Below are 72089 nucleotides of genomic sequence, written 5' to 3'. Positions count from 1 at the left end.
GTGTATTGATTTAGTATGCAGTAATAGTACGTTAGCTTAGCAATCCATTATTTTATAATTCAAATTTTAACTATGCTCAATTGAATCGTGTTAAAATACATAAAATATATATGCAATAAATGCAATGCAAAAGAAATTGGGTAATGAGCGAAGCAGATTATCTTGCGCTGTTGTAAAAGTTGTTCCCTGGATCAAATGTCCTATTTTAATTATGTAATTACTATATATTTGCTAATATGTTTTCGCGGGATATCAGCCGAGTTAAGATTTTGGAATGCTCCAAGCTTTCGACTGCTATCTCTGCAGCCATCTTCAGGGAAGTGATGTCCGAACAGAAAGTCGAAAGGTTATATAGATGTTAGGCTGTCTCAGGTGAAACGGGATTGGTTGGCGGATCGGCCAATCCGGGGCCGGGAATTGTCATCCCTCGTAAGCTCCGGCCCTCCCGGGATTCCTGCGTGAAGTTTGGCGGGCGGCGAGCCCTATTCCGCCGGTTGGAATCGGTTGCCGTCCTCGGTCCGTGATCTTCATGACCTTGATTGTAAGAGGGCCTAAGTTGGTCTAAGGCCGGTGTCCATGCCTGACTGAGCTGGAGTCCACTGTTCCAACCGGCGGAATAGGGCTCGCCGCCCGCCAAACTTCACGCAGGAATCCCGGGAGGGCCGGAGCTTACGAGGGATGACAATTCCCGGCCCCGGATTGGTCGATCCGCCAACCAATCCCGTTTCACCTGAGACAGCCTAACATCTATATAACCTTTCGACTTTCTGTTCGGACACTCATCGAACAACAGATGACGGCGTCTTGCCATTCTAACGGCAAACACCAGCCAACTCCTCCTCGCCCCGTTCCGTGATCAATTGATCAATGTCAGCCCCCCTCGCGTATGTGGTACCTAGAGGTTACGTCCAATTTCGGCTTCCCCTTCAAAATTTTCTAGAGCTCCTTCAGGGGAGCAGCATAACCCGGAGTGAGACTAGTGGCCAACAGGCTTGGAGCTCACATATTTAGTTTTGTACAGCCCCCAACCCATTTGCAAGGACGCGTTTTGCGTACCTTTTAAATTTTCCTCCCAATTCTCCTTCGATTTTTCGATTCGTTCGGACATCACTTCCCTGAAGATGGCTGCAGAGATAGCAGTCGAAAGCTTGGAGCATTCCAAAATCTTAACTGGGCTGATATCCCGCGAAAACATATTAGCGAACCAACGCCAAGAAAGCCTCAAATCATACATACTATATATTTATTTCTAACAGGTGCAGCGGAGCGCACGGGTACGGCTAGTAAATAAATAACAATAAATAAAACATAGAGCTAATGATAAAGCTCGAGAAGACATGTAAATACGTGTATTTCAAACAGTGAAAAATTATTTTCATATTGAATTTGTATTGCTGAAATCGGATAACAATATCGCGCAGTGTAAGTAAATACAAATTCGATTATAAAAACTCATGAAATGGAAATAATGCTGACTAAAGCAGAAGGCCGTGATCTATGCAGAGATTGCTTTATTGAATGGCAGCGGTGCCAGAAGTTTTGAGAAGCACATATTGCATTCTCCTTGTTACATAAGGCTCTAAAAATACGTTTCACTTGACCAACATTAAGCACTCGCCACTCCGCTATTCCAGGCTGGGCTCGCCGTAAATTACTTTTATTTACATCTATTTTAGAACATCCCAACTCTCGCCAGCTGACCGCGACATGTGACTGCAGTTTGTTCGTTAGCCTCGGATTCTGAGGACATTTGTAGCGAATTTTATGGGTCCTCTAAACTCGGCAGCTACAGCGCTTCATTGGTCAGTACTGCCATTCAGATTTAGATTTTTTCGCAGCAGTTAAATCTAAGTTTATAAATTCTTTCCATAAAATGTACTTCTCACTGGTCTCTTTGGTGACATGTCTTGTTCTCGTAACGATATCCTATTCTGTTGTAAATTCATTCATTCATTTAGTGCTATACCACAGTCTACTATATACAGTCGCGAAGCTCAATATGCAGTAAAAATACAAACATGGGTAGTTGCCCACCACTAGGATCGCTACTATCGCCTCATCATCGCAGATCTCTCTCCTAGCAGCCGACAAAATATGTTACACTTTCGTTGTCGTGTTCTTTTGGAAAAATTAACACCTTCCTTCCATTATTGAAATATTAAATGCATAAAGTTAATTTATTATTTTAATGAAGTATATTAAATTCCACCATAAACTCGAAGATACCTGCAAGAAATAAGTTAATATAATTTTTGTTTGTGCAAAACGAACTGAAATTTACTATAATCGCTTCACTCATTCAAGATTATAGCGATAATTAACTATGAAACCGATAAATATTAATTTGCATTTCTCTTTACAACAATAATAATGGAAATATGAATTAATGGAGTAACTTACGTGTACCGGTACTTGTAGTGTAGGCTTACGTAGTTAACAAAGTGGGATGAGGTTAAGCAATAATAATCACACCAGAATTGGAAATAAAACGTGATCAAAAATTTTATTGTAACAGACTTTTTTCTACGTCTCTAGTAAAGCAACAAATAAAAATAACAACAAAATTAACAGCTATAATTAAAAACATATCCTTTGAAGAAAAAAGTAGGCCTAAGCAATAATAATCCCACCAGAATTGAAAATAAAACGTGATCAATAAATTTCATTAAAACAAACTTAATTTTTCTACGTCTTTAGTAAAATAACACATAAAAATAATAACAAAATTAATAGCTACAATTAAAAATATATCCTCTGAAAAAAAAGTAGACCTAACCTTTATTTCTCTGGAAATTTAGCAGCCTAAGTAACAGAACTTTAACCGGAATCTAATGTCCTTTCGGTTAGATTGAAACATTTCATTGTGAAATTTAAGGATATAATGTATTCTAACAGTCACAAAGAACTTCAAAATTAAGAGTTATGTTTCTGCACAGCATTCTTGTGGAAACCCAGGAACCTTTCTGAATCTTTCGGAAATCGGAAAAAGGATAACTCTGGCCTCTTTCTCTTACTGTTGCTACAATTTATAGCACTACAAACGTCTCCTCCTTGTCCCATATTATTATTCCAATTATTGTATTTTAGCCATTAACATTTTCATTACAACCAATAACGAACATTTCACCAGCATCAATGTGAAATACGCAACGAGCTAGCACTCGATAGAAATACGACACAGTCCAAAGTCGACCATGGACAGTCTATTGTTTCTAGTTGCTAACCGCTTGGAGCGCTTTACCACGAGATTTGCAAAAAAACACCTCAAGCTTCGCGACTGTATGTAGTAGACTGTGGTTATACCTAAGGGCAGGTCTTTCACTGCAAACTCCAATCTTTCCTATTTTCTGCCTTCCTCTTTGTCTCCTCATATGATCCATAGATCTTAATGTCGTCTATCATCTGATACCTTTTTCTACACCGAAATCCAATCCCGTTCATCATTCCTTGTACTGTATTCTTCAGTAAACATTACAGAGTTCACGCGAATACTGTACTGAAATTCGTTTACATTGTAAATTACGATAGTCAGCTAACATTGCACTCACGGCCAGTGCACTGGAACTTCACATCAATTCAAATGTTACTTTCGGCCTTGTCTGATGTTAGGCTTATTTCTATTAATCATTGCGTACAGACAGTTACTTTTGTTTCTCGTTATCATGGAAAGAGTCTCGTTAAGGTTTTCTAATATACTTTCACTCGGTAATGAGTTTTGGAATAATATTCTGGGGAAATTCCACAGATAGTAACAATATATTCCTATTACAAAAAGAGTAATTAGAATAATAGTAGGTGCCAAATCTAGGGAATCTTGTAGGACTATTTTCAAAAAACTACAAATAATGCCCATGGCTTGTCAATATATCTTTTCATTAATAATCTTCCTCGTATGTAATCGTGAAAACTTTGTAACTAATTGAACAGTTCATAGCATAAATACACGTCAAAAAATGACTTTCATACTCCATCGGCAAGTGTATCGTGCTATCAAAAAGGAGTGCGTTATATGGCAGTAAAAATTTTTAATAGCCTCACTATCGAAATGAAAAATGAAACTCAAAACATAAGATTATTTAGGGCCAAATTAAAGAAGTACCTAATTTCTCACGCCTTGTATTCTGCAGGTGAATTCATGACATTCAATAACACTTCATGAAATTGATACTAAAACTTTGTGTTGTACGAGTAGACTATATTGCAAATCTCTTTTGTATATATTTGATCTAGACTGTGACTATAAATTAAGACTTTATAATAGTATTAAGTTTTTTTGACTTGTTCCATATTCTAGCTGTGAAGCAATGTATGAATACCATGGAATGTTAATAAATACAATACAATACAATGCATCGTAACCAACTTTGTAGGAAGCAGTGAGTCTACAACCGAACTTAAAAAAGATGTGCTGAGTTCGATGTCACCTGTATATAGGTCTACTAACAGCACACATCGAAGCTTGTAACTATTGAAAGGAACGTTTCCGGACATGGAAAATTGGTCATGTGGACACCTCATTCCATCCCTAACAATTTGTAACAAGGAAACTATTACATCCTGTATATTATTAATGCAAGAAATATGTAAATACAATGAATTTCACGATGTAAACAATCAGCAATTTATTGGTAATGAAAATATTATTTTATTTATACATACCGGTACTTCGGTATTTGGCAGTTCCATAGAAAAAATCAGGTATAAGCTGGACAAAGAAGAGTTTTACAACTATTCCCTGGTCCATTTGTTTGTACACATCAGATCGTGCTGGACTTTAAAATTATTTGCTGCAAAGGAATATGGAAGGGCGAAGAAGGGAAATGAAAGGAGAAGGGAAGAGAAGCGCACATCTCGAAACGTAAGCCGACCATTTCTGCCTGAGCTCTAAAATTATTCTTCTAAGTTCCTCTCCTTTTCCATTTTCTTCGCCGTATTTCCAAAACGTGTAAGGATTACGATAGTTCTGGAAATTAATTCATGGATACATTTTTGTTTCCTAAAATTATCCTGACGTATATTTTAAATGGAGATATAACTCTATAGATATTGACCAGTTATTAGAGAACATTTAAGTTTATTTCTTGATCTGTTTTTATAAGGGGATAGAGCGACGTTAATTTTTCTAAGCAATTTCAAAATTAATTTTTGAGTCCCAAACTTTTTATTGCCGGATTTTTATATCGGAATATTACTTTCGTAAGTGATAATAAATTACTCTGACATGAACATTTTTGGGGACATATTGACTAGCCTATGTGGTATATTTGTCTTTACTCTTTCGAATTCTGCACACCTCAACACCAAATTACCTTTCGTCTCGTTTCTCTTATCTATACTCTAACCACGACGTAAATACCAGATCACTTATCTGTGGCACGCTAAGTATACCTCTTCATAGAACATCTTATTATTCCTCATCTTTTACAATATCCACCTCGCGTCAATGGAATTCCTTGTCACAAAGTATTAGGGGCTGCAAGGCAACAAACACCTTTAAGAACAGCTTAAAAGATAACCTTATTAGCATTTCACTCCAATCATACTGATTTAAAATATTACTGACTACATTGTTGCTTTTTTCTTTAGACATCATCCTGATTGTGCTGAATTTTCAAAATTGTCTCATAATAATCTCTTTCTATTATCTAATATTATTTGAAATATATTAACGTTCTATGTATTTTAGTTTAATTCTGCTACACAGTTTATTTCAGTGTTTAATTAATAGTTCAGAGTATTTTGTTGTTTAATTCGTAAGTAACTCTTGTATACATGTAACTCTCATCTAAATCAAATTGTTGAATTCTTTGTAAGTTCATGCATATGTATATACACTTTTTGCTGGTTGAGTGGAAGAGAAGGCCTTACGGCCTTAACTCTGCCAGCTAAAATAAATCATTATTATTATTATTATTATTATTATTATTATTATTATTATCATTATTATTATTATTATATTTTAATTCATAACTTCGTCTTATGTGAAAATGAAGGTTTAAAGAAAGTCGTTAGAGATAATTTCGAGTGAATAGCAGTTGTCTGTTTTTTGTTTAATACGAAGACTCTTTAATTTTCACTTAAAAAAGATTATGTCTCATGTAATATATGATTCCCGGATAAATTTACTCGTAGATATCGTCATCAATACAATCCTTCTAAAATTTAGAATACCGGTAAATCGATGTACACAGAGAGACAGACAGACAGACAGACAGACGGTATCCGAAAGCGGCTTTTCGACATTACATGTGTTGAAAACCCAACTTGAAGTGTACGTTTTAAATGCTGAGTCTATGCATTTCTTTTATGTCAGTTGTCAGTAATGAACACATAAATTCGCGAATGTGAAAGCAAATTAAATTTCACCAGCTTTCTGCTAATGAGATTTTTTTTCATTTATTTGTTTCTGTTATAACTTGAGTAAATTTTTCGTTAAATATTGCATGATATTTTCCATTCATTGCTGTTACTAAATGAGTAAAATGAAATTATTTCCATATTATTTGTACGGGCGTAGCTTGCTAGTAATTTTTTTTTTTTACTGTTGATGCTCGTATTACTTTACTCGTATTAGAAGCTTCATGAATTTGTGGCACTTATCTCAGAATTTTACCAAGTTAGGTGTTTACAGATAATCTATTAAATGACACCTTTTAATTTGTAGATTTGAGTATTAAAAATATATTTTATTAACTAGTCACTGTTGCTACCTCTCGTCACTGGAACTCTCTGCCGCCTGAAGTCAAGGGCTGCCGAACATTGAAATCTTTCAAATCCAAGTTAGAAAATTATCTTATGACGAGTTGCCAAACTAACTTACTATTATGACAAGTGTTGTATTGCATGTTTCCACGTATTCACATTTTTTTTCTTTTTATGTTCTAGTGATATTTAACTTATTTTATATTTTGTTTTCATATTTTCCGATAATGGTATTTCTATAATGTGATAAGTTGAGTTATATATAATCATAATTTTCCTTACTGTGTGTACTTAAAAATGTTGTATTTATTGTATGCTTTGTACTGCACTATTTTATTATTATTATTATTATTATTATTATCATTATTATTATTACTATTATTATTATTATTATTATTATCATTATTATCAATAATTGTCTTATTTTTTATACTTTGTATTTCTCATTTATTTTGACCTGCTGTTCACATTTTATTATGCTTTTTTCTTTCTTTCTGTATGTTATATATTATGTCTGATTTCTACTTACTTGTTGTTTACATTTTATTATTATTATCTTATTCAGTTTTGTGTGTAAAATTGTGGTGTACTTTGTAAATTTGTAGTGTTTTTTGTAACGCAGTTTTATTCCTGGTTAGAGAAGGCCTTAACTCTGCCAGGTTAAATAAATCATTATTATTATTATTATTATTATTATTATTATTATTATCAATGTTTTCCATTCATTGCTGTTAATAAATGAGTAAAAATGGGAAATTATTTCCATATCTGTACGAGCGTAACTTGCTAGTAATTTTTTTACTATTGATGTTCGTATTACTTTACTCGTATTAGAAGCTTCATGAATTTGAGGCACTCACCTCAGAATTTTAACAAGTTAGGTGTTTACAGATAATCTATTAAATGACACCTTTAAATTTGTAGATTTGAGTATTAAAAATATATTTTATTAACTAGTCACTGTTGCTACCTCTCGTCACTGGAACTCTCTGCCGCCTGAAGTCAAGGGCTGCCGAACATTGAAATCTTTCAAATCCAAGTTAGAAAATTATCTTATGACGAGTTGCCAAACTAACTTACTATTATGACAAGTGTTGTATTGCATGTTTCCACGTATTCACATTTTTTTATGTTCTAGTGATATTTAACTTATTTTATATTTTTGTTTTCATATTTTCCGATAATGGTATATCTATAATGTGATAAGTTGAGCTATATATAATCATAATTTTCCTTACTGTGTGTACTTAAAAATGTTGTATTTATTGTATGCTTTGTACTGCACTATTTCATCATTATTATTATTATTATTATTATTACTATTATTATTATTATCATTATTATCAATAATTGTCTTATTTTTTATACTTTGTATTTCTCATTTATTTTGACCTGCTGTTCACATTTTATTATGCTTTTTTCTTTCTTTCTGTATGTTATATATTATGTCTGATTTCTTCTTACTTGTTGTTTACATTTTATTATTATTATCTTATTCAGTTTTGTGTGTAAAATTGTGGTGTACTTTGTAAATTTGTAGTGTTTTTTGTAACGCAGTTTTACTCCTGGTTATAGAAGGCCGTATGGCCTTAACTTTGCCAGGTTAAATAAATCATTATTATTATTATCATTATTATCAATAATTGTCTTATTTTTTATACTTTGTATTTCTCATTTATTTTGACCTGCTGTTCACATTTTATTATGCTTTTTTCTTTCTTTCTGTATGTTATATATTATGTCTGATTTCTTCTTACTTGTTGTTTACATTTTATTATTATTATTATTATTATTATTATTATTATTATTATTATTATTATCTTATTCAGCCTCTGGCTGTTGTTCAGCACACAAATATTAATAATAAATAATAAATAAATAAATAAATAAAAAATTATCAATATTTTCCATTCATTGCTGTTAATAAATGAGTAAAAATGGGAAATTATTTCCATATCTGTACGAGGGTAACTTGCTAGTAATTTTTTTACTATTGATGTTCCTATTACTTTACTCGTATTAGAAGCTTCATGAATTTGAGGCACTCACCTCAGAATTTTAACAAGTTAGGTGTTTACAGATAATCTATTAAATGACACCTTTAAATTTGTGCATTTGAGTATTAAACATATATTTTATTAACTAGTACGCAGGATTTTAGATTTTAATCAAACTTTTGTGGCATCTATTAAGACTGCTAAATTACTTAAGATGTCGAAACGACAGCATGAGACTTTCTTCACAAAAACGCGAACGTTGATTTGAGCAGTTTGCTCTTCACGTCGGAATATTCTTAGTACAGCATCAGATGTTGAATCAATTCCCAGAAGATGTTAGACCATTGCCCTTCTCTTGAGGTTTAGAAAAGTTACAAGTAGGAATATTCTAGAAAGTAATTACAATTCCAGATCGTACTTCGAACTGTTCGTGGAATTTAATGTAACTTTTCCCCTGTCCAATTCGCTGCTAATTCGTGAAATTCGGAGGCAACGCACTTTCACCCTCGCCGACAATCTTCCACTGCTGCGGTGGTCCATTCCTAGATCAGCAGGGTTGGTTACTGGGAACTAGCCGAAGACTGGGGAGAGCTTTCAAGAAAAGCCACAAGAAAGATAACAACAAATTATTTGGTGATGAATTGTTTTATTAAAGTAAGTATATGTGATTTTTTCCCTATCTTCAACACTGCCTTAACACATTGGTTTATTATTTCCAGGTAATTATACCGAGGTCCAGAGAAGACAAGCTATCAAATTATGTAAATTGTTACTGTGCTACCGGTCTATGGGTAGCAACAGCCCCGCCCAAGACGCTACAGGACGGCCCGTAAGTATTCAGCCTCTTACCACAACGAACAGACATCATTTGTCTTCCTCCCTTGCCTTGCACTAGGATCTTAGAAACAGATTTCGTCGTTAAGGCCCGTAGTCCGATTGCAGAATTAGCCTTTCTGAATGTTACCCATATGTTACGCTGCAGTCGACAGCGAAAAGTTACCGCACTATGCGGGGACGTATTTGTTGAGCACACGTTATTATGTAGTGTTCCATTACTATACATTTGTGTTATTTGTGATTCCACTCGTCAACTAAACGCTCCGTACGCTTCCAGCTGTCCGCGCACTCCATCCCCACCACTCGGGAATTTTAGGCCTACCGTAACCGTAATGAAACTGAACTCCCGCCCGCCCTACTACAGCTTACCGGTGAGTCGAGCAATGGATTGCGGGCAATTGTTCCCCGACGTCCCCTACATAGTACGGTAACTTTTCGCTGCCTCTCTGTATTTGCCAGCTTGAGCCCAGTAACGCTGGAAGTCTGAAATTGTTGATTAGATTATTGTAATACTAAGGGATTTTTCCAAAACCACCAGGTCGAAACACATCTTGTAAAGTCACGCTGTAAAGGAAATCTTAAATATAAAATTAATAAAAAAACCTATAAAGATCTTCCAAAAATAACGTAGAGTTTATATTTCTGTAGTATTTTGTTAGGCTATTGGGACACACTGGTTCGTGCAGCTCACCGCGATTTTTCATTTCTCATCAACTAAAACTGTAGACCAAATATAAAAATTCTTTCTTATACTTTCCTTACTATCTCTGGCATGCAGTAGTAAAACACATAATTCATAGTTAACAATGCTCTAGTTAAATTTACCATTGCATAGTGCATACATTTTATCTTTCCACACTCGCTCATGTGGAGCGGACGCGGCAGTGGACGGCGGAGCTGCATGCATGCGAGCGTGGAAATATAAAATATATGCACTCTATTTGCTACTGTAGTGCAAGATGTCGTGCATCAGGTTGTCTTTGTTAAAAACATGTAGAAATGTAATAAAGTACTGGTAAAGAGTAATATATCACTAGAGCCCGGATGTTTGGCAAATGACTTTTTACTGGGTGGAAGTAAATCATTATTTGCATAGATATAAATGTGATTTGGAGTAACTCAAAGTAATAGGGCCAATTTTTATTTTGCCTTTTTAAGGTATTTTTTTTACTAATAAATACCTTTTTTGTCTTTTTAAAGTAATATTTCTTGTTTATTTGCAATTTTCTAATTAATTGTAATGTAATGCGTGTGAAATTTAAACATTTGAAACAATGACTAACCTTACTAACAATAGTAAATAAAATTAATTTATTTCGGTGCTTAATCTGCTAATAAAATTGCTTTAATACTATTGGTGTAATATGAATAATGATCGACAATCCACAGTTACAAATATAATATTGTCATGTCTTCACGATACCAACAAACAGCTTTCTAATTTTAAATATTCAGCCCGTTCTCATAGACGTTGTCACGTAGCATTTTCAATTGTTAGCTTTCATATTTTCAAATCATACTGTCACAATTTTGTGCTACACGTGTTTATTATTGTAGGGGAAATAAATTTGAGTGAGGAATAGAGATGAGCTTAAACGATATTTTCAAGTATCTGTGACAACTGTGACTGTGACAATTAAATATCTGTGACTTTTATCGGTGATTTTGTCACACCGATATTTTATATCGATACGTAAGCACAATATGCATGAATTACACCGATATTTTGTCACACCGATAAAAATTAGCAGGAAATGTTGAAGAGCAGTGCAATGTGAATACGATTTCTCTATACACGCCACTCATCAGTGATTTATATGGGAAAATCCAACAAATAAATTATGTTCATGTACCATTAACAAATAAATACTTACTTAACTGAACAGTAACATGTCAAAAGTTAACCTCATGTACCAAGAGATTATATTATAGATATTGAACCAGTTGATCATTTTTAAATGTAGTTGGGTATGGAGAAATTGAGGTTATATGATTATCCTAATCGTTTTAAAAATTGATCCGTTTTATTGTATATAATATAATGGATAAATTATTTTAAGTCGTGCATTAACATTATAATATTGAGTCATAGAATAAAAATTAATGAAACATAAGTATTCGGAAAAACATTGGAAAATAATTACAAAACAAAACAGTTGTTCAGACAGGATTTTACACAAGATTAAGTACTGGTAACCAATGGTGTTATTATTTAAATCGTGTAATAACTACATAATTTATAATAAGATGGAGAAACTACAGCCGGATTGCTGTTATTGTATCATGCGCACGCGCAAACCTACGACGTAGAGGAAAAAATATCAGTCACAGAGTACTGAATACGGAGCAGATTTCGATAGCGATATTTTGTCACAGATATTTCGCGTCATCAGTCACAGGTTTATCTGTGACAAAATATCGGTTTGTGAAATATCGGCCATCTCTAGTGAGGAACAGTCAGTTATTGTCGGGTGACAGAAGGTATAAGATCGGTTAGTTAGAATACCTACATTCAGTAAACCATTAAAAAGTAAACTTCATGCTTACGTTAGAAAATTTGGTGCCCATGTGTTTTCAACCGATGGAATAGTTATGTTATGTAAGGTTTCTGAAAAGACATTTAATCACGAAAAAAAGTATTTTATAAGTCAATATGTGTCACCTAATAAGTAAATATGTGAGTTATGTTGATATAATTTAAATTTAGCTCATTGCTAAAATATATTATGCCTTTTTAAAATTTATAATGCCTTTTACAAAAATTATTGTGCCTTTTTTACGTTTTTATTGCCTTCTTTGCCTGCCTATTTTAACTACTATAAATGCCTAAACATCCGGGCTCTACAGACGTGGACAAATTATTAGCAAAATTGAAGATTTTTATTATATATTTTTACAAAATATGATTCTTCAATTTAGACTACAGTTGACATTTTTGCGTATTTCCAAATTATTAGCAAAATTGTAGATTTGTATTGTATATTTTTAGAAAATTTAACTCTTCAGTTTGGACTACATTTGATATTTTTGCATATTTACAAATTATTAGCAAAACTGAAGATTTTTATTACATATTTTTACAAAATTCGATTCTTCAATTTGGAATACAGTTGACATTTTGGATATTTCAAAATTATTAGCAAAACTGAAGATTTTTATTTTATAGTTTTACAAAATTTGACTCTTCAATTTAGACTGTAGTTGATATTTTTGCTAATTTACAAATTATTAATAAAAATTGAAGATTTTTATTATATATTTTTACAATATTTAACTCTTTAATTTAAACTACAGTTGACATTTTTGCATATTTACAAATTATTAGCAAAACTGAAGGTTTTTATTACATATTTTTACAAAATTCGATTCTTCAATTTGGAATACAGTTGACATTTTGGATATTTCAAAATTATTAGCAAAACTGAAGATTTTTATTTTATAGTTTTACAAAATTTGACTCTTCAATTTAGACTGTAGTTGATATTTTTGCTAATTTACAAATTATTAATAAAAATTGAAGATTTTTATTATATATTTTTACAATATTTAACTCTTTAATTTAAACTACAGTTGACATTTTTGCATATTTACAAATTATTAGCAAAACTGAAGGTTTTTATTACATATTTTTACAAAATTCGATTCTTCAATTTGGAATACAGTTGACATTTTGGATATTTCAAAATTATTAGCAAAACTGAAGATTTTTATTTTATAGTTTTACAAAATTTGACTCTTCAATTTAGACTGTAGTTGATATTTTTGCTAATTTACAAATTATTAATAAAAATTGAAGATTTTTATTATATATTTTTACAATATTTAACTCTTTAATTTAAACTACAGTTGACATTTTTGCATATTTCTGTCTACTGTAATGATAGAAATATGCAAAATTGTTAACTGTAGTCTAAATTGAAAAATCAAATTTTGTAAACAGAATTATCATAAAAATCGTCAATTTTGTTAATAATTTGTCCACGTCTGTATATATCACACTATATTACGAATTTATTTTTATAGCTCGCAAGTTATATTAGCATCTACGTATTCTATTAAGCTACTTTATCTCTGCAGTACTACTAACTTTAAGCGGTCTTCGACCTGAAGTTTTGGAAAGTTGCCTTCTAAGTTGCACTACATTCTTTGATTAGTTTGTCACGAAATGAGACAGTTTAATTACTTTAAATGATTTTGTATTCTCATTCATTTTATTGGCACACAGTTCAATATATTTATTAATTGATTAAACAGTGCATCTGAAAATACACGAGGTGCTTTCTGCTTAAAAAGAAATTTCCCAAAGATCCAGTATTTCAGAGTAGTGCAGCTTGTAGGTAACGGTATAGTTACTGCTTATTTTCCCATAGCAAGAGTACGTACCAAGGTGTTATAAATTACTTGTTTTTCCATTATATTTCTCTTCCCAAGAATTTAATCAGATGTAATGCATTTGCTTTGTTCTTGTAATTGGTACGAGGAGCATCCAGAAAGCAAATCCAGATTGATTATGGCCTAAGAATAAATTTACAACATTTTTAACACTGCTTTAATGTCACGAGACTACAGTTACTGCCAACTGTTTTCATATATATTAGTCCTGTGTATTGACGTATTTGTTACGCCAAGGAACAAGTTTTTGCATCCTGTCATTAGGGTTGTTAGCAGTGAATGGACTCATCCTTCATTTGGGCCAGAATACGAAGGACAGACTGCTTCAATTAGATACATCTCGTGTTGAACTATGATAAATTTCCCAGTTTAGGAGATCAGTTTGTGGAGAAGTACTACCAGTCCGTTGTAAATTGACCGGTGTTGATTCCACGAACTAGCACAGTTCACCATCCTCTCCACGAATGCTTTGATTCCCTCAATGTTCAGCGCTCCGTAATCGGCAACGATATCTTGTATACAACGACATTGGCGACATCAGCGGTCATGAACATTGAATGCGTAGCAGCTGACAATATTTTCAATATTGTGGTACGAACTAAGGCAATCCGGCTATCAAAATGTCTGTAATTTTTTTTATAAATAATTCTATCTCAGATATTTAAAAAAATCCTACCGAACTTGGGATTGACATTTACAAAGCACAATATATATATATATATATATATATATATATATATATATATATATATATATATAATATAGTATGCTTTTAGAGCATGCATGAAATAAAATTAGTCAAATTGGAAATTTTAATATAGGTACAAAATACGTAAGTTACGTGCAAATATCTCTGAAAATATTGAACGAAGAGACTTAAAACTCCATGAACGAAACAACGAAATGCGTGTTTCTGACGTCATACAATGATGAGATCTAGTCATAATTTTGGAATAACTATATATGTATATATACTTTTAATTTCGAAGAATGAGATCTTTAGATTTTGCTGTCTTCTGCAATACGACGAACTTTTTTGTTGATTTTCGAGTTTCGTTATTTATTTTTCTGGTTATTATATGATTATTTAAGTTGTGTTAACTCTTGCTAAGTGGCTTTATATTTTATTTTACGCTCGACCATGCCGAAATGTAGTAATTATACACCTGGTAGCAGCCCTTTAATGGACCTCATTAAAGTACACCTATTCATTAAAGTTCAGGTGTTCCACCAATCAGAAAATACCATTGTAGCAATATGAAAGCGCAAGTATCGATTATTCTCGGATATGCAATCGAAAGACAACTAGCGCGAGATTAGACAATATTAAACTCAGTGGAAAAAAACAACACACAAATTAACATCAATTCACCGTCATCTTCCAGCCTTTCACAAAGCACATCCTCGCAAATTCATTTCACCAATTGCCGGAAAAAATCAATATGGTCGAGCATAAAAAGTCGTATGAAACTTGACTATAATGGTAATTAAGATGCTCGTATGAAAATTATGAAACTCGCTTGCGCTCGCTTCATAAACATACTCGCGTCTTCATTACTACCATTATAGGCTCGTTGAATAATGTACTATTATCAGTCTTAGTATTTATTTTATTATTGTTAATATTTTGCTTTATTATTATTATTATTATTAATTAATTAATTTGTATTATCTCCGTCACGGTTATTATTATTATTATTATTATTATTATTATTATTATTATTATTATTATTATTATTGTTATTGTTATTTCTATCATCAACATTATATTTATTGATCTCTGTAAAATTTATGTATACTCTACCGGACTGTACCCGAGCACGAACATATGCTCATTTCGGGTATCTATTCATATGTACCATTTCATAAGTACATCAATTGTCAATAGTGTTACTTTCACGATGTATCGCTTCAATTGTAATGAGCTGATTTTTAAAGTGGAAATTTGAGAAATAGTTATATTTCCTGACAAAAGTGATCTAACTTAAAAAAAAAGTAGTTTTCATACAAATATATTTCTAGAAACAACTTGCAATGCATAATATCTTACGTAAGTTTCATTTAAGATGAAAGAGACTTTTAAAATTGCGGAATATGCTTAAGTCATGTGTTCAAAAATTTAGAATAAAATTGTTAATGTAAACACATAAAAACTAGATAATTTTTAATAATTTTAACGCCCTGTTCCAATCGGAATTTACTTTCATGACGCTCCCCTTTGAAGGCACATTTTAAACTGCCGTCGAACATTGCGAGCAATTCGACACTAGCTTTGTTCCCTTTTTATAACTCTTTCGAGTGAGAGTTTACACTTATCTATACAGCAATATCAGACTTCGTACTTGAAGGCAACGCTGAAACTCTTAAAAGAAGGATATATGCTTATGGACCGTCCTGTACTTAATTCTAGAATTGGCACGTTCTCTGGCTACCGTAAGTTGCTACTGGATACAATTTATCAGCATCCACAACTATAACACACTTCAGCAAAAAATATGTACATGTACAACACACTTATCAGATAGAAAAAAATGACACTGCCCCAAGGAATGTTAAAATCGCGTTTATAAAATCACAGTGTTGCTATTATCTGTTGTACCAAAATAACCAGACGGGAAAAGTTAGTTGATGGAGGTAATTATTCTGCCGCGCAGATCACGTTTTTGTAATATAAATCAGCCAACACTTTGTACATTTATAGACCAATACAAACGTGGTCATAATTATAGAACCATCTAATTATTTCTGCAGTGAAGTTTATAGCTCCTAGTCATAAGGCCATTGCCACCAGAGATCCAATCCAAATACATGGAGATACATATCTTAACAATGTCTAAATATTATGAATACAGTATGCGTCACATGCAAAATAATATTATATACTACATAACATTAATAATCTGAGATCGAAGACCAAGGTCTCTTGCAAAAGCACTCGCCAACCATCACCTCCAACGACCTACGAAGTCGTGCAGATTTCGAAATTTCGACATATTCCTCCAATTATAAACATAGCGAGAGTATAGGTCCATTCACAATGAAAATTAAACATAACCGTAACATAAACACAGAAGTTTGCGGCCGGGTTATCAAATGGGATCATTCACAATGATTCACATAAACACTGACATTAACATTGCCGTTAGACGTTAACATGAAAGTTTGCAAACTCCAAACTTTTATGCTTATGCTTACGTGATTTGCAAACAGAACACAATCGTGGAGCGCTGAAGTATACGACAGAACATGAGGAAATGGCGTCGTTGTTATGTTTCCATGGTTACCAAGTATCTTTGCGGTTATGTTTATGTTCCCATCGTGAATGTTCTTGATTTTACCGTAACGTTTACATTTTTAAGTTAACGCTTACGTTATGTTTAATTTTCATTGTGAATGAGCCTTATAAAGATTGTTCAACTTCCTGCGTAACAAATTCTGCATTCAGCTTAGCCCACTATTCACACGAAGCATTTCGAAGTCGTACACCGTGCATAGGTACACAGTTGGCGAGAATAGCTGTGTGAAATATGATATGCGTTCTTCCCAACTCCAGCTCTGAAAATATCTTAGTTCCTCCTCTCCACTAGCGGGGTTGGTGCACTAACTCTTTTGTGTGTAAGTCAACAAGCAACGAGGGACCTCTGCAGTCTGTCATTACTGCAACTGGGGATCTTGGCGCAGTTTAATGAAATCGCAAGCCAAATCTTAGTGCTGGATAGAAGTCAAGGTCCTGCATTCTAATTATGATTGAGTATCGATATTATCCGTCGCCATTTTATATAGCGGTAGTATTCAGTTCACAAATTTTTTTGTTTTACTAATGGTGGCACTTGATTTTTCGTAATTCACCCATATGAAGCCAGTTCTGTACACCAATTTACCGACAGAGTCGTTGTCCAGGGTGCTCCATAGCAGGCTTGTCTACGATGAGATGATGATGATGATGATGATGATGATGATGATTTTTGTTTGGATGTCACGAGAAACCGGAACTCCCGGAGAAAAGCCCTGTGTTATCTGGACTTGCCCTACACAAGTTAGAAGCCGGGGATCGAACTTAGATCCACCCAGGATTATGAGTCCAGCGATCTAGCCGCTAGACCATCGTGACGGCTATAATTCAGAAATGTAAGATATCTGAAACTGATCTCTATATTTTTACAAGGTGTTGTAATATTACTAGATAAATTCCCATGTCGGGAAAAATTGTATGGACTTTATTTTCTTTCGAAAAGTGGTTCTTTGAGAGAAAAATTGTATATAACTCCATAACTTATACAAGGCGAGCCATTGAGGTGCAGGATTTGTGTTATCGTCGAGCGCGGATATTATTGATATCTGCGGGCACTTTCCTTCAAAATCTATGAAATATAAGTACCGGTAGTTCAAAGTTATTTATGTACCAATTTTATGAAAGGAGGTGCTGAAAGTAACCGCCTTTGTTGTCGATACATTTTTGGCAACTCTTTAAGAAACTATCCATCACTCGCTGTAGATCTCGTTTGAAAATGCTGGCTAACAGACAGTGTAGGATTCCCACCGAAGAAATATCAGACGATATTTGTCATCACTTGCAAAATCCTCCTACAGAACTTATTCGGCGCCTCTCACAATAAAGGGATTTCTTATGGCTCTGTGTCAAGAGTTATAAAATTGTTGAAATTAAAGCCCCATAAAATAACTGTGGCACATGAACTTCAACGGGATGATCCTGTACCTAGACACACAGCTTGTGAGTGGATTCTGAACTATATTTATAACGTTATTTGCAGTCTTATTTTTTTATTGTAGGTTATTTTACGACGCTTTATCAACAGCTTAGGTTATTTAGCGTCTGAATGAAATGAAGGTGGTAATGCCGGTGAAATGAGTCCGGGGTCCAGCACCGAAAGTTACCCAGCATTTGCTCATATTGGGTTGAGGGAAAACCCCGGAAAAACCTCAACCAGTAACTTGCCCCGACCTAGAACCGAACCCGAGCCACCTGGTTTCGCGGCCAGACGCGCTAACCGTTACTCCACAGGTGTGGACTTGTAGTCTTAAAAACCTAAAATTATTCTTCATGAAGTGTCCCCGTTTAATGAAAAAATTGGTGTATGGTGCGCCATGAGCTGTGATAAAATCACAGGACGAATTTTTTAATGAGGAAAAGATCATGGCCACACACAAGTGAATAAGATTTCCCCTCTTCACTCATTTTTAGAGAACTAATCGACAGAAAGTGTAATTTTCTATTTTTCAGTAGGGCTCTGCCACATATCACACAACCCGTTTCGATGATACTGTTTAAAAGAGTGCTCAACTAGGACAGAGTTGTTAGTAGGAAGTTGTGGCCCCCTCAGTCCCCCGACCTAACTCTCTGCGATTTTTATGTCTAGAGTAAATTAAAAGTTGTCGTATGCAAGACAAACCCACACACCTTGACCGTCAGGTTATTGCTACCATTTCTCAACCAGGACTACAGCGAATGACCAATAGTCTACTTACTTAAATGTGTGATAAATGTGTGGACAACGAAGGAACTCAATTTCAGCACCTCCTTTCATAAAATTGGTAAGTAAGTAACTTTTAATTCTTTTTATTTCTAAACTAGCCGTACCCGTGCGCTCCGCTGCACCTGTTAGAAATAAATATAAAGTAATTACGTAATTAAAATAGGACATTTTAACCAGGGAACATTCGTGTTTGATAGAAGGATAAATCGTTTAATATGTTACTTAATTTAAATTGTATTTAAATAATTAAAATGCGATCATTTTGGACCAGAGAGCACTCAGAAGTTACTGTAATAACATTATAGCATTATGTCCATCTAGAGAAACTACACTTTCCAATGGTGAAATAATAATTAATTATACAAATCGGTTAATTTAGCTTTCGATATTACTTCATACAACACAGAAACATTCTGTGTAGGCTATGTTTCATAGCTTTCGATTGTTGTCCAAGGCCCCTTATAGAGTAGTCAGTTGTTTTCATTTCATTACACCGCCTCAGATGGCATTGTATTTTAATTTTAAAACTCACTTATCTCTTTAAATATCAGTCCTATCAAAATTTTGCAAGGAATAAAACTTATCGGAAATCATTTTTAAAGAAACTTTTGTTATGTAACATATTTCACAAAAATCAATAATAAGCGAGATATGTCGATTTATTTATAACCCCCCTTTTAATTAACGTATTTTGAATGCCATATAGCCTGAAATCTAAGTTACAGCGAACTTAATTTATATTCCAATTTTCATATAAATCGGTTCAGCCATTATCGCGTGAAAATGTAACAAACATCCAGACAGACAGACAGACAGACATACAAACAAAAATTTCAAAAAATCGATTTTCTGTTTCAGGGTGGTTAATTATATATGTTAGGACCAATTATTTTTGGAAAATCGAAAATTACCAGAAAAATTTCGGCTACAGATTTATTATTAGTATAGAGTATTAAACATCTGTACGGGTGCCTCTCACGATATCCGCACATAGAATGGCTGGAGTCAAAATCCACTGCCTACCTTAAACACACACAATCTATTACTGTTAAACTCATTAATATTCAAAATTTATTGTTACAATCGTCAAACTTATCGGTGTACAAAATGATGTGATTGAACACAGATGCTATTTGTACATGTCAATCACAATTGTATACTGATAAGTTTGACGGTTGTAACAATAAATTTTGAATATTATTGCACAGCTTATCGGACCCAACTTGGTTTTAAAACTCTTTAATGATAGAGAATGAAATTATTGACTTATTGGACATTTCTTGACTCAAGTCATGGAGTTATTACTATAGCAAGTTGTAGATTTTGCTTTGGAAACTAAAGCCTTTGGTTCAGAAAAAATACTGCAGACCAAGGTTCTTGGCTCTACATATCTCAGTCTATTGGAGACTTCATCCTCATTCGACAACAATAGCTGGTTCGCACTTCAGTGGCTCTCTCTGTATTTTAAAGCTAAAACCAACTCCACTTTACTGATTATACTGTTAGCAAAACGTGAAAAGAATTAAGAAATGTCACGTGACTCGGAAGAAGACTTTATTGCTGTGACATCACTGCATACTTCATAACGATAAGATTTTTCCGAATCAGACGAGTGAAATATATACGAGAATTCAGAATTTTACGTTCATTGATTCGTGAAGAAGAATTTTGAATTTTGAATCCTGTGTCGAGATTTGATATCTCCGACGTTTTGAAACAATATTGGCCATCAGGTACGAAGATAACTCGACTTAGAAGATTCCTGCTCATGTACAATCACGTGATCTCGAGAGCCAATCTGTTTCAATCAGCAGTACAATTCGACCTGACAGATCAAGGTCAAGCAATGAACTGCATTTGCCACGTATGTTCACCCCCAATCCTGGACCATTCTCCTCAACTGAAATCAGCTGGGACAGCCGGGATTACCAGTGCTCCAGTTCACAGTTCAGTTCAGTCACTCGTGCGTGGTTTGTACGTTTGTACGTGACCTTGATCAGTCAGTTCGAAGTGCGCTGAGTATCAGCGATGTGGTAATTACGTATAACGAAAGCGTCTTCAAATACCCCCTGCCCGCTTAGCCGCTGCGTGTAAGTATTTTACGCTAGGTTGCCATGAAATTAAGAAGTGACGTTGAATTTCGTGTATCGTCCTAACAAAATTATAACGTAAAATTTTAACATCAGTATTGCGTATATTCGTTTTCTTCGAAGTTTGGCCACCTATTTATGTTTAAATTTTTAAAAAGTGAATAATTTGTACACAAATTTGGCGCAATACGTGTAGCTTCTTTGGATTCACTTACTGCTAGCGGGAAATAGGGAATAGGGAAACTTTGTTCAGCTCTTTATACAGCGTTATTTCGGTAGTTAATAGTTAAGCGAGTTACTTAAATCCACCTACAGTAGCTACCGGCCGATTGAAACGAGCGACATTTACCACATGTTCGCTAACACAGTGGTGAAACACGCACTGGCTATTCCATATGAAATCGATCAGTAAAAAACCTCGCATTTTTTTATACTCTAATTTTTTCCCTATTTATACAAGGTGCTGAGGAGAGTGCATTTTCAAAAATATATTATCGAAAGTCAAACGGTTTTCATATTATTGAGCGACAAATTTAGCGTATTTTATAAAAACAAGCCTCTTTCAGCTCTCAGAACTCTGGAACCATTTACCGCAGAACATTGAACGAGAGCTCATTTTGAAGCTGACATTTGGTAGGTTATGTTAAGAAGTAATCCTTATTTTCATTGTATACAGAGAGACAGATAATCTGATTTTACTTACTTTTAGGCTTTTTGCCCATTTGTAAAAATGTAAAAAAAATATTGAGAAAAAGACCTTGCATTATTAAGAGGGATTCGGCATTATTTGCTTAGAGTCACGGCAATAAGTTTCGAGGGTATTAAATAAATTATTTTCATACGCCTAGACTTGAACGGCGCAGTACCGCTCGCACTGGCCGAGAGATGAAGATAAGCGTCATTTTACTCCTGTGTTTATGAAAACCTGTGATAAAGCTAGCCCAGCTATGCGCTACTAGACGAAACATCACGTGTTTATGTCTCCTGGCCTTGCTTCCCTCGGCTAGCTCCCGCCTCACAGTCAGCTGGTTAGTTCACGCGCGTACTATTTATTTTCTTTATTTGATATTTTCAATACTTTCTTATCAACGGTGGACCAATAAAAAGTATGTGTTTATTTGTACTTTCAATGCGGAATCTAACTATATATTTTTAAAATATTTTTTCCTTGGCAAAAGCGTCTTAATGAGGAAAAATCTAAATTTCTCCATTTCCATAAAACAGCAAGAAAATCTGTTTATATGTCAATATAAACTTTAATTTCTCAGCATCAAAATAAACCATGATTTTCATCATTGGGTGAAAGGGTTTCGGAGCTACAATAGTTTAAAGTTGCAAATTTTATGAAAATACGATAAATTTAAATATTTTAAATTTAAACACTATGAAGTTCTGATGCCTCAAACTTTGCACAAAGCATTGTATCACAGTTCTCTACGTACAAAAAAAGTTTTATTGTATTTAGAAATTGTAAGATCAATTTTCTCTATATTTCGGTCGATTTGAGATGGAATAGCTCGTACACAATATGTACTTATCTTAGTTTTGAAACTGGTCTTTTGCGCTCCTTTAACCGAAGATTCGTTTACGCAAGTCGCCATCTTCTTAATAGTGCGACAGCTAATTAAGACCAACGAAACCTGGATCCTAAAAATCACAGCGCTTGAGGTGTGTCGCTTCTCCGTTGCAGTCAGTTAATTCCCCGACAGGCGAGGGAAGTCTTTCTCCCTCACCTACACACCTATGGCAGGACATTTGAATTTATAACTTCTAACCGAAACCTTGCGCTGTCATCAGGCTGCACTATATCTGATACAAAGGCTTTATTTCATTTCTTATTTATGTAATTTCAACCTCATCATAAACGATTCCGAATTAAGTCCACTACGTCCTGTTACTCGTATCTTGAAGGTGTTCTTAGTCATAGAAAATATCATAAGGAGACCTCAAGCTCAGTGTATAATTTCGAGAAACTATTGAAATTTATAAGCGAATGTTGCAGGTACTGTAATGGCGGAAAAATCGGCAGTACATCTAATGCTTTGTACTTGCTTATTTAACGACGCTGTGTAAATTATTGGATTATATAGCGTCGGTGCAATTGATGATAGCGAGATGGTATTTAGCGCAATGAAGCCGAGTATTCGCCATAGATTACATGAAATTTGCTGTAAGGTTTGAAAAACTTCTAAAGAAATCCAAAAGGTAATCAGCCCAAGTGGGAATCGAACCCGCATAACTCCGTATCAGCAGAAAAACACGTTACTGCCTGAGCTACGCCGATGGCTACATCTCAGTTACACAGTCCGATCGGTATTACATGTATCCGTTAAACGAACAATATTATTATTAGCAGTATTTTCGTATTGCTTCCCGAAGGAGCAAATAATGATTTATCAGTCTGAATGAACTATTTACAACAATATGTATATCATATAATTATGATTTTTGATTTAACACAATTATGCATATGAATGTAAAGATTGAACATTACACTGAAAACCTTGAAAAAAAAAACATTCCCTCTGCTACCTGATCTGTTCACAACAACGGCTTGTGCCTGTGTTACATTGAAAGGTAACAAGATTGCCAATATCTAATTACTGACCAAGCGAACAAATGTGGCTGATACGGCTACTTTGTCTCCGTCTGAAATAATTGTAAATCGGCTATACAAAAAGATGATGTAATAGTGAAATGATATTATCAATGTTATAAAACTGACAAATTCTGTAAATAACGGGCATTCATGATATATATGTTTAAAATTATCAGATTGACAACACTTATAACCAGTTTCTTCCAATCATTACCAACAGAACACAGCTAACACACTCCGCCACAAAGCGGCAAACTAAAGACCTTCTGTGAGGATACACGTAGCACCATAAAACCCCTGTTCTTAGTTACCCGAACTATTTCTTCTTCTCTCATTGGTTGGTATACGAAGGGCGAAAAGTTTTGGGAAAACCAGGAAATAGGTGAAGTGATCAAGAGCATTTACGAAACAGGACCTAGTGGACCTAATCTGAAATCGTTGATAATCAGGCATGCGGAACTGGGCGACAATTGTGGTAGACGTCACAAGCCTGAATACGTCACTCATCCGTTCCTTTAACGCCATGCGTCATTGACATGGTAGAAGTGATTTGTATTCAGTGTATAGTGCTACATTGTTGCTGACGAGTCACAGAGACGTCATTCAACGCCGGTGAACTGTGGAAGGGAAACCGATACTTTCCCCATGCTTCCACCCCTCTCTCTCTCCCAATTCTGAATCCCTGTTCATAATGATAATGATGAAGAAGAATAAGGAATAATATTCACAGGAATAGCTATCTTTCCGTATTGTGGTCCATCTTGCTGAGAACAAACGAGACTCTCGCGAGGAAGTCACAGTAGTATAGGCCTACACCATTTACAGAGGAAATGCTGTACCAGACATTGATCTAGGTGCGTAATGGTAGCAGTCCCATTAATAAACCTACCCCGCGAATGGCTAGCAACCAATCTGGAGGACACTCTTACTACTTGAAAGCTCAAGAAGGATATGATTTAAGACTGGAATTATTCAAGTTAATTTCACGAGAACTGTATACTGTCACGCGTTTGACAAAAGAATGTTGAGTTCTGTCAACAACCAGTCCATTTTAACTGAACACGTGTATTTATTGACATTGGGCAGAACTATTTTGGATAGAGAATAGAGGAGCTATCAAGATGCTTGACTGCCCTCGGACTCGCTCACTCCTGGCGCTGGTGCGCTACATACCCCGCGAATGGCTAGCAACCAATCTGGAGGACACTCCTACTACTTGAAAGCTCAAGAAGGATATGATTTAAGACTGGAATTATTCAAGTTAATTTCACGAGAACTGTATACTGTCACGCGTTTGACAAAAGAATGTTGAGTTCTGTCAACAACCAGTCCATTTTAACTGAACACGTGTATTTACTGACATTGGGCAGAACTATTTTGGATAGAGAACAGAGGAGCTATCAAGATGTTTGACTGCCCTCGGACTCGCTCTGAGCGCTACTGACAGCCGCAGCTGTCGGCCACCATGTCCTCGTAAATGCGCAGCACCACGTTGTCGTTGTCGTCCTGGAAGAGCAGCGGGACGTTGAGCAGGCTGGTGGGCACGCAGCACGGCTTGCCCACGTCTGGCGCCAGGTTCAGCTCGTGCACGATGCTCTGCACCGTGGCGTGGTTGGTGGGCCGCTGGCTCTGCCCCAGAGGGAAGTTACAGTGACCCCTGCAGTAGTACGCCGAGTAGCCCTTGGGGGCGATGATCCACGAGGTCCAGCCGATCTGTTCGAAGTCCACGAACAGCTCCGCCCTGGAGCACTCCCCGTCCCCGGATGAGTTCCCCAGAGTCGAGACGTTGAGGCTGGGGGCGTCACCGGCCAGGGACCGCCTCCGCCGTGCAGGCGAGTCGTCGAGCTCGTTAGCGGGATCGTTTTGGTACTTGTAGTAATCCGGGTTCTCTGATTTTGTGGACATAAGAGACATCCAATAGCTATTAATCTTAAATTACTGTTTTTTGCCATTAGCATCAGGTTGTACAGGATTTATCTGCTCCGTGACATGCACGGCCTGATGACACGTCACTCCTTCCCTCCCTCCCTCCCTCGCGAACGACTCTGACGTACAACCAGGGAAATGTCATTCTGTGGACAACTCGAGAGGAAGATAATGCGAAATGAGGAATCTGCAGCGTAGCATTATGAGATAAGGACTGTAAAGGTAGGCGCTCACTTGCATTCGTTCGATGCGTTTGGATCTTTATTATATATAGTATTGCTCACTTGTCTGCATTTCCGAATTGATAATCCAATAGCATTGTTAGTTACGGATAGAGTGAGAACATTACTTCAACTAAACCCCATTTCAGTTTGGTTGATACGCTTTCCCCCTCTACTCACACTCCCTACCATCAGTAAAGGGGAAGATGCTACTGTCCATCTTACAAACGTTCGAGTAATTTACTTCCTACATAGTGACAAATTTTATTTCTGAAAGTGTTTACCGGTACTCTATATTTCGAAAGTCCGTACTAAGCGTTTATATTGAATTTTATTGCAGTTTATATCAACTGGCACATTGCAAAGCTACTAAAAGTAGAAGATAAATGTTTTCTCCACCGCTAGTGGCTACTCCACATAATACACAATGGGACAATCTGCACCGTGTCGCTCCCCCTGACTTTATAATACAAACTGACATTCCTAAATGTAATTAATATTATTATTAATTGATGAACTAGTGGACTTACTCGTGTTAAATATGTAATATTCGTCCGGCTTACAGCTGTTTCAGTGCATCACGCACCATCATCAGAGCCTACTAGATCGCGGCGTCATCTCGAACTTCTCTGCCTGTTAGGAGGGTGTGTTTTATTGTTGGAATGTGTTGGATTGTGGAGTCGAATAGTGTGTGTGTACTGAAATTGATCTGTGTGTTGAGGATTTGATCAGGGTGTGTTTTAGTGTGTTTGTATATTTCGTATTGTTCTAGTGTGTTGAGTTTTTGGTTCTTGGGTTGTATGTGTAGGATTTCCATGTCCGTATTTATGTTATTGTATGTATGGTTGGCATTGGTTATGTGATCGGCGTATGTAGATGTAGATGAGAGAATAATGTTAAAATAGATTTAAGGGAGGTGGGATATGATGGGATTAATCTTGCTCAGGCGGATGGCGGACTTATGTGAGGGCAAATATGGACCTTCGGGTTCAAATCCTCAACACCCTGATCAAATCCTCAACACACAGATCAATTTCAGTACACACACACTATTCGACTCCACAATCCAACACATTCCAACAATAAAACACACCCTCCTAACAGGCAGAGAAGTTCGAGATGACGCCGCGATCTAGTAGGCTCTGATGATGGTGCGTGATGCACTGAAACAGCTGTAAGCCGGACGAATATTACATATTTAACACGAGTAAGTCCACTAGTTCATCAATTAATTATATTCAAGTGTTAAAAGTGGTGTACGCAAGATTCAAAACTGGATAATATTATTAGTTGAAAATATTGTAAGAACTACACAAAAATATACTCTAACATGTAATTTTCAAACATCTGTGACACTGTATTTTATATATGCACTCATGTACTTTATTTAATATTTCATTTGCTAGTGTGTACAGCTTGGGGGGGGGGGGTGCAGCTATAAGAGGTAACAGCTACCGGTCTGTTACTGACGGACTCGGGGCAAGTAGAAGGGGAAAGAAATGCCTTCGCATCCTCTCAACTTGTGTGAAATGTCGTTTACGTCTTTGATTACTTTCTTGTAGTGTTCTGGATTAACCTTGGATGTAAAATGGGTAGCTCTGAGAGGATGAATTTTTAATTGTATTAGCTTTGAAAGAAAATATAACAAGATAAGCTTCGCATAATTAATTTCATTCAGGCCTTCAATATTACCGCGATTGAAGGCCTTGAAATTGATATATTGTCATGACGTTCTTTATTTCGATTTTGACGAGTACAGAAATACGTCTCGATTTCTCTGGCCAGAATTCTAGACGATTTCGGTTATGCGGACAGAAGCGATACAGCCAAGTGGGCGATGCTCGATTTAAAATAGTGCAAAGAATAGAAATTCGAACAAGCCGAACGAATCCGTTCCGGTAAGTTAGCGCCTACCTTTAGTTTTTCTAACATTACTTTCTCCCATGCTTGCAACAAGTGTAAATGTTCATATTGTACGCAATTAGAACTACACACCCTATAGTAGTACACTATTAGTGGTACCAGCATTTCAAATTTCGGGTAAGCAGAATTTAATGAGAAAAAGTGCTCACTTGAGCATCCATACCACTGAAATTATTTTTGCAATGTAGGTATAACATACCTAGTGCATTATTAAACATTGGTGCTGACTGGCATCTATAGATTGATTTTCCATTCCCACAATACTAGACACAAAACTGTAATCAGGCTAAGGTTTTTTGTGATTATTTTTTAAATTTGTCTTGAAAAGTAAATAAAATATCGTACTCAGGTTAAGAATGTGACAGTAATTTCGTGATTTTTTTCGCCATGTAATGAAATAGAGAGTCTTAATTAATAATAACTTATACACGACATTGAATTTGAAACATTCATTGCAGAATAAAGCTGATGATGATGATGATGATGATGATGATGATGATGATATAATAATAATAATAATAATAATAATAATAATAATAATAATAATAATAATAACAACAATTGCACCCGTTGTAAATCAGCCGTAATATTACTTAACTGTGATACAAAAATGACATTCAAAAAGAAAATTCTAGGCACATATAAAACAATAAAATATCACATTTAATGTCATCCTTACATTATTTTTACTTTACCCCCACCTCATCTGAAATGTGTTAACCGTTGCTGATCTGGTAACTTCAGGTAACCTTGCCTACAAAAGGATTAGGAAAATCAAGTCATCAGGGATCATGTAAGCCATTTATAATGCCATACTATGCAATACTTTTGCAGCTAATAACTTCAGAACTAATATGTTTATAAAATAAATGATATTTTTAAAGGATTAGGAAAACCAAGTCATCAAGGCCATTAAAGAGAATGACATAATTCCAAATTACCATACCTTACCAAATAATGTTTTCCTCTTCTTTTTTAGCTAATAACTTCAAAACTAATACATTTTTTCGAACATTAAACAATTATGTTTCTCCGTTTTTATTGCATAAATGATGATTTTTTTTGGCAGAAACAGCCAATTTTCGCGAAAATTCGCGACAAATTTACTATCATAAATCAGTCACATCTATGACAAAACCTGCATATACTTCTTCATGCATCTCTTACTCACATTTCGCGTTTTCTTACTTACTTACAAATGGCTTTCAGAGAACCCGAAGGTTCATATTTGCCCTCACATAAGTCCGCCATCCGCCTGAGCAAGATTAATCCCATCATATTCCACCTCCCTTAAATCTATTTTAACATTATCCTCTCATCTACGTCTCGGCCTCCCCAAAGGTCTTTTCCCCTCAGGTCTTCCAGTTAACACTAATATCCACCTGTGGGGTAACGGTCAGCGCGTCTGTCTGCGAAACCAGGTGGCCCGGGTTCGATTCCCGGTCGGGGCAAGTTACCTGGTTGAAGTTTTTTCCGGGGTTTTCCCTCAACCCAATATGAGCAAATGCTGGGTAACTTTCGGTGCTGGACCCCGGACTCATTTCACCGGCATTATCACCTTCATCTCATTCAGACCTAAGATGTTGATAAAGCGTCGTAAAATAACCTACTTAAAAAAAAACACTAATATGCATTTCTGGATTCATCCATACGTGTTACATGTCCTGTCCATCTTATATAAAGATAAATGCCAACAAGACGAAGGCCATGTTCATAGGAAGAAAAGTAAAGAAGGTAAATTTTTCAAATTTTAAATGAGGCAGTAGAGCAAGTGGACAGCTTCAAATACTTGGGGTGTACTATAAGCAGTAACATGAGCTGCTGCCAGGAAGTCAAAAGGAGGATAGCAATGGCAAAGGAAGCTTTTAATAGAAAAAGTAGCATCTTCTGCGGACCTCTGGAGAAAGAACTAAGAAAGAGACTAGTGAAGTGCTTTGTATGGGGTATAGCATTGTATGGGGCAGAAACATGTACATTACGACGAAGTGAATAGAAGCCAATAGAAGCATTTGAAATGTGGATATAGAGAAGGATGGAGCGTGTGAAATGGACAGACAGAGTAAGAAATGAAGCTGTGTTGGAAAGAGTGGATGAATAAAGAATGATGCTGAAACTGATCAGAAAGAGGAAAAGGAATTGGCTGGGTCACTGGCTAACAAGAAACTGCCTACTGAAGGATTCACTGGAAGAAATGGTGAACGGGAGAAGAGTTCGTGGCAGAAGAAGATATCAATTAATAGACGACATTAAGATGTATGGATCATATGCGGAGACAAAGAGGAAGGCAGAAAATAGGAAAGACTGGAGAAAGCTCGGTATACAGTGAAAGACCTGCCCTTGGGCAGAACACTATGTATGATTGAAGACGTATGTTTGTTTCTGCGGTGACTGAGTGGGCAGACCATCAGCCTGTCACGGGGGCGTTCCTGGTTCTAGTCGGGCCTGGGATTTTTCATAGTTCCCCTTTCCTTAAATTAAATAATCGTAAGTTGTGTCGTAATTTTTTCTCTTCTTTTGTATTGCATAAAAAATATAGTCGTAGATTTATGTAAATATATAGTTTCTTCATTTATGGATTATCTGCTAAACTTCACACAAGAGTGCAAAATTTTGAACACTTTCTTTATTATTTAAGTAATGGACTTTAATTTCGTATATTTCCACGTACTGAGACATAAAATCAGTTTGTTTCCAAATTTAACACTTTTTAACGTCACAAAGATCACTAAAATGTGGACAGCATACGTAACTTTCATCGCAGGAGCGAGAGACGAAATGTGGAACCTACACGTCACGTAGCCTACGTGTGCGGATGAGATACATCTGAACGCGGCAATCTGGATCAGAATGGTCGCATTTGAGCGGACGTCCCATGTTTTATGATGCGGAGTGGAGATCGTAATTGCTCAGAGCCAAACATGTTGAAAATCAGTTTCATCTAATCAGTTGTCAGGCTACTTTTTGTGAAATGTGAGTTTGCACTAGCTCCATTGGTTTTCCAAACCCTTGGGCTACATGTTCCGTCACCACAACATAGAGGATTACAAATTAGTGGAATTTCCGTGATACAAGATCTGCAGTGTTCGTAGCCGCTAGAGTTTCTACCTATCTATGATGGAAGCATGGAGGTCAGCTCCAGGTTGTGCCAGTTTACACCTGGGGAAAATCCCTCATCCTAATTTTGATATGAGACTGAATGGTTCTAAAACCGTACTCTAAATTCTGGAGAAAATACAATCGCTTACCTTCTGATGGAGATCGCATCACAATAAATAACTGCCCCAATACAACTTACTTGACTTCTGACCAACATAGTACTTAGGAACCAAAAATGACAACTCTGTTTTCCAGTGTTAGAGACTCGTGTTAAAGTCGATCATCATTCACAATCATCATACATGAAATCTTGCAATGCATGGCGTTTCCGAAATGCTTCGACAAATTGCAAGATGTTCTATGCAAAAAAAAGCAAACTGATGGAAAATTGTTATACAGGGTGTTTCCGAGGTGGTGTTACAAACTTTCAGGGATGGTGGCGAAGGGCACATGTAATTATCAATTTTAGATAAGGAACCCTGGTCCGGAAATTATTATTATTATTATTATTATTATTATTATTATTATTAATTACTTTATTTTCAACACAGCTTGAAGGTGTTCCTTGACATTCAAGAGAGAAAATGTAGCTTTTGCATGTTGAAACACCGATTCATTTCCTATCTATTGTTCGCCAACCAACCATCTTTTCTTTGATTCACTCCCTCGGTTAATTTTTCTTCCCGATTCCCTTCGAAGCAGTAATTCTAAATATACCGATTCCCTTCGCGCGAAAAAGGAGCTGCTGGAATTAAATATTCCGATTCTCTCTCGTAAAGTCTGGCTGGCTGGCTGGGTGTGACGGCCTATCTGTTCTTGGTTACATATCGTTGCGAACATGAATGCTATAAGTACCTTAGTGTCCATGTAAGTCATGTCCACCTCTTCGGCTGGAGGGGAAAGGACTTGCTAGCTGTCCGTTCCTTAATATGACATTCACATTAGTTCATTCGCTGTGGCGGCGGCCTTGTGAGTTATTGTAATTTCCAATGCCTTATCCAAAGACGTCCAGACATTTACTTCACGAATCATGGGAATTGTATTTTTGTATCAAAGAGAATGACCAAATAAATCTCCATAATCTCCAAATGGAACTATTTGAATTAAGGAATTCTACTACAATTAAATATTCTAAGAAAGAAGGTTGGGAACTATTTCATTTATTGCTCTGTGATATATTTCCACGGTTGCGTATGTTTGCAACAAATGTAATGACAATCTTCGGGTCTACATACATTTGCTAGCAAACCTTTTCTAAAATGAATTACATTAAAAGCCAGTATCGGAATAGAATACATTTGTTAATAGATGTTTAAGAAGAATTAAAAAAATTAGATGGCCAGATATAATCATAAACTCAGAACTATGGAAGATAACAAATCAGAAAGAAATCACAATATAAATCAAAAGACAAAAGTGGAATTGCATAGGGCGCACAATCAGGAAAGAAGATTAAGCAGTAGAAAGAATGGCTTTGGATTGGAACCCCCAGGGGAGTAGAACAAGAGGAAGGCCAAAAAATACATGGAAGAGGACAGTTTTGGAGGAAATTGCTAGGGAGGGGAAAACATGGAACGAAGTAAAGAAGTTGGCTACAAATAGGGTCCGATGGGGGCACTTTGTGAATGCCCTATGTTCCTCTTGAGGAGCTACAGGAGTTTGATTGATTGATTGATTGATTGATCGAAGTAGAATACGCGACGATCACTTGGTATATCTTCTAAGAATTTTGTGCCAAATATAGATCAACTTGTTAACAATAAGAGTTGCCAGAAAAGTCACTAAGAGAAATGTGAAGTACAAACGGCACTAAATCTACAATGTTCAGCTTTCATATTGGAATAATTGCATTAAATTTTGTTAAAGAATACCACTGAAACTCAGCAGACATAGCCCATGTTTAGTGTACGACCACATCAGAGCGTCACAGCTGGTGGAAAGAGGTAAACCACCCTCCCCTCTACCAACTGCAATTGCACATCCCCAGTATAACTCACAAACCAGTCGCCACTTACCAGAACGAGGCTCGGTGATCGGCGCGGCCTCGTCGTCGAAGAGCACGAGGATCGGTTGCTTGCTGTTGTGGTGCTCGTTACGACGAGCGAACCGCACGTCGACGCTCTGCTCGAAGAGGTTGCTGGAGGTGACGAGCAGCCCCCTGTTGGGCCGCCGACCCGTCACCCAGTCCATGACGGCCTCTTTCACGTTGAACACCTCCCAGCCGTGCGCGTGGGCGCCCACCATGTGCGAGCTGAGCAGGCGCTGCACATCGGGCACACTCAGCTGGTGGTCGTCCAGCACTTGGTACACGCGGATCTGCAGGAAATTAGTACGGTTACAACTGTAGTCCTTACTCCTTACAGTACCGCACTTGGTACACGCGGATCTGCAGGAAATTAGTACAGTTACAACTGTAGTCCTTACTCCTTACAGTACAGCACTTGGTACACGCGGATCTGCAGGAAATTAGTACGGTTACAACTGTAGTCCTTACTCCTTACAGTACAGCACTTGGTACACGCGGATCTGCAGGAAATTAGTACGGTTACAACTGTAGTCCTTACTCCTTACAGTACAGCACTTGGTGCACGCGGATCTGCAGGAAATTAGTACGGTTACAACTGTAGTCCTTACTCCATACAGTACAGCACTTGGTACACGCGGATCTGCAGGAAATTAGTACGGTTACAACTGTAGTCCTTACTCCTTACAGTACAGCACTTGGTACACGCGGATCTGCAGGAAATTAGTACGGTTACAACTGTAGTCCTTACTCCTTACAGTACAGCACTTGGTACACGCGGATCTGCAGGAAATTAGTACGGTCACAACTGTAGTCCTTACTCCTTACAGTACAGCACTTGGTACACGCGGATCTGCAGGAAATTAGTACGGTTACAACTGTAGTCCTTACTCCTTACAGTACAGCACTTGGTACACGCGGATCTGCAGGAAATTAGTACGGTTACAACTGCAGTCCTTACTCCTAACAGTACAGTAAAGTTTCCGGTTTTGTCATTCAATAATTAGTTTGAGGGCCATGGTCATTTAACAGAAAACGTTTTTGTTTTGGTCTCTTCTATCATCCCTAGAAGTTGGGTACTGAATTTAGTTACACCCTGTATGTGGAAACTGCTAAGATTCACAGATCATAAAAATGACATTTAGTGACAATTATTAAGGAAGACAGTTGACAAATTACTTGCACGTGTAAGATGTTATAAATGTAAGGATTATATTTCCGTTAAATTTTTATACAAATATATTATATAAATAGGGTAAACTAGGGTCTGTTGGACAGTCGGGCATGTTGGACACTCTATACTTTAACGTGTTACCACGCCACTTGTGGGCACCACATTCAGCTAGAAGTCAATGACGGAAGTAGGCACGAGTGGGGCTACTTCCGCCATTGACTTCTAGCTGAATGTGGTGCCCACAAGTGGCGTGGTAACACGTTAAAGTACGGAGTGTCCAACATGCCCGACTGTCCAACAGACCCTAGTTTACCCTATATATAAATTCAGGATTGAACCTCGGACCACGCAATCTGTATCAGTTACTTTACCATTGAAATACCCAGCACTTCTTCATAATTTACTAAATTTATGTGGTGGTTGGTTTATTGACTTTACTGGCTTTGAGCCAGAGGCCGTTTTAGGGTCTTATACGCGCAGGATGCCCTCTCCAGCCATTGTACATAAATAACAATAAATATATATTTACATACTGTGTATGACACGATTTCTGGCATAAGTGCCAGTAGGTGTGTGAGTGCGGTGATTGTTTTTTTTTTAAATTAATTTATTTTATTTCATTTTTTATATTTTTAAAAATATTTTGATGTAGGCCTAATTTGTTAATTTTAGATGCTTAAGGAATGGTGAACGGGACAAGAGTTCGGGGTAAAAGATATCAGTTGATAGACAGCATTAAAGTATTATATGGGGAGATTAAGAGGAAGGCAAGAAATTGGGAAGAATGGGAAATGCTGGGTTAGCCGTTAAAGACCTGCTCTTGGGCAGAACAATGTGCATACATACATACATACATACATACGTACATACATACGTACATACATACGTACATACATACATAAATACATACATACATACATACATACGAACATACGTACATATGTACATACGTACATACGTACATACGTACATACATACATACATACGTACATACGTACATACGTACATACGTACATACATACGTACATACACACATACATACATACATACATACATACAAACGTACGTACGTACATACGTACATACATACATACATACATACATACATACATACATACGTACATACGTACATACGTACATACGTACGTACGTACGTACGTACATACGTACATACGTACATACGTACATACGTACATACGTACATACATACATACATACATACATACTAAATTTATGTAAAAATTGGGTATTTCTGTACATACTTTTTCAGTTTAGAAATTGATATTTACGAGTAACCTTGAGTTCACACCCAACCTCTGATTACTGTACACTAAATCTGCTTAAACACAGCAGTGGAAACAGCTGATAAAGATACGTACAGCGATGTTATTCAAGTGCAAGCAAATTTCGGCAATTGATCCAGCGGATATCATCATTCGGACCGAGCATAGTGATATATCATCTTGTGAAACAAAATGCAGCACTACAGTTTATTTCTAGAAAGTACACTGCGTCATGTTGCTTTTACGTTCCGGTTTACTGTCATATTAATATTTTAGGAGAAAAATTCGCTCCGGTGCCGGGGATCAAACCCGGGCTCTTGGTTCTACGTACCAAGCGCTCTGACCACTGAGCTACGCCGAATTCAATCCACAGCACCGGATCGAACCTTCCTCCTTCGATGTTTCCCTTTGTGGCCTGACTCCAAGTTAGGCATATATGTTGACGTGTATCCAATGTCAACTGCCATTATACTAGGAGCGCACTCAGCTGGGTGACTTGTTGGCCGGGAATCCGCAGTTATTATGCACTGCTAGCTAATACAGGAACATCATTTTATTTTTACTAACATTTTCAATATTAACCTGACTATAACTTTGGATTAACGATTGAGAATCGGAAACACTGTTTGCTATCCCCTTACATGACCGAAGTTTGACGACACTAGTGTAAAATACAATACAAATAACTACTAGATATAGGAGGGAAGTAAAGTAGTGCATCCAGTTACGTAAACTAGGAAATGTTACGAATTTGAGTTTGATCATTTTCGTCGGGTTTTTACTTAATCAAAATACAGTACAGTATTAACAGTAAGTGTTTTTACTCACTAACTGAACTATCCAATCGGACGTATTTATTATGCAATGTATAGTATACTGTCTACACACATTAGCATACATTATTTACAGTGCATTTAAATTTAAAAAATAATCAAAATATGGATATTTAAATAAATTATTGAAAATGGTGGTCGTTCATTTCGATACAGGCTTCAAATCTTTTGTGCGTATTATCAAAAGCGTTTTCAAGCATATCTTCTGAAATTGAATGTATGGTTTCTTGAATGTAATTATTTCATTCTTCTATTGTTGTAGGATGTTTAGCAAACACAACTGTTTCACAGTAACCCCAAAGAAATATTGCAGAGCACTCAAATCAGGCGACATGGGGGAGCCATAATCCTACGCCTGTTGAAATAATTCTGTACCTACTCTATAACACCGTACGTTACGTACTGTCAATTCAGTCTTCACTTCCGCCCGATCCGCATTGATATATTTACTCAGATATGCTGTCTACTGCCCGTCCATGTGGTTATGTAGGAAAGTCTTAGAAAGGGGGGAAATCACGTGACAATTCCTTACTTAACGATGCCCTTTTATTTAAATTATTTTAAATAGTTGTATAATATTAGGTAGAAGTCCAATTCCTAACAGCAAATGTTTTCAGAAAAGAGCTAAGATAGTTCAGCCACTAGCCTTACAGAGGGGCCAGCAGAAACGGATGGGGGAGACCGGGATGCGACGTAACTAAACGTACGCACAGTACCTGTGCAAAAATATGATTCAATAGTGAATAAATGCTCTTTCTTCACTGAAAAATGTGATCATATTTCTGAAACATACTATACTCACTCACTCTGTATTGTTTATTTTGACCGTAAGACGACTTTGCGGCTTTGGTTGTGTGTGGAAGTCTGCTACTAGAAGGAGTGGGAGTGAAGTACATTCAAAAACTCAGGTACAATAAAAATTGAAGTAAAATTAAAAGGATGTCCCTGTATATCTATAATATTCTCTCAGCTAGCAGTGCATAATAACTGCGGATTCCCGGCCAACAAGTCACTCAGCTGAGTGCGCTCCTAGTATAATGGCAGTTGACATTGGATACACGTCAACATATATGCCTAACTTGGAGTCAGGCCACAAAGGGAAACATTGAAGGAGGAAGGTTCAATCCGGTGCTGTGCTGTGAATTTGATTCGGCGTAGCTCAGTGGTCAGAGCGCTTGGTACGTAGAACCAAGGACCCGGGTTCGATCCCATGCGCCGGAGCGAATTTTTCTCCTAAAATATCAAGTGTCAATATTACAGATAAATTCTGTAGGACAAATTAATATATCCTCATATGGTTAAAACTCAGAAATACGGGGCGTTCAAAAAATTAAATACAGATTTTGTTGAAATAGTAATTGTACTGGTGATGTTTGTAATGGTATATATTCGTTATACATTAATTTTAACACGTGCATCATTCACATCGCGACATCCTCCAGTCTGTCGGCAGTGGCGTGAAAAACATTCTGGAGCATTGTCGGTTTAAGGCGACAGAAACTTGTGTAATGCTGTTTCGGAGCTCCACCATGTGGTAATGGGTCAGATGAGAACACGTACTTTGATAAATTCCAACACAAAGAAGTCACACTCTTCAAAGTCCTCGTCATTCTGGCTGTGCAGAACCTGCAGGTGGTACGGCTTCTTCAGTGTGAAAAGCAACACCTGTGGACCGTCGAACTCGGAATGTTCAATTCCCGTGATAAACGCCGCACTGATTTTAGGCTACGTTCAATGGATATTCTGCTGGCTTCAGTGCTTTCGTCGGAGGACGGTGGACGTCCTTGTACGCGCTCCGTCGCGAACGTCCCAATACGCTTAAATTTGTTCACCAGCGTGTGAATTGTTTTGTCCGTGGGTCCAGCTTCATGGAATTGGCGATGAAATTTCGTTCCAAGGTTATCATATACGACCCCCCTCTCCCAGCCTCCACATCACAATAAGAACCTTCTCTGGTATGCGGAACATCGTGCAGATTCAGTCACTGCAAAGACAGAATACATGTGTATTGTAGCGCCATCGGATCTGTGCCCCTTCAGCGCTGCCGTCGTTCTTGGAAAAGTTAACGGCTCTACTCACCCCATTCCACCCGTTTCTCTCCCACTACGTCAAACAGCAGGCCACGAACCTTCCCGAATAGGGAAGTTGCCAAACTTCCGGCAAACAGTGTCATGTCTCTTGAATATTGCTTATAATAATGTAAGGTTAATTATTACTTATTCATAATTTAATTTAAGTAGGTCTTTCAATCAAAATACATCTTGTATTTCTACATGTTTTAAATCTAAATCCCATATCTCGAATCACTTTCCGTAGCGTTTCTCTTCCTCCTTGGAAATGTATTGCTTCTCTCGCAACCTTCAATAATTTCTCCAATGTCGGAACTTCTTTCTGCATCGTATAAAATTCTTGTATCTTTCTTCTTAAAATACATCTGTCCATATCATCTACAAGAATTAAAGCTTCCCTTGGTCTGTTCTTCCCTGGTGACTCTAGCTTTTCATCTCCTGCACAGACTCCCTCTCTCCTGATTTTCTTTATCAGGCGCTCTGACCTACCTTTATAAATTACATTAAAAAGTTGTATAATATTAGTATTAGTTAAGTAAGTAATTTTAAAACGTAATCAATTGAAATAGAATAAGCCTCACCTGTGATCGCAGCTGCTCTTTTCGTTGCCTAATTTATAGGAAACAGATATTGACCTGTTTGTTTCTCTTCATCGCAAAATGCTATTACGTACTTGCTTAATAATATTTCTTTCACCACTCCGTGCTACAGTATTCATGTTGAGTTGACAACACTGGACTGCAAGTGCAAATAAACTGTCCCGCAAGAAGGCTCAAAATTGTGAGTAGTGGGGGAGAGAAAGAGAGAAGGATAGAAAAGAGAGAAATAGGAATACAGGGAGAGAAATGAATTGCCGAGGCTGAAAAGGAATTAAGGTTCAGTTCGCATATCTTACGGGGGCACAGATCCGATGGTCGAACTATAGCTGTTGATACTCCAGCAGCAACTGCACAGTATACAGACGCAATGTACCTGCTGTACTTACCTCTAAACGCCCTCGATACTTAATTCTTGAACACTCTATATATTATTGAACAAAAAGTTAATGTAATTCGAATGTTCAAACAGGATCTGCAAGACAGATAGAAAACTTTTCTACAAAGTAGCAAGTTTTCGTGCTCCACACATAAAGATTATAAAAGAATGATAAAAAAAAGTTGAAACTGGACGTACTGTATATCAAAATAAAACTAAATAGCAAGACCATGTGCTCACCGACGAAAAAAAGTTGGTGACTTTTTTGCAGATTTGTCTATCATATCTCGCATACTTCTCGCACAATAGAGGAGTTAATACGCAGTATGACAGCAGAATTTCCCTTGAGTTGATTACCTGGTTGGGTTTTTCCCAGGTTTTCCCATTTCTCAGAGAAATGCTAGATATCACATAGCGAATCCTCATATCACTATCATCTTATTCCATCTACGCTAAATAACCTAGCAGTCGATACAGCGGCCTTAAATAACCAACTTGAAAAGACCAGTATTTACAAAGAATTCTTTACAATTACTTGGGAGGATCAATGAAAACTTCTTAATGTCTACGTGTGAACGGTTAGCATTTCAAACAGATGCTGTGATCAAGATTAGTGTCTTTGTTAAGAATAATTAGCCTTCATGTAGACGGCGTTCGAACGCTTGTTCGACGCTTGGACCAATTCTCTGGTTGCATTTCTTTAACAGGTTTTCCTCAACTATAAGGCGAATGTCAGGTAATCCCGTGGGGAATTATCGGACTCGTTTCGACAAATATCGTTTCTTAGTAAGCATGATGATAGAGATATTCCGATAGTCAATATCTATATTAATAATAAATCTGTAGCCGAATTTTTTTTTGGTAATTTTCGATTTTCCAAAAATAATTGGTCCTAACATATATAATTAATCACCCTGAAACCGAAAATCGCTTTTTTGAAAATTTTCTTTGTATGTCTGTCTGTCTGTCTGTATGTTTGTTACCTTTTCACGCGATAATGGCTGAACGGATTTCGATGAAAATTGGAATATAAATTAAGTTCGTTGTAACTTAGATTTTAGGCTATATGGCATTCAAAATACGTTATTTAAAAGGGGGTTATAAGGGGACCTGAATTAAATAATTCGAAATATCTCGCTTATTATTGATTTTTGTGAAAAATGTTACATGACAAAAGTTTCTTTAAAAATAATTTCCGATAAGTGTTATTCCTTGAAAAATTTTGATAGGACTGATATTTAATGAGATAAATGAGTTTTAAATTTAAAATAACTGCCATCTAAGGCCGTGTAATGAATTAAAAAACAAATTACTTCGTCTATAAGGGGCCTTGGACAGCAACAATCGAAAGCTATGAAAGATAGCCTACAGATAATGTTTCTGTGTTTGTATGAAGTAATATCGGAAGCTAAATTAACCGATTTGTATAATTAATTATTAATTCACCATTGGAAAGTGTAGTTTCTCTAGATGGACATAATGCTATAATGTTATTACAGTTACTTCTGAGTGAATCGAGGACAGGTAAGATTAAAATAGCTTCTTATGCACAAAAAACTTGATAGGCTATTCTGTACATTCGTTTCCTGTATTTCCTAAAATAAATTTTTTGACCAAATGAGTGGTCTCTGGATCAAAATGATCGCATTTTAATTATGCAAATACAATTTAAATTATGTAACATAATAAACGATTTATCCTTCTATCAAACACGAATGTTCCCTGGATCAAATGTCCTATTTTTATTATGTAATTACTTTATATTTATTTCTAACGGGTGCAGCGGAGCGCACGGGTACGGCTAGTAATGTAATATAATCTAATAATTTTTATTTAAAGTTCAGTCTAATTGACATATCATAGTTTAAAATCAATAACACTTACAAATGTAAATGATCATTGCATATTATGAAATTGGAATGCAAACGTTTTCGCCCTTGGGCATCATCAGGCATTTGACTCACAATATCTTATACAATTTTTCATATCTTTGCTGTGGAATGCGTACCAGGTAATTGAAATTTACAGTCTTGTATATATTAACAAACAACTATTTACATGGTTAACTCTACGGTAAATAACAATCTGAAATTTAAATGAATACAGATATTAAAATCATATGTGATAAAATTGCAACGATTTTATAATTAAGAAAATATATAAGAACAACATTTTAGTGATCACGATTTTATAATTAAGAAATATAAGAACAACATTTTAGTTACAATTTTATCACATATAATTTTAATATCTGTATTCATATACATTTCAGATTGTTATTTACCATAGAGTGAACCATGCAAATAGTTGTTTATTAATATACACAAGATTGTAAATATCCCCCCTCTACTACCAATAATGCATAGCACAATGTCAATACGGCTGTTGCTGTCGTCTGCGATACAACGAACTGATTTTCGAGTTCGTCATTTTTTTTCCGGTTATTATATGCTTATTTAAGTTGTGTTAACTCTCGCTAGTGGTTTTATATTTTATTTTATCCGTCTTAGTATTTATTTTATTATTGTAAATATTTTTGTTTTATTATTATTATTATTATTATTATTATTGTTACTATTATTTCTAACATCAACTTTATTATTGATCTCTTTAAAATTTATGTAGACTACTGGACTGTACCCGAGCACGAGCATATGCTCATTTCGGGTATATATTCATATGTATCATTTCAAATGTAAATTGTGAATAAATTTGAATTTGAATTTGAATTATCTGGTACGCATTCCACAGCAAAGATAGCCTATAGTAAAAATTGTATAAGATATTGCCTGATGATGGCCAAGGGCAAAAACGTTTGCATTTCAATTGTATAATATGCAATGATCATTTGCATTTGTAAGTGTTATTCATTTTAAACTATGATATGTCAATTAGACTGAACTTTAAATAAAAATTATTAGATTATATTACAAAATATCGTTTCGCTCTCACCAATCCCATCGAGCTAGATAACCTGGTAGTTGGTACTTACAGCATCGTTAAATAAACGTTTAAATTATTTTTAACGTGTCGTAAATCTACGACAAAGCCCTCAGCTTTCTATTCCTGTAGAAGATAGCCGTGCTGAAGACTTTTCTCTTACAAGTACGTCGCCCTCTGTCGGGTTTCAACCCCTGAACCTCGGCTGCAATAAATTGCATAACAAAGTAAACAGAGAAAAGAGGTCGAAGCAAGGACCTTTACTCACGATGAGGCTGGGCGACGTGAAGACACTGGGGTGCAGTTCGTGGGGCGGAGTTCTCATGCGGTAGAGGTGCAACTGGGCCTCCAGCACGCTCTCCAGGGCGTCCAAACCCGAGATGTTGAAGTAGAAGTAGTGGGCCAGCGAATTATCTGCGTGTGGGCAACAGATATTTGAATTAAATAAAAGCGTGCAACTCCACCACTGCCAACGTAGACTTGCATGCGCATTTATTAGAGTACAGTAGTAAATGAGTATTGAAACTGAAATCTAATTTATGAACTACGTGTACGTTGCAATGCCATACTTATAAGGTTACATAATTGTTTTTACTGTACAATTTTTCTTTTCAAAAGTAAACATACAACTTAAAGCAGCCGTGGCGAAAATGCGACTCACGAGCACATTGTGGCTCGCAATGATAGCTGTGCATTTCTCTTGCTTCATACCTCCCCAACCCCCACCCTCTCACTTACTGGAGTCAAACTCCGTTCCATTTGTATTTGTCTCTGACCCGCGAGTGGCGTATCGTCGCAATGTCTCTCTCGAAACCATGTACCTCTACAAAAACGAAAGTTTCATGTAGGATGGGAGGCCGCATTTTTTTGCTGCCAATTTGGTGAAAATATTAAATGTATGATTTGTTCACAAGTATTACGAGGAAACGGTTGCATAACATAAAACGGCATTATACTACATGTTACTCATGAAACATTAAAAGGTTAAGTGTCATTATTATTATTATTATTATTATTATTATTATTATTATTATTATTATTATTATTTTGATCCTTTTTTAGCAGATGTACGAATAATGCGGTTAGGTCTTCAATTTAAACTCACAGATTTACTATGTACAGTAATGTTACAATGAAAGCTAGATGTAAGGACTTGAAAAATGTTGAACTATTCAAATTTTTGCCAAAAGAAATAAATATCCGAACCTTCGTTCTTTCGCTTGCTCTGTTGAAGCCATGTTCGCTACAACTTACGTTTGTGAAAAATTATTTTCTACAATGAAAATAGTAAAAACCAAATTTAGATCACGACTGACAGAGAAATACCTTCGTGATCAACTAGGACTGGCAGTAAGTGACATAATTCCTGATTTTGAAACTCTGTCGCAGAGACATTCTGAAGACAGTTAATTTTAGGTTGTGATAATGTGTCCTATGTTTTCTTGTTTATTTCTTTCTTCGTTACACGTACTAAACATTAGTTTGTAACCTTATACTCTCTAAAATTATATTTAAGTGCTTGACGTAAGGAAAATCGAAATCCGTTAATAAGTCAGACAGTTGCTTCACTTCCCCTTCGGGTATCCGCCTCCCTCCATAGGTGCTATGCACGTTGCAGGTTACACAGTGGCTCGCACGATTACATTTTCGCCACGGCTGACTTATAGACAATAGACATGCATGTAAAATATCCAGATTTCTATTTCATTTTTAAAGGAAGCACAAAGACTAAATGGTGTGGTACGAAAAAAACTGTTTGGAGTTTTTCGTTAATACACTTTTGTTTTTACACTCATCTTACAAAGAAGACAGATTTTTGGCATATCGTCTTTCTTGTAAAATTTGAGACAGATTTTGTTCATATTCAGTATGTATAATTCATGTTATATCATGGAGTGCAGTTTCACAGAAAGGACTTTGCCGACAGACCTTCTATTGCCCCCTACTAATTGGTTGTCATAAATGTCTTCCTTATTGTGACAGAAATCTTGTCTTCGCCTGCTGGTTACCAATTACAACCCTCGCCTCGGTTAGAAAAATTGACAGGCTTCCATCATATCCACGTGGAGGGAGAGTTGCCACATCTTTTCTGAATTCCAAGAATACCGCCAGTTAGCACGAGAATATCATTGAATGTGGCACCATGGATAAATATATAATAGGATGCGAAACTTAATGAGTTTCCCGTAACACATACTAGAGGCGCTGTTGTAGAAATTGATCTTGCTGCCATCTATTTCTGGGAGGGGCGTTATTACATCTAGCAGCGCACCAAGTAGCGAAAAGAGTAATTACTCCATGCATTTAGCAGCGCACCTGGTGACGAAAATGTTAAACTGTGCAGAAAGTATTCCCTCCCACCCTCATCGATATTAAAAACTAACCCAATTTAAAATAAAACATTTACGGTTTCCTCACAGCATATTCTACTGAAAATTCTTACCGGAGCCAACAGGAAGATAAAAGAGACGATGTGTTTTACACTACCCGATTAAAATATAACCAGATAGAGACAAAAAATAAAGCAAAAGGTTAGATAATTAGGATTGTATTCTTTGGGTATGGAAAAGTCTGCAAGAACTACTTAGATAGTTCAATTTATTATATTACTATTACTTTACAATACATTCAACAACACTATTTTTACAACGTCCATAAACATCACTGTTTAACATACACTGCTTATACACACACGTATCACTTTATGTTCACTTATTAGCAAGTTTCAGTCCGCCATCTTCATCTTCGACTCTCCCGTACAGCAATATCTCGAACGGATAAATAGAGAACTCTCGATAATGTACCCAACACGTAGTTCTAATATTCACCACCTACGACGTTGGGCGCTGATCACCTTATTTCAAACCCCCAAATCCAGATGGTGCTGACCGCAGTTTCGCATCCTATTATATATTTATCCATGGTGGTACTGTGAGCATGGGAATGGTGAAGGGAATGGGATGGTTAGAGTTCTTTGTGTAGGAAGTCATAAATCTGTTAAGTGGGCGTTTAAAGGAGCCAGCGAACTGCACCCGATGATAGTAAATATACTATACGAGTCAGTTCCTCCGGGAATGACACATATGATATACAATCATTTCTATTCGTATTAAAAGTGGGTCCCTATGTATAGTTGAATGGGCTACAGGTAGAGAATGGGCATTACAGCAAGCACTCGTCTAGTTTTACGGGAATATTGTGTTACTTACAGAGTTGGACTTTGTCTTAGGTAATTAATTGCTTATAAATTTTGCTTGAAGTCCACTCAAACAAAAAGAGAATTTATTTACGTGTTCCATATGTACGATAATGCTCTCACGCCTTACTTTCCTTCTACAGGAAGCCATTAGAAATTTGTATCGCAATCGGTCGAGTTTCAAACGGAGAATTTGGCTCCAGAAGCAATTATGATAACCACTTGACCACATAGTGGGACGAAGTAGGCATTATTAAGAAACACACACAGTCTGGTGATTTAAGAACCTTCGCTACATTGATATTCCTACTTTTTATCTTGTATAATACAGTGTGTCTACCGTGAACCTCCAACGTCTGAAAGTTTATTTTTAATTTAATGTCAAGATGTAGAGCTGAGATTCTGGTCGGAAAATAATAATAATAATAATAATAATAATAATAATAATAATAATAACAATAATAATAATAATACTTACTTACAAATGGCTTTTAAGGAACCCGAAGGTTCATTGCCGCCCTCACATAAGCCCGCCATCGGTCCCTATCCTGTGCAAGATTAATCCAGTCTCCATCATCATACCCCACCTCCCTCAAATCCATTTTAATATTATCCTCCCATCTACGTCTCGGCCTCCCTAAAGGTCTTTTTCCCTCCGGTCTCCCAACTAACACTCTATATGAATTTCTGGATTCGCCCATACGTGCTACATGCCCTGCCCATCTCAAACGTCTGGATTTTAAGTTCCTAATTATGTCAGGTGAAGAATACAATGCGTGCAGTTCTGTGTTGTGTAACTTTCTCCATTCTCCTGTAACTTCATCCCTCTTAGCCCCAAATATTTTCCTTAGCACCTTATTCTCAAACACCCTGAACCTATGTTCCTCTCTCAGAGTGAGAGTCCAAGTTTCACAACCATACAGAACAACCGGTAATATAACTGTTTTATAAATTCTAACTTTCAGATTTTTGGACAGCAGACTGGATGATAAGAGCTTCTCAACCGAATAATAACACGCATTTCCCATATTTATTCTGTGTTTAATTTCCTCCCGAGTGTCATTTATATTTGTTACTGTTGCTCCAAGATATTTGAATTTTTCCACCTCTTCGAAGGATAAATCTCCAATTTTTATATTTCCATTTCGTACAATATTCTGGTCACGAGACATAATCATATACTTTGTCTTTTCGGGATTTACTTCCAAAACGATCGTTTTACTTGCTTCAAGTAAAATTTCCGTGTTTTCCCTAATCGTTTGTGTATTTTTTCCTAACATATTCACATAATAATAATAATAATAATAATAATAATAATAATAATAATAATAATAATAATAATAACAATATGATATATATTTGTCGTTAAGCACTTACTTCCGGTGAGATGGTACTTCACCCAGCATTTGCTCATGTTGGGTTGAGGGAAAACACCGGAAAAAACCTCAACCAGGTAACTTGCCCCGACCGGGAATCGAACCCGGGCCACCTGGTTTCGCGGCTAGACGCGCTAACCGTTACTCCACAGATGTGGACATTAAGACAAAATCTTGGAACCTAGAATTAAATTCATTTTGAATTTCAATTAATATTTGCACATAATTCGTTTAACATGGCTTCATCACGAACAGTTTCTATCGTTCGAAAGTAAGTCATATTACCTTCCCGAAACTGACTTACGAAAAGTGTAAGTTTACGACTGAAATCCCGTAATTTATTCAACATATCAGCAATGAGCTGGCCTTTTCCCAGAAGAGAGATATTTAAATTGTTGAAGATTGATACCTTTAGTATCTTTATGTCTGGACTTATAATGACGCAATATGTTACGTTTCTTTCTACCTTTCAAAATGTGGCAGATAAAGCACTGAGTATTTACTCCAGCAGCTATGAAAAAATAAGCATTTTCCCATGCAGCATTGAAAGAATTTGCCTGATCACCACTTTTCCGTCTTTTAGATTCCTCCATACCGTGCTGTAGCAGTAGATAACAACGTGAAACAGTTACTGAGAATACGCACTGCACTCCACTAGATAGCTGAGTGGTCGTTTCCCTCTCTATAGCAAATGTATGTCATTCTGACGTATCTTCCTCTCCGTTCCGGCGAGCGGTAAACACAGCTCTCCCGCTCCGAAGGAGCGCTGTTTGTGCAGGTATGTTATAGAACTTCTTAGCTTGTGAATGAATAAAATGTTTGACTGTGTCAATACCAGTTTCTCTGTGTAGCTGGCTGTTACGGACAAACCAAGGAGAATTGAGTGAAATTCGTAGGACTTTATTTTGAAATGACTGGATGTGTTTAATTTCACTTATTGCAGCTCCTCCCCAGACAGGACAGGCATAAAGCAGTAGAGGTCTTAATAGAGATGTGTAAAGTAGCATGCAATTTTGTAGCTTTAGAGATGATTTCTTGTTGAGGAGCGGATATAATTTAGCGAGTCTTGAGTAGGCCAATTTAAGTTTGTTGTTGATGTGATGTTTCCATGATAGACGACGATCTAAGTGCACTCCAAGATATTTTAGAGCAAAGTGGACGTTGGAAGCATTTTTCATTGATATTGCGTGTTATATAGTCATAGTTAAGGGATATGGTCAGGAATTTTAAGAAAGGAAAATGGTCTGTAAGAATTAAATTATGAACAATTTGTAAGCTTTTAATTAAACAGCTGTTTTAATTGCTATGTGATATGTAAGGAGCGGATTCCTATTTTTCTTGCGTGTGATAAAACACAATTAACAAAGTAATTTCAAGTTTCAAATTTAAAACCCGAATTTTATTTCACATAAAAACACATATTTTCACAAAAAATTTATGTAAATACATATTTTCAGGAAATCTATTATAAACACACAAATCTTGGAGCTTTTTTACTTAAATAATTTTTTTACAAGAACTTTTAAATATTTTAAAACTAAAACTGAATGAACTAAACTAAATCAAACTAAATCAATCATATCACTCAGAAATACGTTATCTTTTTAAGAATTATTGGTTGCTTCGTGCTTCTATGGGCTGTGTGGTGTATCCGTGATCCATTTTTGTAATAATATCGCCTCAAGTTCTGAGAACTGCTAGGCAGCATATCAGTGTTATTATATGAGAATAAATTAACATGGACAAGAAGGAGAGATTTTGCAACACATAAATTAGGAATGTTTATTGTTGCTGAAGATGATTTCATTCCGCGCTTTGTTTGTGAAACACAACGGATAAGAGCTCGGGTATAAACATTATTTAATTTAAACAAATCTCTCGCCTCTCGTTCATGCCTATTAAGTGAGGAAATACATCTTGTTGTGATTTCCCGTTATCGGACCATAAGCATAAGCTGCGTAGTGTAGACGTGGTGGCGTCATTATAGGAAGCTTTTCTCCGACATTGTCAGTCAGTAGCTAGAAACATTTTTTTACGTTAAGACGTGTTTATATTAGCCTCTTAAGATGCCTAAAATCAAATCGAGTTTAAGATCGCGTCTACAGCAACATGTAGATGAATTTAAAAACATTTTTACTACCGACAAAAAAGTGTTATTTTGCCAATCATGTGGTAAATCAGTAAGTGCAGATCAGAGCTCTCAGGTAACCCTGGAAACAAGCACATTGCCGTTGCTTCACATGTGCATTCACGGCAAAACAGTGGATATAAAAAAATGTGTAAAGTTGCTCAAGTATTGGAGGGTGTGCCTGTAGGTGAAATTGACGGTGTAGGTGTTTGTGACATTCCTCTCTTTAAATATGCACGTCTGACGTCCTGTGATGTGGAAAGATCGTTTTCACAGTATAAGTCGTTGTTCAGAAATAATGGGCATGCATTTGTGATGGAGAATTTGGAAATGACCTTTGTTGTTCACTGCAATTCTCGGACAACTACTAGCAACTGATACTCAAGTGTGATTGGTGAGTACCTATTAACATTCTTTTTTCAAGCTAAGTAAGAAATTTTTGTCATATTTAAAAAAAATATTTGTTTTATTTTTAGGAAATATTTTCGTACTTTTTATCAACAGTAATCTCACTGGACGTTTTGATTTATCTAGAGAAAATCAAAACTCGAGTGGGATTTAATTGACTATTACACGATTAGAAGAAAGTATATAAAGATTAGAAGTAACGAAGTACACCAATACAATAAAATATTAATTGACTTACGAAAATACAACTGTCTTCAAATGTATTATTGTACCATCTCAACATTACAAATATTATGCTAGATGTATGCTAGATGGCAGTAGTGAGCAATGCCTTCTCGTCGAGAAGTTCTCGATCTATTATACACGATGGCAATGTTACTAGTCAAGAAGGCTTTGTTGATTCCGTTTCATTTTTATTAAAATGCAACATTCCACTTCAATTATCCGAATCCCAGTAATCAACGTCACTTGACAGATGATTTTCAATAAATCTTAATATTAAACAATCTCTGATACGTGACTATCCATAATATCATATAGCAGAAGCTATAACATAACCTAACTAATAAGTTATACACAAGTGTTAGAAAAGTTTTAATCAACGACGATGACATAAAAAATAAACATGAATAATTTTAAAAGGAATAATTATTGAATGTACAATTTTCAAATTTGAATGTGGTTGGTGGTTCAATTGATGTTATATTGGACGTGTGCGTAATAGAAGTGGAACTCGTTGATTTAGGCCTACATGGTGTATTCAACTTATTCAGAATTTCCGAATGAATAATTTTAAAAGGAATAATTATTGAATGTACAATTTTCAAATTTGAATGTGGTTGGTGGTTCAATTGATGTTATATTGGACGTGTGCGTAATAGAAATGGAACTCGTTGATTTAGGCCTACATGGTGCATTCAACTTATTCAGGATTTCCGAATGGTGCTCTTCATTTATTTGTAAATCGGATTTCAGAAGATGCATAGGTATGATCGGTGATTTTTATTAATTCTTGTTCTTGAATGCCAATGCGAGCCATATTTGAAACTGCTGTGCATGGACTGGAGTGGTTTGTAATTTTACAGAGGTGTGAAAATTATTAGAATAATCTTAATTTTAAAGGTTTTTTAATAGTTCCTTCACAAATATTAATTGAATTAATGAATATTGGTATATATTACTATACTGGTGTAGGATATATTTACTACTAACAATGCCGGAAAGCACTGTTGTACATTGGTATTTTTCTTATTTTACAATTGTTATGGGAATTCAGAAATTATTATATTATGTTGGCGGAATTGGAAACATAAAAAATAATATGCACAAAACAGATGTATACGTTCATTTGAACCTTCACAACAATGTAAACACAAAGAACAATTTGTTTAAAGCATTTCTTAATTAATTTTTGATGTTTCCAATTCCGCCAACATAATATAATAATTTCTGAATTCCCATAACAATTGTAAAATAAGAAAAATACCAATGTACAACAATGCTTTCCGGCATTGTTAGTAGTAAATATATCCTACATCAGTATAGTAATATTATATACCAATATTCATCAATTCAATGAATATTTGTGAAGGAACTATTAAAAAACCTTTAAAATTAAGATTATTCTAATAATTTTCACACCTCTGTATATATATATTTTTTTTACGTCCAGACCAACGCAGTTTCAAATGTTGGCAAACAAAGAAACAAATGCTAGGGACGCGATAAAATTAAACAAATGCTAGGGACGCGATAAAATTGTGCGATAAGCAGCCATGATTGGTTGAAATACGTCCTTTCGTACCATCTTATTGGTCAAAAGTAGTATGACGTAGTAAGAGTGTAATAGTCACATAAAAAATAAATATATTTAAATTTTTAGCACATAAAAATCCGCTCCCTAGCCTGATATGTATAGTGCAAAAGTACCTGCCATTACTTTGTCTTACTTTACTGGGAACTGTTTCAGAATAGTGATATGATTTCGCGTGCTTACCTCTCTCTATAAAGCTGCGAACCACTTTGGCGTTGTAAGGATTCCTCCTCCGGGTGGCGCCGCTCTGGTCGGCGATGTTGTTGTACAGCTCCGTCATGAACTGCGGGGGCACCTGGCGATGCCGCCTCTCCCCCAGCTCCGGCAGGCCGAACACCTGTCCAAGTTCTGCTTTGTTTAAGGATTCTTTGAAATATACAGTCTATTCGAAACGTTACAATGATGACAGATCAACGTACAGTATAACGTCTGAAGTCAGTTTATAAGCACTATTCCAGCATTCGCGTGACGAAAACAACACGTCTCAAACATAACAACCTGTCTCGCTGATGATAGGTCTAACCTTCCGAAAAGTAAATTCGGCGACTTAACCTGCACCTGAATGAGAAACAAAAGACAATATTGATATCAATATCAGTCTTGTCTCACTGTTGCTCGTTCTCTGGCATTTTTAAAGAGAAGAAACGAAACTACATTCAATGCGGAGCCATTATTGAACGTATTCCCAAATGAAGTTGCACAATTAAAGGAATTATGATTTAATTATGTGTTGAGAATATTATGGATATATTAATTTGTCCTACAGAATGTATCTGTAATAGTGATACTTAATATTTTAGGAGAAAAATTCGCTCCGGCGCCGGGGATCGAACCCGGGTCCTTGGTTCTACGCACCAAGCGCTCTGACCACTGAGCTACGCCGAATTCAATCCACAGCACCGGATCGAACCTTCCTCCTTCGATGTTTCCTTTTGTGGCCTGACTCCAAGTTAGGCATATAGGCTATATGTTGACGTGTATCCAATGTCAAATGCCTTTATACTAGGAGCGCACTCAGCTGGGTGACTTATATAATGGCAGTTGACATTGGATGTACGTAGAACCAAGGACACGGGTTCGATCCCCGGCGCCATAGCAAATTTTTCTCTCAAAATATTATGTGTTGAGAGGTTTTATATACTTGTTGGAATTTCACCTTTAGCCTTTATTTTGGTTTCCATATTTTTGTGGTGAAGAATGTGTAGAACGGAAAAAAATTCTCTCCGGCATCGGAACTAGAACCCAGGTTTTCAGCTCTACGTGCTGACGCTTTATACACTAAACCACACCAGATTCCAGTTCCGATGTCGGATTGAATCCTTCTCAGTTTAAGTTCCACCCCTCTGTTCCCCTTTGGTGACCTACCCTCACGTATTATCGCCGCGCTCTCATGGTTAACATTCGGCAGGTTTTTAAAATTTAATTGTATTATTGTTTTCAAATTATTATGTCGCCGCTCGCCTCAATTTCAATATTGCAACCAATAAGCTGCTTCCATTATTAAATGACACCTACTTGTCTAATCCACGTGGACTGAAACATAGGGTTGCAATGTCTTGTGCTGAGGACGAACATTAAGGTATGTGATTAAAAATTATTATTAAAGAGTTATTATTAAGGGTTAAGAATGTCAACGTACTCGTATATGAAATAATAATAATAATAATAATAATAATAATAATAATAATAATAATAGCCATTAAACAATATAACAAACTAGTGCTTATTCTTATCGAGGAAGTAGACGTGACAACGTGACGCTTAGAGTGAAACCTACAGAGCAACAATCGGTTGGCAAAATTATGTTCTAAAAGCATACCGCACGTTATTGTATGATGCCGGCATGTTAACCATGAGAGCGCGACGATAATACTGTGCCACAAAATATGTGACAGTGGCACAATGTCCAACACACTATGTACAGAAGTGCACTCTTTACGAGTGACTGAGTGGCCGGGGTCCGACGGGACAAAGCGCCGTCTTGAATCACGAAGTGATTGCTTACGCTTATCATATTACTATGGTGTAGGCTTACCGAAGTACATGATAGCCTATTTCCGTGCAGGAATTCTGCATTACCATATGGTGAAGAATTCTCTTCGGCACCGGACCTATTGGATAAAGCGTCAGCACGTAGAGCTGAAAACCCGGGTTCGAGTCCCGGTGCCGGAGAGGATTTTTCACTGTTATACCCATTCTTCACCATATGGTAATGCAGGATTCCTGCACAGAAATATCATATGTACTTCGGTTCATCGTAGTAATTCCATATTTTTATTTTCTGTTATAGAATTATCAAGAAAAAGTGCTGTAATGATGCAAAAGATCCATTTCGAGACTTTAATGAAAATTCACATTTTGGTGAACTTCAGGATCATATCGGAACCGTGAATTGGAAATAGTAAATTTTTTTATACATTGCATTGCTCCAGGCTAGACTCCACCCGATTTCTTTGTTTGAGGTTTTGTAAAGAATTATGTCTTTGCATAGCAAGCCAGCGATATTGATGATCTCAAAGCAACAGTATCTCAGCTTTTGAAAAAATTACGCAGAGATGTTATATCACGCATGGCGGGAACTAACCTCACAGTGTGAACTGTGGTGTGAACAATGGTGAACACGCTGAGCTATTATATGGTAAAAATTCCAGTCTTTCTAGAATGTATTTACAGATTACTGAAAAATAATTAGTAACAATTCTCATGTTATAGCAAACGGGTCACTCTTTACATTGTAGAAGTAACCTAACCAGGGTTGTTACGTGTACACCTCGCTATCTGTTTGACGAGGGATGGGAAAAGATCCATCAACAGCATGAGCTACTGCAATTCTCGAAAAACTCTGTACTCTTCTTTCAGCGACTTTTAACTTTAGGTATGTAATTAGTAGACATCGGAAGTTAAGACACTAAAAATGGTATTTTAGGCGTCTAAAAAGGCTCTAAAAATAACAAAAATAAAATAAAAGGCACTGAAATTATATTGAATCACTCAAAATTCATAAAGTAAACATCCGTAAAACCATAAGTAACTTAACTAAGTACACTGGAAAAGTAGTTTCTCTGTTATATAGACTTGTTTCACTTGTACTCATTCATCCACAACTTCACGTCCATAATCTGAGCTACAACAAACAACAACGATCATGATTTTAAAATCAAATGTAGGAAACAGAAAACGGATGTAGGTAAATTCTCATTTTTAAATAGAACTATAAATGATTGGACTGACCTACCTGCAGCGGTCTTTGAGGGCTGTCCTTCCTTAAGGAGATTCAAGAATAATTTAAAAAGTTTTATATAAAGTGAAAATTAAAATTAAGGTGACATTCAACATTTAATTTTTTTTAAGGTGACATGTATTTATCTAGGCTGACGAGTTTACTTCCTTGGTTTGAATTGTAAATTATTTAAAACTAGCGTGTAAGAGGGCCTTAGACTAGAAATGTTTAGTTTAAATGTAGTTCTGTTTATAAGTATGCATAAGGATGTAATTATTTGACTTATTTGAACTGTTGTATCAGTGAAGCGAGGTGAGTCAGTGAAGTTATGGTTTTACAGTGCAGTGAACAGTTCCGATCAGTGATAATTTATAGCGTCAATGAAATGTGTTCTATAGTGTCAGTGAAATGCGTGCTAAAGTGTCAGTGAAATGCGTCATAGTGCCACTACAGGGAATGAGATGAGAGTAAAGTGAAAGACTATTGAAACTTATGTAGGACCTATTGATAATTATGTAGGTTGTATTGTAAAATTAGGTATTTTATTTTATGTTTTATTATTATTGTGTTAAATTGTATTGTGTATTATTATTGTATTATGTGTAAAATTGTATATGTGTTGTAAAATTGTATTGTGTATTGTAAATTTTATTGTGTATTGGTTATCATTTTATTGTGTATTGTTAATATTTTATATACCACTGCCACCGGGTGCTTGCCCACTTGCAGTGTAAATAAATACATACATACAAGCAACTTTTCAAGATTAACGCACAAACTTCTGTCACGTTTATTGGACAAAATCAGTGTGACGATGATTAATGTAACAATAAAAAGACGTCGAAAGAGCCGCAAAGTCCTACCAGCAAGCACCGACTTTGTCCATCACAAATTTATTATAGTTAGACTCACCGGGATTCGAAACCGGTTATCAATGTGGAAATTCAACGCTTCATGTATCCGACTAATAATTGATGTTTGTTGTTGTTTAGTCAACTGTACGCAGACAGGTTTGAAACTCACAAGTGACACCAATAAGGCATCACTCATGAGGCAACTAAGCCAGGAATTAATGGGGTAGGTCAGTGCTGGAGTCAGGTAGCAGTGCTGGGTAAGGACAAGTTCGAAACAACGACACTGCATTGCAACAGGATGTCCCATATCTATGGCTACTATAAGAGCTGCAATTTCATTACTTTCGAACGCAGAAATAAATGCAGTATTGTTGAGTGAGTAGTCATATAAAGAAAAAGGCAAACAAGGTATATATAAAAGCAAGAAAAGGGCAAAAAAGTACATATTAAAATAAAGAACCATGTATTGTGGGTCCCTATCACCACGGCATGGCGCGTCCTCAGGTTGCGGATCGAGGAGACGGCCTCCAGATATGGAGGGTAGCTGCGAATATATTGAATAAGCAGTCGCGGACAGCCGATGAGGGGTGGTCCTCCAGCTTGGGGGTTGGGCGAAGGGCTAACAACCCATCACCGTAAAAAAAAAAAGCTTGTTACGAATCCTTCAAATAAGCCTCGGAATGAGACTGATTCTCTGGCACGACCACAGCAATAATAGATCAACTGTTGACCAGATATTTTGTATTCGACTGATAATGGAGAAAAAATGGGAGTATAAGGGTACAGTGCATCAGTTTTTCATAGATTTCAAAAAGGCATATGACTCGGTTAAGAGAGAAGTTTTATATGATATTCTTATTGAATTTGGTATTCCCAAGAAACTAGTTCGATTAATTAAAATGTGTCTCAGTGAAGCGTACAGCAGAGTTCGTATAGGTCAGTTTCTGTCAGATGCGTTTCCAACTCACTGTGGGCTAAAGCAAGGAGAAGCACTATCACCTTTATCAGGACGAATATTCGTCCTGCCTTTACTTTTTAACTTTGCTCTAGAGTATGCCATTAGGAAAGTCCAGGATAACAGAGAGGGCTTGGAACAGAAACGGGTTACATCAGCTGCTTGTCTATGCGGATGACGTGAATATGTTAGGAGAAAATCCACAAACGATTAGGGAAAACACGGGAATTTTACTGGAAGCAAGTAAAGAGATAGGTTTGGAAGTAAATCCCGAAAAGACAAAGTATATGATTATGACTCGTGACGGGAATATTGTACGAAATGGAAATATAAAAATTGGAAATTTATCTTTTGAAAAGGTGGAAAAATTCGAATACCTGGGAGAAACAGTAACAAATATAAATGATACTCGGGAGAAATTAAACATAGAATAAATATGGGAAATGGCTGTTATTATTCGGTTGAGAAGCTTTTATCATCCAGTCTGCTATCAAAAAATCTGAAAGTTAGAATTTATAAAACAGTTATAGGCCTATTACCGGTTGTTCTGTATGGTTGTGAAACTTGGACTCTCACTTTGAGAGAGGAACATAGGTTAAGGGTGTTTGAGAATAAGGTGCTTAGGAAAATATTTGGGGCTAAGCGGGATGAAGTTACAGGAGAATGGAGAAAGTTACACAACACAGAACTGCACGCATTATATTCTTCACCTGACATAATTAGGAACATTAAATCCAGACGTTTGAGATGGGCAGGGCATGTAGCACGTATGGGCGAATCCAGAAATGCATATAGAGTGTTAGTTGGGAGGCCGGAGGGGAAAAAGATCTTTAGGGAGACCGAGACGTAAGTGGGAAGATAATATTAAAATGGATTTGAGGGAGGTGGGATATGATGGTGGAGAATGGATTAATCTTGCTCAGGATAGGGACCAATGGCGGGCTTATGTGAGGGCGGCAATGAACCTCCGGGTTCCTTAAAAGCCAGTAAGTAAGTAAGGAAGTTAGTAAGTAAGTATTAAAATAAAAAAGGCGTAAACGGCAAAAAAGGCAAGAAAAAAGGCAAGACCAAACTTCATCAGAATGCTTCATTTCTCATGGTTCGTGCACATTTATTAAAAGCCTTTAAATATGAACATTCAAAGAAAATAGGCATTTTCCTAACCATCTGATGTCTAGTAATTAGTGTTAAAGTTGGCCAGAGATGAGCATTTTTTTCTTGTTTATTGACGCTACGTAGTACGTATCTGTCCTCTTATGAGGAAAGTAATGTAGAATGGATAAGGTAGTGCGTGAGGTTTTTTTTTTTTTTGTTAGTTAGGCTGTATTTGTAATAATTAAACTAAATGAAAGCCTCTGCAATAAGAATATCTTAAAAGTTCACAAGCTTTCTTTTAGCGACTAATTCAAAAGCCGATCTTTATCAGTCTTTAACGTCCGGAACGAACAGCAGTAGCACTTGCATCTGCCTCTCACCGTTCAAGCAGCATTGGAAGAAAGTTATATGCTGGTAAAGGGAAGATTTTAACTATCGATGTCTCCTCCATGAAGTGTCGCCTTTACTCCCGTCACCTTCAGAAGGGTTTCAATGCGGGTAATGTTACTATCTCTGTCTCTCTCCTATCCGAAGTTAGTTCAGATCACGGTGAACATGGCTATTGAGTTTAAGTAGTTACACCCCCATCAAAGCTACTACCTGACATGTAATATTTCCATGTTGTATTAAAGTGTAAAGTTCATTTTTTGCATAAGTATAGTAAACGTATTTACAAATTATTAGGGCAATAAAATGCTTAACAAATCTTTCCTAAAAATTAAAGAGATATTTCTTTATATCCCGACAATGAATGTAACAGCCGACAATGAATGTAACAGCCAAGAATGATTGCAGCGTGAGTATTCTTTTCGCAGCTAAGAGAAAACACGTTCGAAAAGATTTTATTTTCAGTGATATTTTGGTGGTGTAATGAGGCCGTGTCTCAAAGCTACATTTTCAGCTGAAGTGAACTAGATTGTTGACTAAATAGCCGGATGTGACGTCAGAAGTCATGATCCAAAGCTACATAGTGCATAGCAATCAAGTCCGTAGTAGCTAGTAAACGAAAATGCTTGCTTGATTGTTGACTTGTTTACTAAACAAACATGGATACCTCATCAGCAATTGGGGTTATGAAATCTGAAAATGCTTTGGAAGTGAAATAATGTAAATATAATGTAGAATAACTTTAACTTTGAACACTGGCATTTTTAGTATATTCTGTACAATGTTTTAAACATTATTGTAATATATTAAGTCCTCATCTTTCCCACATAATTCGTAATGAAACTGCATTAGGACACTGCCTTCTTAATTTATTGCTGCACCGTGATGTCATGGTTTTTAGAAAAATAAACTATGAAGAAGGCCATGTTTCAAGCATACATGTCCAAAGCTCCCTAGTGTGTAGTTTACAAGTCACCTAGTTGCTAGTCACTAATGTGTAGTATGGACTTGAGCTTTGAGACACGGCCTGAGAAATACACAAGTGTGAAATCAATAGACGATCCTGTTCTTCAAAGTAAACAATAGCAAATGATATAATTATTGTTTTAATTACATCAAAAGGAAAAGCGAAGACGAAACAGGAAGGATTACTAGAACGAAAAAGGAAGGTATCTATTTTCCGAGACAAATTGTCGTGGTGCAGTATCAATATACAGAATTTGAAAAGAAAGTGATGTTGAATTTGAAAGAAGAATAGTTTAATTCATTTACGAAAGAAAACTGGAAGAACTATGTCGAACACGTGAGGGTAGTAGACTAGAGATTTTCATGAACAGAGCTGATGTCATTCAAAACGACAGGGACTCAATTTTGTGTCAGTCTAGACCAGTCACCATCTAATGAAGAAGCAGATGGCGTCAGCAGCGATGACAGCCAGGAAGGAGTAATGCTTGTATTGTAGTTTAAAAGGTATGATTACGGTATTTATTCTGTAACATTATAATATTTTTTTTACTTGTTTATTTAAAGAACGCTGTATCAAGTAGGAGGTTATTTAGCGTCAATGGAATTGGTGTTAGCGAGATGAGGCCGAAGATTCGCCATAGATTACGTGACATTCATTGTACGGTTGAGGAAAACCTCGGAAAAACTCAAGTAGGTAATCAGCCCAAGCGGGAATCGAACTCGCGCCCGAGTGCAACTTCGGATGAGCAGGCAAACGCCTCAGTCGACTGAGCTACGCCGCTGGCTGTTATTATTATTATTATTATTATTATTATTATTATTATTATTATTACTACTACTACTACTACTACTACTACTACTACTACTACTACTACTACTACTACTACTACTACTATTATTAGCAGCAGCAGGACAAGACAAATGTCTTGTATTAAATTGTACTAACTTAATAAAATTTCTAATAGACTCCAGACATAAAGTTTTTCTCTTTGGTCCACTTAGAATTGACGAGAGAGAGAAACAGGATAGTTGTTCTTCTTCTACAATGCCTGGCCGGATGCAAGAGACACACCAAAAGTAGGAACATGTTCGGCAAAATCCGCACATCTGGTAGGCCTATCCCTAGCTCTTAACTCTGTAGTGCTCCATGACCAGAGCATTTATTCATTGTTCTATATACACTTTTAACATTTATATAATCACTGATTAACTTTATAACTTCTTTACTGTGTTAATTTTTTATGAAATTACCGGCTGACTAGTTTCGAAGTGATGTTCTTCATTGTCCGAAGCCCACCACTTCAAAACTGGTCAGCAGGTAATTTCCTAAAAGAAGTTAATTAGTGAGAGAATTTATTTTCAATATTTTAAATTTAATACTATATAACTTAATCTCGATAATACGAACCTTTAATCCGAACGTACTACAACCATTCCAGTTGTCACGGATGTTACAAATTTACTATTTTCAAACTATATTGAAAATGGAATGAATTTTTTATCAACTTTTATTATTAGAATTAATTAGAAGAACAGTAGAATTTTGGAAAAAAAAGTTGTTGAACTAAAATTTATTATTATTGCAGAAAATAAGGAAAAGATTCCGTCACGGATATTACAAGATTTGTGAACTCACTTCAAACTCTATTAACAAAAAGTGTAAAACTCAGATCTCTGCCTCTAGCATAAGAGACTCAATCTCATAATGTCCATGTGACAGGTATGCAAATCTCATGGCATCCAATTAATTCACAAAAACGTAATCGGTAAATATTTTATAGCTGTTTGCTCCACGTCGCGGATGTTACAGACGAGTTAATGTCCTTCATTTTTCCAGTTTCAAAAAAACTGTGACATTTCTAAGTCAAAATAAGCTTATTCACTTGAACTGTAAGACTGTTAATTGTTATTGACCCGAACTACTTAAAATAAATGACAGAAAAAATATAGTACAAATTAAAAAGTTCCTTGATCCTGGAGCTCTGGAATTAACAGTGCAGACTCTCGAAATATTTCTTCAACAATAGCTCCTTGAAAGACATACATTAACAGCTGATCCCTCTATGAATAAGTGCTGCAAACTTAAGGGATACAAAAAGTATCCATTATTTATCAAAGACAATAAAACTTGTAAAATATTTTCCTTTCGAAAAATAAAACATTAAAATATTTAAATTTGGAATCTTATCTATGTCTTATACTAATAATAAACAAATATTTATAAAAAAAAAATACATTTTAATTGCAATTCCCAGTTCGCCTGGAATGGCTGACTGCCAATACCGGAAAGCCGAGAGAATACTGGAAAAGAAGATCTTATGAAGTTTCCTCCTTTACCGCGGTGGTGTGTAAATCGGGTAAAAGGGAATGTTAAGCAGAATAAGGAAGACAATGATTTCTTCCACCTTTTTTTGTATTTTGTTTCTTTTTTAAGTTTAGGTAGAGTAATTGCATATATTTGATAGTCCGACCTGCCCCTGGCCCCATTTAGTTCGGATTATCGAGGCTCTACTGTACATAATTCAGTAATAACATCGGCTCGTAACTTCCTAGTCTTTCGGTGCTGGACCCCGGACTCATTTCACCGGCATTATCACCTTCATTTCATTCAGACGCTAAATAACCTAAGATGTTGATACAGCGTCGTAAAATATCCCAATAAAATAAAAAAAAATTAAAGAAACTTTCTAGTCCGATGCCCATGGAGTATCCTAGGCCTATATTCATTTTACTACTGTCTTAAACACTACTTAGCACGTGGGATGTGCGACAGATGAATCTATTTAAGTAATATGGATAGCTTTTCTTGGTATTAGCGGCAATTTTCCGGAAAATACACGCGTCGTCTCGAGCTCTCTGCCAGTATTTAATCTCCCATTCCAAGAACAAGATTCACGCGGTCCAGCTGATCCAGTTAACCTCTGACTCTCGACACCACTGTACGCTTTTAATCCTTCTCGTCTTACTCTTGGCAAACAGGCGTTCGTCACTTTACGAGTACCATAAACTATTATTCATGATCACGGGTTCGAGTCTCGCCTGACGCTTGGGTGCTTAGTAGGCCATATTAATCGTTCACTTTCCAAGCATCGGTGGAGATAGGCCTATACTGAAACAAACTGTAACATTATCTGATAAGCTATTAACTGACAGTGACTGATCATGTAACACGCTTAGATGTGCTATTACACAGGGTCCGGCAGAGGAACGGACGATTAGGAACAGTTATTGACTGAAGAATTTATATATTGTTTCTAGAATGACACACGTGACATCATAAAATACATAGTAAAAAGGTAAAGGTATCCCAGTAACATGCCATGAAGGCACTTGGGGGCATGGAGGTAGAACCCCATGCTTTCCATGACCTCGGCACTAGAATGAGGTGGTGTGGTCGGCACCACGCTCTGACCGCCTTTTACCCCCGGGAAAGACCCGGTACTCAATTTTATAGGAGGCTGAGTGAACCTCGGGGCCGTTCTGAAAGTTTGGCAACGATAAAAAATCCTGTCACCACCTGGGATCGAATCCCGGACCTTCCAGTCCGTAGCCAGCTGCTCTACCAACTGAGCTACCCGGCCGCCTATAAAATACATAGTATGCCATTTATTTCTTTAAAAGAACGTCCTTTAAGTGAATACCACTGAGATACAAATGTGCTTCGTCTGACACCCATAAAATATCAATAAAGCCTTCATCTTCAACCATGTGATTTAAAATCTCCTCACAAAACGCCCTTCGATTGAGAATATCGCGATGTTTTAATTGATGTACCATCTGAATTTTGTATTGATGAAAATTTAAGACGCCTGAGCAGATGAGACGGGATCATGACGAAATAAAATTTATGCTTAGTACCCTCAAACTGTCGTTCTTATAAAACTTTCAATTGCAAAAGCTTGTTGCGCACAGCTACACCTTTCCATGATGACTAAATGATACTGTATGTGCACACCCCTGATCTCTGATGTGGCAGATAATCGCCTTAAAATCGCCTTTTCCTCTGTCAGACTCTGTATGTATGTGTTACAGATCTAATTGCAAAAATGTTCGATGTCCTCTTACGTAGCTGTACAAGGAAAGAACATAAGTCACAAACGTAATCTTTTATTCTTCAGTCCTCCGTCGATGCCCGTAACAAGAGTGACAGCACTTAGGTGCTTCCTCGCCTGAAAATATAAATCTTACAGTAAGCGCATAATAATAATAATAATAATAATAATAATAATAATAATAATAATAATAATAATAATAATAATAATAATCTTCATTATCATCTGTTGTTCACATTCATGGATTACATGGCGATATAATAGCGTGAAGAGAGCGACAGTGGACTAGCGATTATCGTACAGAGTTTTTCGAGGACAACCTATCGTTTAAATTACTCATATCCCCGCTCATGTTTATGCAGAATTTAAAATCAGCTTTCATAATAAATTCGTTTATTTAAAACAGTTGCTTGAGTTTACTAATGTAGGCTACATTTTAATCTCGTTGGAACGGTATTTTATTATATTCTGGTTGTAGAAAGAAATGGCATGCGTGTTGCCAGTATTGAATATTGTTATTAATGGGGACAGAATAATTCTGTATTTATTTCCAGGTCCTACATTCTCTCCGTGTGAAACTTCAGCAACACTCACGGGTGGTGTTTTCTTGATTTGTTTCCACCCGCACCCGAACCAGTTTTTTTTTCAAATTTTAAACGTAGTTGTCAACGACCTTTCAACGATTTCGCACGTACAGCTCATACAATTTGATTTCTTTCCAGAATTTTGGAGAAAGTATTTGAAGAAAATAAAATTGATATGCACTGTTCCAGTGGGATGAAATTGAAATACGAGTATAACTAAAACGACACTGTTTTAAATTATCTCGTTACCATGACAAACCAATGCTTAAAAAAAGAAAAGAAAAAAGTTTTGTAAAGAGCCAGTGTCCGGATATTCAAGACTGTATAAAAATTCGTGAAGTTAGTTTAAGGTATTTCTGACTTTAAAATATCCTATATTTGAAAATATCTTAATGCGACGTTCTGACAATAAATCTTTGTAACCAGTCTTATGGGTCACAGTGGCGTGCACTGCTCAATTATGTAAGGGAACAGTTCTATATCCCACTCACCAAAATCTTTATAGAAAATTTATATACAGCTGAAAAGTAGCCAGTAAATTAAGTGATACTGTGGTGGTGAATTTGAGATGCAGTGAACAATAAATCAATTAGATTAATGTAATTATTATTATGCTAGATAACGGGTTGTTGCCTCTGTTCCGAGAAAAATTCGCCACTGATATAATGTGTGTTATTTAGCAATGCCATAAATTGCACACCCGCCCCTCTATACTAATCGAATTTTCGCTTAGCTCCCTCTAGATCATTTCAGAGCTTGGACGTACATTCTATGTAGTCTTAGGTACAGGTGTGATTTAAGGATTTCATGAAGTTCATCACGCTCCATTTCTTTTTTAATTTTGATCCATGTCATAGATGTCAAACATCAAAAGTTTCGGTCCTAAAACTCAAGAACCAATGTATGTAGTCTTGTTGACTTGGGCAAAACTTCGCCGAGCGTTTCGGAGACCACGACTAAGGCCCGTAACACACTTGAAGAGTTTTCGCTAGCGAGAAATGTGTTGCGAGAAAGAGGCGAAGAGCCTTCCTCCACACACTTGACGAGTTCTCGCTATCACAGATCACACCTCGCTATGATCATCTATGCACTGCCTTCATGCAGAAAGCATTTATCTGATTATAGTAATGACTCGTTGGGGGAAATATTATAGGTTATGTATTTACGTATTTTGTCGTACTTAAATATATAACCTGTAAGTATATTGTCGTACTTTACAAATTACGTACGAACGCTATGTTGAATCTGAGTATTCAGATGATGAGGAAATGGAGTTACATGAACATATTTTGTTAATGAAAAGAAAAAGTAGACCTAAAATTAAAGCCAGAAATATCTGAAAATCACATTGTATCTTACGAAAATAAGGGCGAGTTTTGGACACTGGTTTCGATTTGAATGATGATACGTTTAGGCGTTATTTCAGGTTGAATGGACCTCAGTTTTTTGCCATTCATGATATGATAGAGGATTCTTTGCTATGTTGTGATTAAAATTATGAAAGCTGTTAAGACATATAGATACATTATTTCAAATGTTTAATTAATACTATTAAATCTCATCAAAATAAAATATATCCCTATTTATTTTCAGATAATCTGATATTTGGCTCCAGATTTCTTCTTTATAGTTTTCATCCCGTGTATCATATAAATAGGCCTACAGGTGACATCGTACAAGTTCGATAAGCTTCTGACTGCAATTATCAGCCATCTTTCCTCATTTTCAAATAAAAACAATACAATTCATCGCCATCTGAGATATATTTTTTCTACATTCAATCGTCATAAAGAGTATAAATGTCAAACATCTTTGATAAATGTGTCAAGAAAATTCGCTGAGCTACCGATTCCAGCGAGAAACTCGCGCGAGGTTTTTGCCTCGAACGAGAATCTCTTCCAGTGTGTGGACGTCCATTTGAATCCATGTTATCAATTTTTCAACTTTCTCGCAACACGTTTCTCGCTGGCGAAAACTCTGCAAGTGTGATACGGGCCTAAGAAGCAAAGCACGCCACCACCACGTTACCTACCTCTTGGAGCTTCTCGAGGGCCTTCTCTCTGATGTCCCTCTGCCGCTCCTTTTCCCCGAGCAGGCGGATGTCCGCATCATCTTCTTGGTCGAAGTGGTCGACGGCGTTGGTGATGTACCCGTACGCAAGCGACGAAAGCGTCACCATCAGCACGGTGCACGACAGAGAGGCCATGTCCGCTGCCACCTGTTGGCTGCGGGCTCTTCTCTCGACTAAGGGTTGGTGGCGACTCCATGGCTTTCGACCTGTGCACTGCTAAAACTCCCCTCACTTGTCATCTTCACCTCCTCCTGCCTCGGCTCGTTATCGTCTTCTCCTCTGCCTATTCCTCTTCATCTCGCATATTTGAACACACTACTATGTATATATAGTCTTTTAAATTGTGCGATGTGGGCTGCAGGGGTGGAGGATGCCAACTGGGAAAGAGATGGAGAATATTCTACTGCGTGTGCTATGACTTGGTGTCGCCATTAGGTTCGTGATATGTTGTCGAGTATTCCCATCGCAGAGACGGAGGAGGTCGTAAGTTTTTTTTTATTTACCTCATAACTACCTCCTGTCCTTCTCTCTCCCGTACGTTGTCCGATATCAGTCCCTCTCTGTCTGTGAAATGAATAGCCCACGCTCGCGACTCGCAGGTGTGAAGTCGGCGTTCTGCGAGACCTGAATGACGGACTCATTCCATGCCCTCTTCAGGGATTTACGTCGGTCTTCTTTTCTATTTTCTCGTTTCGTACTGTACTAAAGCTCGGTGAGACTTCCGTAAAGTGTGGTCAGCGCGACGTCGAGATTCGAGTTGAGAAATTATACAAGATATAAAAAGTTTTCATACAACAAGCGCGATTCGAACTCAGGATCGTAACTTCCATGTGTACGTGATTACAGACGTTCGTTACGTTATAAACGAGGTGTAAATTGTCAGCTATCTTTCACGGTGTTATTTTTCATTTAAGGGGAGGCAGAGGTGAAATTTTCGAACAAAACTGAAGAAAAAATGAAAACTTGGTTTTTTTCCATTTTTATTATCTTTATTTTGATATTCAGATGTTATTTTTTGATTTTGTGCCCTTAAAAATATGAAATTAAAACCAAGATAACTGTATTACTATATTATCCCCATAATAAACTAATACTTATCATTATTTATATACCTTCTCTGAACATATAAATAAAAATAAATATTGAAAATGTATTACAATATGGTGCATGGAGCGTTTTAGATCAAACGATATAAAGTTTTATAAAATTATTAATATTTACAGAACTATTGTACTTAGAATGTTTAAACTTGGTATGTCCATTACTAATAACTAGGGAACGGAATTTGGAGCAGTAAAAGTTAGTATTGGTATCTACACAGCCATTTGTTTACAACCCTTTATACCAAGTCCTCCCCTCCATGACATACTCGCAGATCTCTGCACGTCAACAACAGGTGAACGGGACAGTTGTCGCATAAGAACTTCAACATGCAGGTTTGCAATTCAAAGTAGTGAAGTGCAAGTACAATTCCGAAAGTGAAACCAACTAACAATACAAAATTGAAAGACTATATTTGTAAAAACTCCAGATCGAGTATCAAAATTCAAGAAACAATTTTCTAAATTGTCGCTTCCCCCATGTCCAGTTCTTAAGAGCTGGGGGTCATGGTTAGAAGCTTGCAATTAGTACGCACATCACCTCCAATCTGTGAAGAAAGTGGTCCAGTCTTTCAATCCCGATGACGCGGCTGCGATTCAAATACGCCAGGAACTGCTAAATGATAGAACAATCGAAAAAGAAATCATGGATATTAAGCCAAATTTTGGATATTTACGGATGTCATTATTCAATTAGAAATATCAGGAGTAGAACCAGTTGAACAAATCAATATTATGAGGACTATTGTAAATAAACTGAGTGCAGTAGAGTAGGTGAAATAGGAAAACGTGTTGGTGAAAAAATGAACGAAGTTTTGATTAAAAATGATCAGTACGGTAATCTTAGTCGGATTTCAGATGTACTAACAAGGACGTGTCCCAATGACGTCATTCAACATGTGAAATTAATTGACGTATTTTGTTTCAAGTACTCTCCAATTGTCTCTGCAGATGTAGAGCGGAGTTTTTCCATGTTAAAAAATTTCCTTCCTTGCAAAAGAGCAAAGTTGTGTTTAGAAAATTTGAAAATGATATTTACAATTTATTATAACGAGGCACAGCAGGAATAATTGTTTCATGAACAAAACATAGCATTAATTGAAAATGACATTTCGTTTGGTTCTACATTGTGTTCAACATTTAATGATACTGTAAATATTGTAATATATTGCATATATTATTGTAAATACTGTAGTATACGTTGTATACATATTATCATGTTTCATGATATTGTAAATAAAGGTTTTAATTTAACACGCTCCTGACAGAAAAACATGCATATTCAGAGGCGAGTTCCGTACAGAAGACAACTGTCTATCAGCCATCAATATTTCCACTGACACGCGAGGACGCAGAGATTGATAATTAATTATGTATATTTGTAATGTTGTTCATTGGTGTCTTGTGCGTTGCCAAGAAAAACACATGTAGTTCAAAATGAAATGCAGATTATGTATGTAGGTCACTATATGTCATTAACTATTCCATTTGTTTATTCTGAAATACGTTTACAGCACGTTGCGTGTAAGTTTGTATGAAGTGGACTGTACTCGTCCATGCAGCTCGCTTAACAGTCACTGAGCTACGAATATCTATACTACGTTTCACCATTCTTTATAATACTCCAAATCCCTTTCCCTGCTAATAACATACTTAGTATCCATGATCAATTTCAAACAATTCGGATAAATTTTGTGGGTTTTGAAATATTCACCTCTGCCTTCCCTTAAAGTCCTTCTCAAATTGCACGAGTTACTGACAGTCCATGACATGATGTTTTATACACAGTAAAACCTCGGTTGCACGTAACTGAAGCGGAATGATTTCAATTACACACAATTACACAGAACTACGTACCTGTAAATAAGGTTTGAATATAAGATATTTTTCGAATGACTGGGAATCAGTTTTAGAAAACATAGACAGCTGAGAGCATTTAAGGATCCTTTTAACTTGTTCAAATGTGTTTTAATTCAGTAACAAATTCGAGTTGAGAAATTATGCAAGATATAAAAAGTTTTCATACAACAAGCGCGATTCGAACTCAGGATCATAACTTCCATGTGTACGTGATTACAGACATTCGTTACGTTATAAACGAGGTGTAAATTGTCAGTTGTCTTTCATGGTGTTATTTTTCATTTAAAGTCCTTCTCAAATTGCACGAGTTACTGACAGTCCGTGACATGATGTTTTATACAGAGTAAAACCTGGGTTGCACGCAACTGAAGCGAAATGATTTCAATTACACACAATTCAGAACTACGTGCTTGTAAATAAGGTTTCAATATAAGATAATTTTCGAATGACTCGGAATCAGTTTTACAGAACATAGAGAGCTGGGAGCACTTAAGGATACTTTTAACTTGTCCAAATGTGTTTTAATTCAACAACGAATATAAACGACACTTGGGCGGAAATTAAAGGCAGAATAAATATGGGAAATGCGTGTTATTGTTCGGTTGAGAAGCTTTTGTCATCTAGTCTGCTGTCAAAAAAGCTGAAAGTTAGAATTTATAAAACAGTTATATTACTGGTAGTTCTGTATGGTTGTGAAACTTGGACTCTCACTTTGAGAGAGGAACAGAGATTAAGGGTGTTTGAGAATAAGGTTCTTAGGAAAGTATTTGGGGCTAAAAGGGATGAAGTTACAGGAGAATGGAGAAAGTTACAAAACGCAAAACTGCACGCATTGTATTCTTCACCTAGCATAATTAGGAACATTAAATCTAGACGTTTGAGATGAGCAGGGCATGTAGCATGTATGGGCGAAGAGTGTTAGTTGGGAGGCCGGAGGGAAGAAGACCTTTGGGGATGCCGAGACGTAGATGGGAGGATAATATTAAAATGAATTTGAGGGAGGTGGGATATGACGATAGAGACTGGACTAATCTTGCATAGGATAGGGACCGATGTTGGGCTTATGTGAGGGCGGCAATGAACCTGCGGGCTCCTTGAAAGCCATTTGTAAATGAGTGCCTGTAAGTAAGTAAATGTGTTTTAATTAATGGAAAGTGAGTACATTTTAATGTTTAACATAAATGCACTACGTACTTTTACCATGAAACTATTTCTTCAATCATAAACGCAGTATTTAAGATATCTTTATTATTTTTTATATTATACATGTTTATTACAAACCTCTTGCAATTTCAGTCTTTCTTCTATTGGGATTTGTTTGAACTTTGTTATAAATCTGACTTTGTTTTCTAGCGAGTAGCTCTTCCTTTTACTGTCACAAATGATTGCTAGATAAATACTAAGTGACCTGCAACTGTTTCAAAACGTTTGGAACATATCCCGAATTAATGAAGATAAGTTAGCATGCAAAGACGGAACATGTAGGCTCTGTATTCGCCTGGGTTGCGTAAGTCTGCTGTCCTATGGGTATGAGTTCCCTAAGCTTGTGATCACTGGTGTAGAGAGGCAAGCGGTCTTCACTGTCACAAGGCTTGTGCAAGTATGTTTCCCCCACAGCTGACCTTGAGGATTTTTTTTTAGTCGACTGTCCGAAGACAGGTCTGAACTTCACAATTGACACCAACAGGGCACCACTTATGAGGCAACAAGCCCAGGAGATAATGGAATATGGTGGCCAGTTTCTTTTCCCCTCCATTGCGTAATCACCCATTAGCTACATATTACACTAGTCAGACTTCAGATGCATACAAAACAAATGTTCTTCTTCTGACACATACCGTCAAGTGAGATGTATGTTAATAGACGTACATATCAGCCAGAACCTCAATCAGAGGATTGTGGGAAATTATTAAAATGTAACAAATCATGTGAAGTTAAAATTAAAACTTCATTACATACCAAAGAGAACAAAAGTACGAAAAATTCAAACTCGATTTTTTCCAGACCCTGTGCATAACTATGTACAAATCAGAATTACGTATAGCTGGGTTACGTAAAACGTAGTTTCTACTGTATTAGGTAGGCCTACGTAACTGCAGTGATCATCTGCGTGGTTATCTGGCGTCAGTGCGGGTATTATTTTGCGGGATGAGACCGAAGATTCGCCATAGAATTACCTGATATTTATTCCTCTAACAACTGGGAAAACATCGGGGAAAATCCAACCCGGTAACCATTAAAATCCAATCCTGAGCGCAACCTCCAAACAGGAAACCGAGTAAAAGGAACGTCGATAACCGACATGATGTTAGGATGACATAAGACTAACTTCTTAGATAAGTCCAGTGGTATTTCTAGATGTTAGAAATAGAGTCATGCATAAGCAAACTGTGATATACGAGTGCAATGTCTAAGTACAGTATTTTAAAATGAATAATAATAATAATAATAATAATAATAATAATAATAATAATAATAATGATAATAATAATAATAATAATAATAATTTATTTATACTGGCAGAGTTAAGGCCATAGGGCCTTCTCTTACATTCTACCAGGTCACAAAGTATACAAGCAGTTAGAATTTAACAAAAAGTTAAAGAACAGAATACTAACATATTACAATAATAATAATAGTAATAATAATAATAATAATAATAATAATAATAATAATAATAATAATTTATTTATACTGGCAGAGTTAAGGCCATAGGATCTTCTCTTACACTCTTACCAGGTCACAAAGTATACAAGCAGTTGGAATTTAACAAAAAGTTAAAGAACAGAATACTAACATATTACAATAATAATAATAGTAATAATAATAATAATAATAATAATAATAATAATAATAATAATTTATTTATACTGGCAGAGTTAAGGCCATAGGGCCTTCTCTTACACTCTTACCAGGTCACAAAGTATACAAGCAGTTGGAATTTAACAAAAAGTTAAAGAACAGAATACTAACATATTACAATAATAATAATAGTAATAATAATAATAATAATAATAATAATAATAATAATTTATTTATACTGGCAGAGTTAAGGCCATAGGGCCTTCTCTTACACTCTTACCAGGTCACAAAGTATACAAGCAGTTGGAATTTAACAAAAAGTTAAAGAACAGAATACTAACATATTACAATAATAATAATAGTAATAATAATAATAGTAATAATAATAATAGTAATAATAATAATAATAATAATAAAAATAATAATAATAATTTATTTATATTGGCAGAGTTAAGGCCATAGGGCCTTCTCTTACACTCTACCAGGTCACAAAGTATACAAGCAGTTAGAATTTAACAAAAAGTTAAAGAACAGAATACTAACATATTACAATAATAATAATAGTAATAATAATAATAATAATAATAATAATAATAATAATAATAATAAAAAATTGAACAAAAAGTTAAACAACAAAATACTAACAT

The 72089-nt window shown here is 36.2% G+C and overlaps 1 protein-coding gene across 1 annotated transcript; it reads right to left on the bottom strand.

The window, feature by feature from the left end:
• Nucleotides 1–14662: 14662 nt before the first annotated feature.
• On the bottom strand, nucleotides 14663–66096 carry LOC138711172 (bone morphogenetic protein 2-like). The gene is made up of 5 exons (XM_069842527.1): nucleotides 65642–66096; nucleotides 51680–51833; nucleotides 42844–42989; nucleotides 33294–33594; nucleotides 14663–26001 (listed from the first exon to the last, which is right to left on the bottom strand). Exons 1-5 carry the CDS (start codon nucleotides 65813–65815, stop codon nucleotides 25550–25552), a joined length of 1227 nt encoding a protein of 408 aa, XP_069698628.1. The 5' UTR covers nucleotides 65816–66096; the 3' UTR covers nucleotides 14663–25549.
• Between the last annotated feature and the right edge of the window lie 5993 nt (nucleotides 66097–72089).

Source organism: Periplaneta americana, chromosome 12 (assembly GCF_040183065.1).
Source record: "Periplaneta americana isolate PAMFEO1 chromosome 12, P.americana_PAMFEO1_priV1, whole genome shotgun sequence".
NCBI lineage: Eukaryota > Metazoa > Arthropoda > Insecta > Blattodea > Blattidae > Periplaneta > Periplaneta americana.
This window is presented reverse-complemented; position numbering and strand designations above follow the sequence as displayed.

Excerpts from the sequence above, each read along its gene's own strand:
- LOC138711172 (XM_069842527.1), bottom strand. The coding sequence starts at position 65,815 with ATGGCCTCTCTGTCGTGCACCGTGCTGATGGTGACGCTTTCGTCGCTT. Across the intron at positions 42,990-51,679 it reads TCGCAGCTTTATAGAGAGAG|ATAATTCGCTGGCCCACTAC; the intron begins GTAAGCACGCGA and ends GCCCACACGCAG. Across the intron at positions 33,595-42,843 it reads TCACGTCGCCCAGCCTCATC|ATCCGCGTGTACCAAGTGCT; the intron begins GTGAGTAAAGGT and ends AATTTCCTGCAG.